The sequence below is a fragment of the Squalius cephalus genome (assembly GCF_949319135.1).
Source record: "Squalius cephalus genome assembly, chromosome: 18".
Classification (NCBI taxonomy): Eukaryota; Metazoa; Chordata; class Actinopteri; order Cypriniformes; family Leuciscidae; genus Squalius; species Squalius cephalus.
Window position 1 is genome coordinate 33,640,624 of NC_137139.1, and position 58,795 is coordinate 33,699,418.

The 58,795-nt window shown below is 39.3% G+C and overlaps 2 protein-coding genes across 2 annotated transcripts; both read right to left on the bottom strand.

Moving 5' to 3' along the window:
• Positions 1–8,714: 8,714 nt before the first annotated feature.
• LOC307146002 (E3 ubiquitin-protein ligase TRIM21-like) lies at positions 8,715–24,899 on the bottom strand. The gene is made up of 8 exons (XM_079849724.1): positions 24,779–24,899; positions 23,708–24,258; positions 22,236–22,292; positions 22,003–22,125; positions 20,331–20,441; positions 20,116–20,254; positions 10,194–10,220; positions 8,715–10,078 (listed from the first exon to the last, which is right to left on the bottom strand). The coding sequence occupies exons 2-8, from the start codon at positions 24,254–24,256 to the stop codon at positions 9,543–9,545; spliced, it is 1,542 nt and encodes a 513-aa protein (XP_079705850.1). The 5' UTR covers positions 24,257–24,258; positions 24,779–24,899; the 3' UTR covers positions 8,715–9,542.
• Positions 24,900–29,871: 4,972 nt separating this feature from the next.
• LOC307146306 (E3 ubiquitin-protein ligase TRIM39-like) lies at positions 29,872–46,300 on the bottom strand (the record flags this gene model as incomplete). The annotated part of the gene is made up of 6 exons (XM_079850204.1): positions 29,872–30,404; positions 30,508–30,534; positions 42,510–42,717; positions 43,054–43,140; positions 45,275–45,385; positions 45,752–46,300. The coding sequence occupies 6 exons, from the start codon at positions 46,298–46,300 to the stop codon at positions 29,872–29,874; spliced, it is 1,515 nt and encodes a 504-aa protein (XP_079706330.1).
• Between the last annotated feature and the right edge of the window lie 12,495 nt (positions 46,301–58,795).

Consider the following 58,795-nt stretch of genomic DNA (forward strand, 5'->3'; position numbering starts at 1 on the left):
GTTTTCTTATTAGATAACATTTGTAAAGGTTGTAAAAATTGTTGAACGCATTCACTCAATAAGCGAATCAATTAAACTGGATTATTTGTTTTAATTTTTGTTTGATATTAATTTTAGAATAATTAAACAGTTTGGACAAAATTAAGAATGTTAACCTGATTCTACTAAATGGCATTTCATTAACCTTATGTAATAAACGTAAGTCTACTGAAATAAACAATGTTAATGAAATGCAACATAACCCAGTTACGTGGAACCTGCTGATCTAAAAAGTTAAGTAAATCCAACATATATTTTGATTTTCCAACAAAATTTTGATTAAACATTACAAAGTCAAAAACATATGCATGTGTGAATTGTTCACAATAGATCCATAACACACATTTAGAAAGTAGATGGAATTTCTTTTGTGCATACTTTAAGTTAACAATTACCAAAGATTAAAATGTTAAAGTTCAGTCCCTGAAGCGTTTATTAAATGGTCTAGAGTAAAATTTAAATGCAATGTACTTATTGTATATAACCCTAGACATCGACTTTTAAACAGTAATCTACATTCTGAATAAACCATTATTACGTAGGTAACATACAGATTCTTTGAGGCGGGGAAAACTGGTTCCAATCACGGTTAAACAAAACAAATAAACATATAGCAAGAAACACTGAGATAATGTCGAGTAACACACAAACAGATGCACGCATTCAATATCATTCTACAAATAGTGGTTTTCAGCAACCCTATTCAGTTCTCTCCACATTTGATAGTAAAATAGCCTAGTCTTTGACAGGGAAAATCAGTCAGGGGTCCTGTGATGCAAGTTCTTCTTCAAAAATGCCCTAGAGTAGAGTTTGACTGGGGTATACTAATATAATGTAATTGTGTCTCAAGTGAAGATGATGGTTTAAACCGTCATTTTATTAAATCAAACCAATTCATGTGAATGCTGTCGTATATGAACAAAGAGAAGACGAGAACACCTAGAGTGCATTACTGATAACTGTAGAAAAATGAAATTGTTCATTGTTAAAAATTAAAAACGTGGTAAACAGTTTCAAAACAGTTTGTTTTAGAAAAAATAGAACAAAATCAAAGAAAAGTAATTTTTCACAATTGTAAATATTTGGGAGATTGAGCTATGTTAAACAATTTGGTATTCACTGATGAGGGACAAAACTTTTTTTTTCTTAAAGCAACACAAATTGTGAAGACAAACATGAGAAATTGTGTGTCTGTGGCACCTTGATTTGTAATGTGTACCTAATTGATAGGTTTGTTTTAAGTGTAACAGTCGTATATGCATCAGAAAAACATCAACCCTCACTTTTCATGTTGGGCCTATAATGTGTCTTGTGACCGCTTCATAGACAGACCTAAAAGAATATCACAGTTTAATTTTTTATTTTTTTTGTAATTTTCTTATGTTGTATTTGTTCATTAATTCCTATATGAACATGTTTGACAGTGCTCAAAGTGTAGTCTTCGTCTAAAAACTGTACAAAGAAACAAGATGAAAAATGGTGTCATCTGCTAGTGGGGGGAAAAAATTATTTACAATCATGGTTACAAACTTTTACAATAGATTGGAAGAGAGGGTTTCTGTATTATGTATTCATTACAGCTAAATGGCTCTTTTCTACACCGTACACACTTTTGTAGTAAATTGTGCATGCGTGATTGTTGCATAAAGATTATGCTTGAATTTATCCATAACCTTTACAAGGGACAGGTAACATTAGTCCTCAAATGTGATTGCCTTACAATAATGTGTTACAGGCACTATAACAAATCTGACAGAATTTACATATTGTGAATGTTTACTACAACTATGGGAGGATCTGGGTGTGTTTTGTTTATGACTACTTAAACTATTTGTATTGCTGTTGTTTTTAATTAATTAGCCTTTGCATAAAGAACTACTTCTTGGATGTTAAACACCGCGGGATATAATTTATCGTGTATTAACTATATTTATCCGGTTGAAATTTGTAGAAATAAGATAAGTACATTTATAACACAAAAAGAACCAGTTAATGGTTTTGTGTCAGAACCCACCACGTATGAAGATATGATTTGTTTTAACTTTTTTATTCTAACTTTAAAGCTAGATTACCCTTTAAAAAGTGTAATACAAAACATACGGTCTTTGTTTTGGGGGGATATTTGGAAAACTACCTTACACGCTGTGTTTTCACCGAATGACGTGAGCCGTTGACCGTCCTTAATGGTGTCATTGTGTGAGGAACTGTTTGGAGTATTGCAACAGCTAATTCTTAAAACATTGCGTCAGGCATATTTATCATATTTTTACTTTATACTTGCTAGGCAATGAATTGAAATTGAATCTTTGTAGACATGAGAAAAGTCAATTTTATAAAAGAAAAAGTACCAATTAATGATATTGTATCAGAACACAACAACAAGTGTAATACAAATTGTATACACTATTTGATTTTGGTAGGGAACACTGGAAACTAGTGTCTTTTAGCTTAATCTTTGGTTTTAAGGGAAATTCAATATTCTCGGGATCCCCATTGACCCTGAAGTTATGACTTCTGAAGACCTTAAGACGAGTACAATTAAATATCCACTCAAGACAACTTTACTTATGCTGCCTCATGGACTACAGAGGCTTATGCAGGCTGATTTTCTAAAAGATACACTGTAAACCCTAACGCTCAAAATAATTCATTGGTTGAGTATGGACCAACTTAAATTATACAAATTAGTTCAATCAAATTAACTTTTATGAGTATTTAGAACTTTTTCTTTTTGAGTTCAGCAAACTTACACATTTTAATTATGTTGAATAGTTTAATTGTTTTGAGTTCTATGAACTTGTTTCTTTTCATTTAGAAAAACTTAAATTTAACTGAAACTGGGCTGGGATCTTTATTCCCCAGCATGCTTTGCCATGGCACTTAAAAGGGAGAGTAAATGCTAAAATTGTTTTGTACCAGATTAATGTTAAGTGGGGGATTTAGTAATGTTTAATGTTTTGTTTTGCTATAGTTTAGAAAAGTTTCTGGTATTTTGGATTTTGGGGGATTACCACCATTGTGACCAGTGGAGTATGAGCTTGGTTTGAGAACAGTGCATTAACCCTTTTTAGAACCTGAAGCTACAATTGGTGATTTTTCACGTAATTAGTTTTTTAACTGTAAAATTCTAAAACAATGTGCGCTCTTCAAGTGTAAGGTGTCAACTTTTTCAGAAAAAAGATGGCTTTATATAAATTACAGTTAGTGTGTGTGTGTGTTTGTGTAAATAGAATTTAAATAGACAAAAATAATAGAAACGTGAATAAATGTACAGATTTTTATTTAGAAAAATCTTTGAAAAAAAAAAAAAAAATCACCAACAAAAGAAACTAACACTTTAAAGTGGAAAATCTAATTATAATGCATATATAGCCTAAAAGTCTTTTTGTGACACTGGGTTGCACTGTTTTCATTTAGGATACTTTTTCATACACGCACGCATATACAAATACATACATAACGTTACATACGCACGCCACAAATACAGCATGCTGGTGTGTGTCAGTGGACAAAATACTGTTTGAATATCTTTGGATAAATAATATTTAAGGCAATTATGCACAGTTTTTGGTTTAAAATTGTAAAGTTTTGAACAGATGCTGTTATGTAAAATAATAGCTCGGGTAAAATTTATGCAATATCATTTCTGGGTCATTTTATGGCAATGTCCATTTTCTGTCCCTAGCCTTTACAGAAATATCACACTTGAAAAATACTTTAGGGTTACAATTTCTTCACATTTTAAAATAAAACAATATGTTATTTGAACAATTACGTCGTCTTGAGCCATCTATGTGGCAATATTTGATTTTTAATATTTGAAAGTAGTGGTCCCCTGGAGTTGTGCCACTAGCGTTACCGTTCAACAAAAATCTAATATTTTAAAATAAAAATCATACTGATGACATCACTCAACTTCCTTCTTCCAAATTCATGAATATCTATGAAGAAAGGCCCATGGTCTCTTTTCAATGATCAAAAATCTTCTCATTTATCTAATGATTTCATAATGAAGCTTTAGTTGAACTCACTGGTATGCCCCACTTTACTGTTAGGGAGTTGTAAAAAAAAAAATAAAAAAAAATAAACTAGAATACTTATGGAATAAACAACTAGTTAGTAGTATATTTAGTTAGTATACCATGATTGACAAGATGTGGTATTTTTCATGAAAATTGTCACTGGTGTTACTGTCACTGGTGTCTCTTTTCTTATGGGAGAACCCCAGTGACACCGGTGACCCCCATTTATAGATAAACTTTATTTGAAGCTATTCATTTAGATTGTATGCCAAATGTAACAATTTAGTCTCATCTACTTAATTATGGTTGAAGAATAATGATCTTTGGTCTCATGTGTTTCGTTGCTCTTTTTCTGTCACGTTAAATAAAATGTCACATGATAATAATTTTACATCCATTTAATTCTGATCTACTCAAAGTTAAGATTTAAAGGATTGCATCATTACTTGATTTTAACAGGTTTTTCAAATATCTTCATTGTTCTAGCAAATACATGGTAGCGCAGATGAAATAACATCATTCAAGCATACTTTTAACAACCCTGATTAAAATAACTAAAACATAATCTCCTTATTTGTTGCACAATTATTATTTTCTGTAACTCTGACTGCATGTGCTGAAAAAATATAAATAATTACTGCCAAAGAAGAAAAGTAACACAAGCATCAAAATGGTAGGCCTACATGCAGTCTTTAAATAAATGCACAAAATATAAAAATCATTAAGCGGTCATTTTTGTGTATTCATAAAGTCAAAGTTTAAATGTTAGAAAAAGAAATCTGATCTTTTTAGGTTTCATCTTTCTTTCACGCGTTCTCCTAGAACAACAGGCTAGGGGACAGCTCCCCCAGGAAGAGGACGATTTAACTTATCAGAACAATCACTGATAAGAGTAGGCTGTATAAAATGTAACTTCCTGGCTCTTTTATTGTGACCCCTGACTTTTCCTGAAGACACTGAAAACATCTAATTATGCTGCTCTTACAACCTGGTCCCTGTGAAGTGTCAGAATGGGCACATTTTGGGGTCTCCCTTCCTGACAAGAATGCTTCAGATCAGGAGATTTTATGATAGGAGACTGTGGTATCTTTGATTGTTAAACAACAGGTGTCCGTCCTATCTTTAAATTGCTCAATGTTTTCTGAAACAAACTGCATATGCTAATACATAGCAACTACGCTGAGAGGAAGGGGAGGGCCTGTGCCCCTGCCATGATGGAAACAATCTTCATTCTCAATTTAGCAAACGGAGAGCATACATCTCTTCTGCTCAAGGATTCTAAATTCATGAATCTATGATTTTAACCAGATACACAAAAGACCTCCTAATTTCACTGATGGTAAGTTCACTTCAACACATGTTTAAACCTTAAAATACTTGATAATTTAACGTCTTATTTCAAAAAAAAAAAAAATATTTTATGTTTTAACTATGTAAGTCAGTGTTTTGTTGTGTATTAGATTAAAATACTCATACTTGGTCATTTAACATTTCAAATAATATGAACTATTATTCACTATTAAAATACTTATACTTGATAATTTAACATTTCAAATAATATGAAATATTCACTATTTTATGTTTTATCATGTAAGTCAGTGTTTTGTTGTGTATTAAAATACTTATACTTGATAATTTAACATTTCAAATAATATGAACTATTATTCACTATTAAAATACTTATACTTGATAATTTAACATTTCAAATAATATGAACTATTATTCAGTATTAAAATACTTATACTTGATCATTTAACATTTCAAATAATATGCACTATTATTCACTATTTATGTTTTATCATGTAAGTCAGTGTTTTGTTGTGTATTAGATTAAAATACTTATACTTGATCATTTAACATCTTGTTTCATATAATCTAAATTGTTTTATTTATGGATGTGACTGTGTAATCTGAAAACAAATCACTCTGATATATTTATTCGACGAAAAATTCCACAATCGGCAATTTCTGACAAAAATTCCCCGATCGGCTATTTATACACTCCTGAGAGACTATCAAACATTCACTTCCTTGTCACACCAAGCAGTTTACAGTCAAAACACATCTGAAAAACAAATCCATGACAGATCTCTTCATATTCATAATTTCGTCATTCTGTGAATATTATTCATAATAAAAACACCCCTCCTGAAAAAACATTCCTCTCACACCAACCAGATTACAATCATAAACACACAACCATAAAAATTCCGGAAACACACACACAGTCAAAGGTCAACAAACAGGTGGTCATAAAACCCCCATGTGTACAAACATCCGGTCATAAACACATGTCATAAAAAGTCATAAATCAAGGGTCATAAATCATTTTTGACACAAGGTACCTTATATAGCTACTCAGACTGTATTGTAAATTTGTTAAAGATGTATTCTAGTTAATTATAATTTATTTATTCTATATGGTTATGATTTTACTTATCCATCAGGTTGTAAAACAAAAGAAACATTACATATAAATGGGAACATTGGGAAACAGATCTGTGCAATCTCGTGCCTCCAAACTATTTTTTGGATTACAGTAATAGTCCTAAAATAAGATTAATTTTCTTCATGCCCGATGCATTTCTCTTTGTTTTTCCTTTTACTGATGTGGAGACGTGACCTGACATGTTAGTCCCGTTGTGTGTTTCTGGTCTGATGACAGCAGGGTTTTACTAGGGTATTTCTGCTCATTTGTAAGCCTTTAAAACAAGTATGTTAACTAATCTGTTCTATATGTGCATATAAATTGTATTGTGTTATCTCGTTTATCACATTAACAATATGGTCTAGCAATTGTGAAGTAATGTGAGCAGTATTTTATTAATCTTGATTAAAAGTAATTGATAAATGTAGGGGTGAGCGGGGCACAAACTAACGCAGGGCTCGTTTTAACACACATGGTTTAAATACTTCCACACATCCAGCACGACGAAACTTACTGTATTTACTAGTTGCCATATCAACACTATATAGAGAAATAGTGCCAAAATTAAAACATCTTTGGAAGATATCACTGAACATTTATTTAACCATAGCAAAAGTACATTTCTTATTGAAGTTAATGTTTCATCTCTTTAATTTTTTATTTAATATGAGACAAATCTGATATTATTTTAATTTTATATCTGTTATTCAACAGTTGAGATAGTTGTTTAATGCTGATCTAACCAGCAGAAACCCTCGCCGGGTTTAAATCCCAGTTGTGCAGGCGGGGCATGTTGTCACACTGCGTTACAATGAGCCCCTATTAGAACTACGCTATTCTATTCTATACTTTTATTAAAGGGCACCTATTATGACTCTTTTCACAAGATGTAAAATAAGTCTCTGATGTCCCCAGAGTGTGTATGTGAAGTTTTAACTCAAAATACCCAACAGATAATTTTTTACAGCATGTTTAAATTGTCATTTTTTGGGGCTCAGAAAAACGCGCTGTTTTAGTGTGTATCCCTTTAAATGCAAATGAACTGCTGCTGCACGGCACAGGGGGCGGAGCCTCACGAGCTCGCACTCAGAACCAGGACAATCTGTGACAATAATGCCCACAGAGCCAGAGAATATATGCTGTATGGAGATAGAACAGGTATAGTTTAGTTTAATTATGGTTATAATTTACTTGTATCCACTATTAATACAAGCCTGCTGTAGCAGACCCTGTCCGAATGATGACCAAAATATACTGGTGAGTTCAGTGAAGTTTATTGTACATCACACAAAAGATGAAGCATTAGTTTTACACCAGAGAATCACTGTAAGAGCTGAATAAACAGTATAAGAAGTGAACATTAAAGTCTTATCCATAAACTCTCTCTCTCCCTTTCATTATCATCAACATACACAGCGAAGTACACAAAACACTTGTTACAACTAAAAGTAAACAAATATATACACACCTTTTCAGTGGGTGCTTAATAAACTGGTAAACCTTATATCCTAAAACGACTCGATGTGCTGTCATAAAGAGTGCGCTCTCACTTTCATTTCTGCCGTGGTCAGTCACGTTAGGCCTGTTGCTCCGGAGAGTGTAAGCTGGATCACAAACAGTACAGATCCACCCTCGAGTAAGAACGAGAGTAAATGAAGACTGCTATGTTCATTCTTACATCCAACAACAACACACCTCAATCGCTTAGGAGACATTCTTGTCTACAGCGGCTCAAGCGTCGAAACAATGGCGGCCTGTGTCCAGCTCACTCAGGGCGGGGCTATGCTCAAACTGCAGTGTCAATCAACCGTCGTGGGCGGAGCTTGTGCAATTCTACGTCACATTGCTCCGAATCTGAGAACAGCTCATTCTGAGACAGTGCTTATGATTTATTGAGATTGTAAAAAAAACACTGGGTGGATTTTTATCATTCTAGGGGGGTTTTGCTCACACACTGCCAACACACATTTATGTTCAAACACCATGTAAAAGTGAATTTTGCAAAATAGGTGCCCTTTAATTCTATTGAGAAACCATGAGAAAATTGTGAATAAAGACTGAGAGTCAATGTTCAGAAATGATTAATTATTATTATGTTTTGAACGATGCTCTGTGTTTTGCTGTGTTTGTTGTCAAACTCAAAATTTTCTTTATTTTTTATTATTAAAAGTAATTATTATTTTTTACAAATTTTATTGAAATGTATTTTATTTTTATTTATTTTTAATGATTGCATTTTATTTGAGTTTGTCTTGTAATTATGTATTTTTTTAATTAGATCTGATAACATTTTAATCTGTCATATGGTCATGTTACTATGGGGCATGTTGTCACATTTCACTTCCATTCTTTCGGGGTAAATCAAGGAAAGAGTATACACTGTATTAATGAAACAAAACCACATAATTGTACTAGACGTGTGGGAAATTAATGTGGGAAAAAACTAATTCTCTGAACCCCAAGTGGATTTACACAAACTGAGAAAGTCAGAGAGTGTTCGGTTGTGCCCCGCTCTCCTCTATCAGTTATAGAAGTGAACACTTGTCTTTATTTATATGAACCAAGAACCTCAACATTTCACAAGTTATTCATTGTTACTAGCGTGAGAGAAGAGAGAGAAAATGGCTTCAGAGATTTCCTTACCAAATAACATGTAGAAACACTCTGGAAAGTTTGGAAATTTAGCATTATGTTGAATTTCACAATATAATATGAAATCAAATAATGTACATTTTCTTAGTAGACTTGTAAAGCAAAGTATTAATGTAAGACAAAAGAAATAGATGTGTAACAAATTTCCATTTACACATACAGTATATATAACTCACAAATATTTCATTATAGTTGATGGTTTCTCAGTGACTGATTTTTAAGGGCCTGAATATACATTTCATTTTTGCACTTGTATCAATATTAATTTCTTAATAATTGTAAGTAAAAACTTCTTGATTGTGGTTAGTGCAATTTTTTTAAATTTTTGGTTTTTATTTACATATTCTAAAAACAGCAGTTAATCAGTTAATCTTTTCATATTTTTTGTTATTTTGTTCGTTTCATCTGACAGGAGTGATGATCAGTGGGTTTGAGTTTTTACCTTCATCATTATCACATGGACTGAAATATGGATAGAGTTTGTCAGTGAAAGTCTGACCAGTGAAAGAGTAGATATGAGATCTGGACTCCACGTCATAAAAAGAGACCAGACCCTCCTCATAATCCACAAACACACCAACCTTCTCAGGTTTCACTATCAGAGATAAAGAGACAGGTGGACTTTCACAAGCTTGATATTGATCCTTATTCCTCAGAATCAAAGTCCAGACTCCATCCTCAGGACTCAGTGTGATCGCCCCCTTCCTGTTAATGGATTCTCTGGCCACTCCTAAAGTCCACTCAGTCTTTCCCTTCACCTGCACCTCATAGTAAAATCTCCCTGAACTGAATCCCTGCTTTCCTTGAACAGAAATGGCATCAAATCTCTTTGGGTTTTCTGGGACTTTCTGCCAAATGTCTCCATGACTGACTTGTTTTCCATCATCAGACAGGATGAGACGTGGATTCGCTGTATCAGGATCCAGAGTCACATCCACTGAGAGAGATCAGACATTATCAATCAACTTCAGAACACACATTTTCATGTGTACATTATAAACAAAAGTATTAGTGTATTAGTAAGTAGTGTATCTGTGTCAGTCACACTGTACCTGCAAACTTCTGCACAAACTTCAACCCTGTGGACACAGATGACAATATAATGATGAATTATTTATAGCAGTAATTTCAGGTTAACAGTGAGTTTCTCTACTGACAGCATCATGGAAATGTTGATCGTCCATCAGTTTGTAAAGCAAAATGCAGAATGTTATTGCAGTAAATATACGTTCAGTGGAGGTCTATGAAACAGACCGTTTAAAAGCAGAAATATCAAGTTGTATTTTTATTAAAGCTGTAATAATAATTATTCAGTGTAAAAAAAGTTATTTTTGCTGTCTATATTGTCCTTGTGAAGTGAGGAAACCTTAGACAGTTTATTTTATAGTCAGACTTCTGGTTGTGTGTCAGTGACAGGACCTCTGTGCTCACCGCGTGTGTTTTGTTTGCTCGTTTGAGATCTGAAGTCTTGTCCAGTCACGAATGTCGTAAGGCATAATAAATTAACATAGCAGTGTGAAATTCATGCCTGGACAAGCGCCCTCACCTGTTTCACTTATTCACTACGCCCTACTGGCGGCTCTTCATCTGTAAACCTTGAGGATTGTTATGCAATCCGGCGGCATGACAGACTGTTGAAGAGGTGAAAGAGAGGAAAAAGAGGAGGTGTGAGACACTGACTCTGGAAACACTGGATCAGATTTCCTTTGCCCATCATTACCCTGTCAAACGTGCGTTCAGTAATGAACTTATGCTAAGAGCTGAACATGATTGTGAATTCAGGCCTTGTCCACACAACAAATGAAAATGATGATGTAAGTTTAGTCATGTAAGGCATATTGAACCCATAGATATTAATATTTTTACCGGTATTGTGCCTGTTATGTGCTATTCACTTTCACACAGTTGCTAAAATATGTTACTTTGCACACCCTTCATATCACAGTCCTGCAAAGATGACAGAAAATTCACTCGCATTTGCTGTCCTGCGGCAAAACATGAGAGCAGTCGCGTTTTAGACCAAACATATAATGGTGAGAAGAATTGTGTGATAACTTGATTATGTCTTTCTGTATCATCTCAGTGAGCATGCACTGTAATGTGAATTTAGTGTTCTCTTTCATAGGTTCACTCAACGCTGCGGATAGCGCAGTGGGATATTCTCTGAATGTGCCGATTGTCTGAAGCCCTATAGAATCACGGCAATTCATTGGCTGATGGTGCCCGCACAATCTGGCTCCGCCCCGACGCTCTTACGTCGCATCATTACATATTCGCGCGCGCCATCTGCTCCTCAGATTTCTCTGCCTTCAGAACGAAGCGGTCACGTTTGCCCTTCGCTCGTGATATTTCTGAGCTCGAAAAATACGACTTCTGGATTATTCTCGGCGCTTCTGCGACTGTTCAAGTGGAACTCTGTTTCTCCTTACGGTGAAGTTGCCATGGAATACGCTGTACCCCGCCATGTGCTCGTTACATCGCTAACGACGACCCACACAGTAAGTGTGTTAAATGTTTGGGCTTTTCACATGCACATGAAAATTTGTTGCTCAAAACCCTCAAATCGCGGCTCGCGGTTTTTGAGAGGGAATCATTCGTCTCCCCCTGTCGCGCTCCCGAGGCCTCTCGAGGATCCGCGACTTGGGGTTCGGATGTAGAGTTTGAGGATGTGGAGTTCGAGCAGATGAGCCCCGCTCTTTCTCTCCCTCCCTCCCCTCGGCACGCGCGAGGCATGCCAGTTGAATTTTCGCACGATTATTTGCGCCCCAGCCCGGGAGCACGCGACGCGGTTTCTTTCGGGCTGGAGGATGTACTTTTTACCGAGGCTTCCGACTCCGAGGATTTCGGGCCTACTCTCGCCGACGAGGTTATCCCGCCGAGCGGCCAGTTAGCGGGGCCTACTGCGGCCTACGCGGAGCTCGTTGATGTACTTTCGCGCGCTACGGAGAAGCTCACTATTGATTGGTCCGACGAGCCCCGCGAATCTCAGTCGTCGAAACTCGACGAGAGACTTCTCAGTGGCCCTAATTCTAGGCCTCAACGGAGAAAGCTGCCATTTTTCAGTGATCTGCATCAAGAGATTTCCAGATCCTGGAAGCAGCCTTTCTCTGCGCGCCTCACTAATGCGGCAGCTGCTGATTTCACCAACCTAGTAGGTTCTGTGGAACAGGGCTATTCCGCCATTCCGGCGATTGAAGAGACTTTAGCCGACCATCTTGCGCCGTCATCTGCACCGTCCTGGAAGTCGCGCCCCCTCCTCCCCTCTAAAGCATGTAGGACTACTTCCTCTCTCATTGGGAAATCCTACATGGCGGCTGGGCAGGCAGGCATGACCCTGCACACTATGGCCATTCTTCAGGCCTACCAAGCGGACGTCCTGAAGGAAATGGACGAGGGCGATGGCGTGACCCCTGAAGCGGTCAAGGAGCTTTGTAAGGCTACGGATTTAGCCTTAAAGGAGAACTCCGGTCAATTTTAACATTGAGCTCATTTTTTTGTACATTTGGAGTGCTGTCAATACAGAGAACAACGACAAAAAACGGTGTTGCCTACACCGAGTTATTCTATTTTTAAAATTTGCACCCTGTTGACTTCAATAGGGCAAGTAGTAAGCCTGCTTTTTAGCCTCTTAACATCCTTTAAGTGTCATTACAAGTGCACAGAAAATGTGAGTGATTCCTTCCGAGTGAACACGGGTGGATCTGACTGCAGTAGATGTTAGAGATATTAATAAAAACGAAGTTAATTCAGCCAGCGCTCATACCTTTGTTTACATCCTGTTTTCGGTGGAACGCCATAGTAATCGATTTTCGAGTTCACGCGCGTGATCATTGGTAACTAAACCTATGCGCGTGAACTCGACAATCGATTACTATGGCGTTCCACCGAAAACAGGATGTAAACAAAGGTATGAGCGCTGGCTGAATTAACTTCGTTTTTATTAATATCTCTAACATCTACTGCAGTCAGATCCACCCGTGTTCACTCGGAAGGAATCACTCACATTTTCTGTGCACTTGTAATGACACTTAAAGGATGTTAAGAGGCTAAAAAGCAGGCTTACTACTTGCCCTATTGAAGTCAACAGGGTGCAAATTTTAAAAATAGAATAACTCGGTGTAGGCAACACCGATTTTTGTCGTTGTTCTCTGTATTGACAGCACTCCAAATGTACAAAAAAATGAGCTCAATGTTAAAATTGACCGGAGTTCTCCTTTAAGAGCCACCAAACATACCGCACGCGCTATAGGTCGCTCTATGGCTGGTTCCGTTGCGGTGTAACGCCACTTGTGGCTTAATCTCACGGAGATCCGTGACAAGGAGAAGGTTTTCCTCTTGGATGCCCCCATTTCTCAAACAGGGTTGTTTGGTGAGGCGGTCAACACGGTGGTTGAGAAATTCCGCTCCTCCAAATCCCAATCGGCCGCGTTCAGACAGTTTATGCCCATGAGGGCTAGGGAACCTTCTGCTCCCTCCCCTGTTCGACCCAGAGAACGTCCCTCGATGCCCCCATTTCTCAAACAGGGTTGTTTGGTGAGGCGGTCAACACGGGGGTTGAGAATTCCGCTCCTCCAAATCCCAATCGGCCGCGTTCAGACAGTTTATGCCCAGGAGGGCTAGGGAACCTTCTGCTCCCTCCCCTGTTCGACCCAGAGAACGTCCCTCGATGCCCCCATTTATCAAACAGGGTTGTTTGGTGAGGCGGTCAACACGGTGGTTGAGAAATTCCGCTCCTCCAAATCCCAATCGGCCGCGTTCAGACAGTTTATGCCCAGGAGGGCTAGGGAACCTTCTGCTCCCTCCCCTGTTCGACCCAGAGAACGTCCCTCTCATAGACCGGAGTTCTCTTCCAGGAGGAGAGAACCGGTGCATCCCCCACCTACCACGGTTTGGGGAGCCCGTGGTCGCCCGTTTCCCCGTCAACGGCCTCACAAGCGCCTCCAGATGAAGCGGTCCGACAAACCGACCGCTCCGGCGGCCCAGAGCCGTTCCTTACCCTCCGGTCGGAAAAAGGAGAGCTCCTCTGCTTCCTCAAGGTTGGGACAGACCGCGCAAGCGTTTCTGCCCACCTCCCAGCTCTCCTTTCCTTGCCCTGTCACCTTCGCCACTCAGAGTGTCTCGAAGTACAGGCCATTTTTCACCATCTCTACTCAGCCCGGCGCGTGAGGAAGGAGACGCTTTTTGCTTTCTCCCCTCACCCCCGACACTCTCTATAACTGCCGGCCGCATCCTCGGAGGCACTTTCCGTTTTCCTCCGGAGCAGGCGGACCTGGTCACCATGACCCCAGCATCGATGGTCACCATGACCCCAGCATCGATGCCTCCCATCACGTGCCAGGACGCCATGGGCTCTCCTGCACAGTCAACTTCTCTACCCCACGAACGTCAACACGGCACCCTCACTCAGGTATGTCGTCTGCATTACAACATCCCTCTTCCTCTTTCACATTTCTTTCAGAAATGGGAGCGCTTACCAGGGGTATCGTCTTGGGTTCTTCGCACAGTTCGGTTCGGCTACACTCTTCAGTTTTGCCGCAATCCCCCCTGTTTCAACGAGGTCTTTCCTACTGTAGTAGACAGCGCCACTCAGGCTTCTGTACTTCAGCAGGAAATTTCATCCCTCCTTCTCAAAGGAGCAATAGAGGAGGTTCCTTCAGGGGAAACCGAGCGGGGCTTTTACAGCCGTTATTTCCTGTTCCCGAAGAAGGGCGGCGGTTTGCGTCCCATACTGGACCTCCGCCGACTGAACTTCGCCCTTTACAAAGGGAAATTCAAGATGTTGACGCTGAAAGCTATCATATCTCAGATTCGGCCAGGGGATTGGTTCGTGACAGTAGACCTAAAGGATGCTTACTTTCACATCCAGGTTGTACGGTGACACAGGCAGTTCCTCAGGTTCGCCTTTGGAGAAAGAGCGTTCCAATACAGGGTCCTTCCCTTCGGCCTCGCTCTGGCCCCGAGGACATTCACGAAGTGTATGGATGCAGCTCTGGCCCCATTGCGGCTCCAGGGCATCCGTATTCTAAATTACCTGGACGATTGGCTCATTTTAGCCCAGTCCAGGGAGCTAGTGACCCACCACACAGACATCGTCCTGAGTCATATCCAGTCTCTCGGTTTGAAGTTGAACTCGGAGAAGAGTGTTCTTGCTCCGGCTCAAAGCACCGTTTTCTTGGGGGTGAACATGGATTCCGTTCTCATGCAGGCCCGCTTGGCTCCTGCACGGATTTCCAGTCTGACGACATGCTTGGCCTGTTTTTTGCTAGGCCATCATGTGTCTGTGGGCACTTGCCGCAGGATGCTGGGCCTGATGGCCGCGGCCTCCTCCGTGCTACCACTGGGCCTGCTCCACATGAGACCCTTCATGTGGTGGATGAAGCTCTCAGGGGTTCGGCCCTCCAGGCCAACCCTTCGCCTACTGAAGGTATCGCGCAGTTGCCTTCGAGCCCTGTCAGTTTGGCGGGACCCTCTTTTTCTTCGGAAAGGGGTCAGCATGGGTGCGGTATTTCGTCGCCAGATGATTACGACGGATGCCTCTCTCACCGGCTGGGGAGCAGTTTTCGAGGGCAGACCAGCGTGTGGGGTCTGGACTGGCGAGACTCTCTCTTGGCACATAAACTGCCTGGAGTTAAGAGCCATTTTTCTGGCTCTGCACCATTTTCTCCCTCTTCTGGAGGGACACCATGTAATTGTCAGAACAGACAACATGGCAGTGGTGTCTCATGTAAACCGACAGGGGGGTTCTCGGTCGCGCACCCTAGACAGGCATGCACGTCACCTTCTCCTGTGGTCTCAGAGCAGATTCCTATCTCTAAGAGCAGTTCATGTCCCAGGGGTTCTGAACCTCGCAGCAGATTTTCTGTCGAGGCAGAAACTCAGATCGGGAGAATGGATGTTGAACCGCCAGACGGTGGCCCTGATCTGGGAGGTTTTCGGAGAAGCGGAAGTGGACCTCTTTGCATCTCATGAGTCGTCTCAATGCCCGCTTTGGTTCTCCCTGAGTCCCCCGGCTCCATTAGGGATAGATGCGTTCGCTCACCCTTGGCCAACGTAGAAACTCTATGCCTTCCCGCCCATCAAACTGATCCAGGCGGTCTTGGCCAGAGTGACAGAGAGCGGAGTCCGCCTCCTCCTGGTAGCTCCATTCTGGCCGTCTCAGCCATGGTTTTCGGAGCTAATTCCTCTGCTGGAATCTTCCCCCTGGAAGATCCCGGTCAGGGAAGACCTGCTGTCCCAGCTGCAGGGCGGGATATGGCATCCTCGCCCAGACATGTGGAAGCTGTATGTTTGGCCGATCAGAGGCCGTTAGCATTAACCCTCTGGGGTCTGGGGTGTTTTTGGGGTCCTTGAGATGTTCTGACATGCCCTGACATTTGTGCTTTTTTCAGTTGCTTATAAACATATTAATGGCAAAAAAAAATTACACACTATTTAGCACAAACAGGGCTACCATAATATGTGAGCAACAAGAATGTACATGTCTGCATTTTTGAGAGAATAATGTTTATGCGTGGTTATTGAAAAAACTAAAAACTAAAGTTTCTGAAATAAGGCCACAAAACACATACTAAATATGTGGCAATAAGACTTTTGACTAATGGATTTCATCGCCTAGTGTTTTTTCTTCAAAATGATATGAAAATCATCCTGCCTAATCATCCACAAAAAAACGATACATTGATTTTAGTTTTGTGAAACACTTTTAGTTTGGAAAGCCAATATGCGGATGGGGCGTAAACGCTCCAACAGCATCATGCATATGTAGTAGTTCACACCTGGTGAGACTACGTCCCTGCATACTTAATGAGCCATTCATTCAGGTGACGTGTCACCTATAGCTAACTTAAATATACAAGCTTCATAAAAATGATCATTCTAGGAGAAAATTTCAGATGGCATTTAGAGGCTTTTGCATCTGAACTCTTCATATATACACACACACATATATATATGCATGCACATACATACTTTATAATCTTTTCAAAACTAGTCAACGTCTTTCAAAACTAAAGTATACATTTTATCATACGTATTTCAAAGTAAAGGATTCATTAGTTAGTTGATGACTTTATTTTTGACAAAACACATACAGTATATATTCCTCATCTCAGTATAGCAATAGAGTTTGCTAAAAGCTGTTCATTCAATACAGCAGTATTTGAAAATCGATCATATTTTGTAAAATTACATTTATATTTGCATTTATGTCAATACCTAGACACTTTTAAACATCAAAAGGACATTTATTAATATGTATTCGTGTCAAAATGACAAATAAACAGATTTTCCTATTCAATTTTGCATGGAAACGCTTCCAAGACGCTTGCGTGTCGCGTGAAAAATAGGCGTCGGTTCTATTTCTAGAATGCACGCGTTTTCCACGCGGCTCGTGCCGCGCCTGAGACGCGCGTCTCACACAGGCAGTGTGCAAACTCTAAACTGTTAACATGGATGGGAGCCGAAATAAAAACGGACACGCCACGCAGCTGAGACGCTTACGCCACGCATCCAGTGTTTCACCGGCCTTATCCAGCGGATGTGGGCGTTTCACAGGTTTGTATGGATCGCCTCACATTTGCGTTTGAATAGCGCGGTCTCCGTAGGCGGAGTCACATTAAAACTTAATTAGCTGAGATGAGAACGACTGACATCTCTCTCTTTACATACATATTATATAAACTGTGAATATTTGTTTTTTATAAAAATTACTTCATTTGAAAGAAGATAATTCAAGCTTCATGCCTGTGTGACTGTATGCCTGTTTGACTGAGTATTCGCTGAGTTACAGTTCATTTTCGGACGCGTTTCAGAATTGACTTCACTGACGGAGAGTAGGCAGAACTCGCATCATGTTTATTTTTCTTTATTTGGCGAAAAGCACAACACTTTGTTTTTATTATGAGCATACACAAAAAAAAATACACACTAAACAGGATCGATTGATGTATAACACAAGCATATAAGATAAAAATATTTTTTTTTTTTTTTTTTTTTTTTTTGCACTCATACGAAAAAAAACGAGCCTATCGCGCCGGCGCGATAGCCGACCTCAGGGGGTTAAGTTCTGATCTCCCAACTGACGTTCAGGAGACCATTGCGAGTGCTAGAGCCCCTTCTACAAGGAGGCTATATTCTTCCAAATGGAAGGTTTTTGAGACATGGTGCTTAGCACATGATAGCAGCCCAGTTAACTGCCCTGTTGGTTCAGTACTGGAGTTCCTGCAGGAGAAGTTTGCTTCTGGAGCAGCTGCTACCACTCTCAGAGTTTATGTCGCAGCTATTGCAGCACATAGGGAATCGGACGAGATTCCCCTGGGAAAACTAAGGTTAGTTTCGGCCTTCATGCGTGGGGTTAAGCGCCTGAAACCGGCTCGCTCCCCTAGAGTTCCCTCATGGGACCTTTCTATTGTCCTAGAGGGTTTGATGAAGGCTCCCTTTGAGCCCTTGGAGTCAGCTCCGGAGCGGATTCTGACTCTCGAGGTTTCTCTTTTGTTGGCTTTGTCCTCATTAAAGCGGATAGGAGACTTACAAGCTCTTTCTGTTAGCGAGTCTTGCTTGGACTTTGCTCCTGGCTTGGTCAAGGTTTCCTTGAGGCCGAGACCAGGGTATGTCCCCAAAGTTCTTTCCGCTCGCAGGTGGTTAACCTTAACGCTTTCCACCCTCCTCCATTTTCTTCTGAGGAAGATAGGAAGCTTAACTTGCTCTGCCCAGTTCGTTCTCTTAAGATATACAATGAGGAAAATAAGTATTTGAACACCCTGCTATTTTGCAAGTTCTCCCACTTGGAAATCATGGAGGGGTCTGAAATTGTCATCGTAGGTGCATGTCCACTGTGAGAGACATAATCTAAAAAAAAAAATCCAGAAATCACAATATATGATTTTTTAACTATTTATTTGTATGATACAGCTCAGATCGGGAGAATGGATGTTGAACAGCCAGACGGTGGCCCTGATCTGGGAGGTTTTCGGAGAAGCGGAAGTGGACCTCTTTGCATCTCAAGAGTCGTCTCAATGCCCGCTTTGGTTCTCCCTGAGTCCCCCGGCTCCATTAGGGATAGATGCGTTCACTCACCCTTGGCCAACGCAGAAACTCTATGCCTTCCCACCCATCAAACTGATCCAGGCGGTCTTGGCCAGAGTGAGAGAGAGCGGAGTCCGCCTCCTCCTGGTAGCTCCGTTCTGGCCGTATGATACCCACCATTATATATAACCTTTTATACAGAAATATATCCATTCTTTATTGTCTTTATTTATTCTTTATTGGATTTATTGTCTCTTTAGAAAAAGTTATTTAATCCCTCTATAGAACCTCACTGAACCCTTAACACTCTGCTTCCTGCAAGAGTGTGTGTGTGTGTGTGTGAGAATGACCGTGTCTTCTATCATCTCGCTTTCTGATTGGATATTGTTTTGTTTCACGTGATAATCTCCAGAACGTGTGCGCGTTTGTCCACCCACACATCAGGATTTCTGATCGTAAATATTAAACATGTTGAATATTTACGATCCGCGATCGGGGCGGCTCCGACGTTCTTCCGAGCAGGTTCGGACACTCTTAACACACCTCACACCAAGGGAAAATCTGATAAGATAATCTGTAGAACCATCAAGATAATCGGGACTCAGCTAGGATTGTCGGAAGGGGGGAAATCGGCCCAAAATCAGCCCGATTATCTTTTGGTGTGTACCCAGCATTATGCATCCTAAAGGATATGCCAGGGTTTTATTCATAGATTTTAGCTCAGCTTTTAATTCAATGAAGACACACATTCTCCTGAAAATGTTGATTGATCTCAATAATAATAAAGGTTTATTGGTCCACAACGCTGCGTTCTCTTGAGTTGAAGATATAGCTTTAAGTGATTTTATAATAATGTGGTGATCACCAGCACATCACAGAAGCTTACAATTAAGTTAACGCTTTAGAAAAAAAAAGTTAATGACAAAAACCCTGTATTTGATATTCACATACCAGTTTGAGTGAGTTTTTCTATAAGCTGTTTCTTCAGTTCAGTCAGAGCTATTTTCAGCACGTGCACATCCACATCAGAGTCACTATCGATCTCAGTCCAGTTCTTGCTGTGTGAAAGGCTGTACAGGGATGAGTACATCTACAGCAGGAGAGAGAAGACTATTAAATATTAATTATATTCCACATTATCACTGATGAGACAGATGTTAACAGACCTGTATGAGATGGAGATGATCGTCAGTGTGTGAGAGCTGCTCCAGCTCAGTGTTTCTCCTCTTCAGCTCAGTGATTTCCTCCATCATCTTCAGCTGATCAGACTGACATCTCTAAACGGAGCGGATCAGATCAGTGAAGATCTCAAAACTGAATTACCCCCAAAAGTTAAGTTTTAAGCTGGTTTTCCAGCTTTTGTTTTTTATTACAGTAATATCCAGTAATGCAAACTAAAAAAAAAATTAATTGAAACTTTTCTTAACGTGATTTATGTAATTCATTTACTGTGAGGAGACTAGAAGCATTTTCCCGTTTTGCATTTTCAACATATTAGGTATTTGAATACAACTGAAATAAAATATTATTTTCAAACATTTTCAAAAAAATATTTTTCTTTTACTGTTATTTTTTCTTTCCCAGTAAATCCATTTGAATCCTTTATTTATTTATTTTAACCTCCATCTAATCGTTCAAGAAGCAGCTGAAGACACACTTAGCCGCAAGCAGAGCCGCCTTAACCTAATGTTAGGCCCCGGGGCTGAGAGGTTTTGTAGGCCCCCCATCCCCTCGATTTATAGAGTCTCATTTTAAAAAAGTGTAATATCTAGGTAATCTACATCACATAATGCATTAGTTTCTTTCGAGACCTACAACAGTGAGTTTTTTTTTTAATATTGTTTTCAATTTTAATATTGTTATTAACATATCACTGAGCACATAAACACAAGACACTTTATTTAACAACCACACACAGCAACTAAATTTCAACTTTATGCAAATGAGAAGTGATTTTCGCGAGCGACAACCAATAGGAAAGAAGCCTTTAAGTGGAGATCAGCTCCCGTCACCGTCTCGAGTGCAGGAGAGACAGAAGAGTTCAAGGGCGATTTCACTGTTTTATATGATTTGACAGTAACTAACCACAAACATGGATATAATAAAATGATGCACGGAAAAGAAACTGTCGACAGTCTCAGTGAGTTTATTCTGGATTTAGTGCGTAAATCATTTTGTTTACAAATGAGATGCTTTGCAGTTGTTATATAGCCTACATGTTAAAGATTTTTTTCTGGATGTGTTCATTGTGATTATATTGGCTGGGTTTTTAAAAGTTTATAAAATTGAAAGGATCATTGCTTGGTGCATTTGGAAACAAAGCTTGTCTATTTCTAAATGTAATCGCGTGCATCGCTGATGATTATAGGCTACTGTCCGTGTGTTGAAAAAAACGTCGATTAAACACACTCGCAACAACAGACACCCCAAAGCGGAGACGTTAGCGGCACTGAGCGGACACGAACCGTAACGTCTCATTCGCGCCGCGGGACCTCTAGACGCGCGTAAACTTGTCTTTGCATAGACTTAACATTGAAATCACTCGCGCCAGACGCTCTTTTCGCGTTTGGTGTGAACGCACCATAACAATAACATTAGAGCGACAGCACTTCCAACGTCCACAAGCGACTAGCGACATACAGCGACAAAATCTGACAAGTTAAAACAATATGACCTTTTCAGCTCATCATGAACCTGAACATGGGAGGCCCCTGAACTTGGGAGGCCCCTGGGCTTCAGCCCAGGTAAGCCCGTGCATTAAGGCGGCCTTGGCCGCAAGTACCAAACCACTCACTCCTAAACCAATGCACTTACACACACTCACTCACCATCACTCACGGTATATTGTTTAGGCAAGATGACCAATGTTGCTACCAACAGGACACCCAGACCAATAATCATCCAGTTGGAAATGTGGACGGTCTGAGACGAAGTAAGGAAACAATCACTGGAGGCGCAAGTCTGCAAAAAGAGGAAGATTCAGTTCAAGCAACACTTCTCGAAGAAAGAACGCAAAGCTTGTGATAAGTTGTGCAAGAAATCAAATGATTCTAATAATTTTTTCCACTCACTTTTCTCTGCTCTGAGCGCGTGATCTCTTGAATCTTCTTCATTCTGTCCTGGATCATCTACATACAGAGAAAAACACAGACACATTTATCACCGAATTTAGTGTTCAATCTTCTGACAAAAGAAAATCTTATTTGAATAATAAATGTTTGACCCCATGAATAATTTTTTTTGTCTCCTGGCTTTTAGGCCAGGGGCTGGTTTCACAAAGCTATTTTAGACCGGTCTATAGTGTTAGACATGTCTAAAATTGTCTCATAGACTAGTCTAAATCAAGTTAGGCTGTTTCACAAAAATAAAGACTGACTTAATTTAGACCAAAAAAATTAGACACCTTACCCCCAGGCTAACTTAGGTCTAAAGGCGGTCGCACACCGGACGAGAAGCTCAGCGCCGCGCAGCGTCTAGGACAGCTCGAGGTATCGCACACCGGACGCGCATTTTCTCAGTTTATGGCCAGCAATATTGTAATGTTTAAGGACATTATGGAATTAAGATAATGTCTGTTCTATGTTATGATTGTACTGTACAATTAAATACAATCGTTGCAAACTAAAGTCTGCAGTCTGAACACTTTACCTCAGAGCGTCCATTAACTGAATAAATTGAGAATATCACCTGAAAATCCGACAACATCAGCAGTTTTCATCCACGCAGCTGATTTCTGTAAATGAATGTAAAACTAAATGTATATTGCAGGACAGGGTGAAGTCAGTATACATTAACGACGATTTGAGACAAATATGAGACAAAAATGTAGGTTAAATTGTGCTCTGTGTTGCAGCAGGATTTTGAACAAGGTCCTGAGCCGTTGCTGGGCGCCGCGGACAGACGCCGAATGGCGCCGCCGGTTTGCACTGCGTTGAGATTTTATGCAACAGGAACTTTTCTGAATGCTGTTGGTGACACAAGTGGGTCTCAGCAAAGCTTCTGTGTCACGGGTGGTGTACAGGGTATCTTGTACCATGTTTTTGTATCTTTTCTGTACGTCTTTAACGCTCCGCTCAACAATCGGATTAACGCTGTTAACTGTCGTAGCAATCTTTTTCCAAATTTAACATTTCTTCTTGTTACTACATTCTCCGCTAATTAATGTCCTTGTAACTGTTATACTCCTCCAACAAACACATATTTACACATATAAACTGCACTGAGTGGTTGAATGCTTACTCGATTGTTTTTTGTTTTGAAAAGTGTCTTATTTTAACCCAGAATGCATTGCAGTGTAGTCCTACTTAAGATAGTCAGAGTCTTAAGTGCTTTGTGCAATGGTCTGATTTAGATGTCTATCTGAAGTCTGACTATCTACTATATTTAAGCCATAGTCAAAGTCTATCTTTGTGAAACCGGCCCCATGTCTGTCAGCTTTGAAGGTAACTTATATTGCATTCTCAAAAAATGACAAAATTAACTTTTAGCTGGTTTAGGATGCATTTCACAGTGTGTTTAAAGTGTTTTGTCTGTAACTCTTTACCTTCTTCTCTCGACTCTCCTCCTCTATAGGAACAGTGTTGTGAGTCTTGTGTTCTCCTTCAGTACAGAACAGACAAACACACGTCTGGTCATCTCTGCAGAACAGCTCCAGAGGTCTCTCGTGTTTCTGGCATATATAATCCTCCAGATTTTCCACAGGATTGATCAGTTTGTGTTTCTTTAGACGTGGGACTCTGCGATGAGGCTCCAGATGAGAGTCACAGTAAGAGCTTTGACACGTCAGGCAGGTCTTCACTGCTTTCTGCTTTCCTTCATCACAGAAGTCACAGAACACCTCAGATTCTTGATTAAGCTTCTTAAAGTGTTGCACAAGCTTTCCGAGTGTTGTATTAATCTTGAGCTCAGGTCTTCTGCTGAATTTTTCGTTACAGAGTGGACAGAAGCAGGTCCGTGTGTTCGTACAGCTCTTGATCAGGCAGGTTCTGCAGAAGTTGTGTCCACATGGAGTGGTGACTGGATCAGTGAACACTTCCAGACAGATGGAGCACTGGAGCTCCTCATTTAGTGCTGGACCACTGGAGTACGCCATGGCTGAAAAAATAAGTAAGTAGTAATAAGATAAATAATGTCAATATATCTTCTACATTCCTGAATAGAACAATTTTGATAATTATATGTAATGAGTAAATTAGGCTATGGATGTTGCATGTTAAATACCTGTAGAAAAAATCTGAAGAAACTAAATACAGACACTAAACTAGGGAAGAAACACAGTACAGCAAATGTAACAGGTTTTCACAACAACATTTTAATACAATCATGAGATTTATATAAAAAAAACAAATAATAATAATAAAAAATAATAAAAAACAGAAAATGAGTGGAACTGTACTTTTTCAAGCAAATAACTTACTAAATAAACATCTGTAACCACCAAGAGTCATTTCTGTTTAATAGAGTTACGGTTTTCATTGAACTTTATTTATTCTGTCTGCAGTTCAAATACTTCCTGATTCTGATATATGTTGCATGAACACAGACTTTCATTTTACAAACGTTCTTGTACTGCATCATGCTATTAAACTAGTGAACTTACATTTCCATCGCTTACCTGTGAATGGATATCAGATTTGATCATTTCAGGGTTTCGGAAAAGAAATGTTATTTGAAGAAGCTTCCAGTTCATCTGTTCGGTTTCACTTTCACGGAAGTCTTTACACACATGCAGTGATGTCATATACTGTAGCTCCGCCCATAATCATAAATATGAAACCGTTCCTAATCCATCCATGCTGAGTGAGTAAACAGTGGAAGAAACTTTTAGAATATGTGTAGTTTTGTTTAGTTCCATTTTTTAAGAGAGCAGTGGCAAATATCAAGTTATCACAGTTTATACAATTGAAGTTTGTTTGAAAAGGCACACACTAAACATATGATTCAGTGTAATTTGCCTTGATTTCCTGGATCGGTAAAACAATAAAACATATAAAGGCTTTCTAGTAGCTAAAAATAAATTATGAAGGCGTGGTAAAAAAAAAAAAAAAAAAAAAAAAGATTGGTAGTTGTTTGTAAAATCAACCCCATAGAGATGAAAATGCTGCATTGTCTGGCCACTGTACGAGTGCACACACACGTCACGATCCTGAAGCGCGAATCTCAGCCATTTAAATTTCAACGGATATTTTGGCGGTCCGTCTGAGGGAAATCTGATTTTACCCGCCGGTAAAACCTCTAGAGCTCGAGAGGATAAAAGTTAAACATATATCTATAAACATATTTCAAATATGCTAACAGTCGCTATAGTGTGCAGTGCTTTTGCTCTGGACGGTGTGTGAGGCTCAGTGTAGAATTAGATACTGGAGCTGAAAACGATGAGCTGAGAGGCTAGAGCCCTGATACCTCCAGAGATGAAGGGTGTTTTCTGGTCCATATGCTGCCAATAGGTGGCGCTAATGCACTGTTTAGTAGTTTAATATCCACGGTAATGAAACGAAGCAGCAGCTGCTTACAGTTTATTATTCTTTAAAATAGTCTCCTTCAGAGGAACAGTTGTTATATAAATTGAAAGTCGCTGTGATTCTGTGTTCCTCAGGAGCTGGAAGAGGTTTGAGTGTGTGTGACTGATGGACAGGATTCAGTGGAGCATCAGAGATCAACTCTCTGAACACACACAGATCCAGAGACACACAGGACTCACTTTACTCTGTTACACTGACGCTCAGGAGAGAGAGAGAGAGAGAGAGAGAGAGAGAGAGTGTGTGTGTGTGTGTGTGTGTGTGTGTGTGTGTGTGTGTGTGTGTGTGTGTGACATTCATGGATCCACCGATCAAACCTGCACAGATTCTCTGGGTTCAGACTGTAACGCTGGAGAACAGCAGATGCTGCAGACGCCACTGAAGATGATGAAGATGAGGAGAGAAACCACAGCTGAGGAAGAACAGAGCGATGATGATGATTTTATTCCATCAGGTATGTTTCATAATTTTATTACTTTTTCATAATATTTTACATTTGTAATTTCAGAACCTGTAACAAGAAAAAATGTTTAACTTGAGTCAAAGACAACAATTTTAAAAAAGGCTAAAAGTGATTTTTATTGTAGCTTCAATAGTTCTCAGTCCCCTTTTAACATGTGCACTTTTTATTTGTGATAATTATTTTAAGCTACAGCAGTTCTGCAGGAGAACTGACTCTGTGTTATGAAGCGCAGACATTTAACAACACACAACTAGTGTTATCTAGTGTTATCTAGTGTTATCTAGACACAGCACGTAAAAGCACATGATTATTTTTCTCAGTGTTATTCTGCCTAACTCAAGCCACATTTACTGCCTTCTGCCATCTCTCACATTTCAAAATTAATACAATTAATAGATACAGACAAAAATAAATGATGCCTACGTATGAGTTTCTTTACAAAATCTAGAACTTCCCAGAGAAGATGTGAGATGATTTGCAGTGCTAAAATTAATGCGGTCACACACTGTAAAACGAGACGTAAAAACACATTTCATGGCATCTCTATCTTTGCTTAAGATTCACTTATTGGGTGACAGTAAAGCGCAAAGTTTTTTGAGTAAAAGAATATGTAGGTTTATCGAGCTAAGATTTGAGTATTGTTTTTTTAATGTTTTTTTTACATTTACATTTATGCATTTGGCAGAAGCTTTTATCCAAAGCGACTTACATTGCATTTCAAGGTACACATTTACATTCTTATCAGGTCTTGCTTTCCCTGGGAAACGAACCCATGACCTTGGCGAATCTGTAGGTTTATCGAGCTAAGATTTGAGTATTGTTTTTTTTAGGTTAAATCTTTTTAAATAACTGCAAAAACGTACACATTGGGACTTTTATAAGCGGGTAAAGTATTCATTAGTCTTCATCATAGAATTTATGAAATTCTTGTAACAAACTAGAAACGATTCTAGTGCCGGTAAAATCATAAAAAAGAAAGAAAGCTCGCATGAGGATAAAACATGTTTAAACATGCATGAAATAGATATGCTCCTGAAATCAGCTGAGAATGAACACTGGAGAGAAGCCGCACACAATCTGTGTCGGAGGAGTTTAGCACGTAAAGAAATCAGTTTTACATGATCGTTCACACTGGAGCGAAGCCGTTCACGGGCCGTCATTGTGGCGTTTCACTCAGATAGAGTCACGCTTTTTAATATCATTGAGTCGTAACAGTAATACAACTATTACTGGACTGCACTAGTAAATTGTGTTGCCATTGAAACTGAATAATTAACGATGGGAACAAACTATTTTTCTCAGCTGATGAAGAATATAAAGATCATGGAGGAGCTTATAGGATAGGCTACGTTAAAAATGCCATTTTTTGTAAATTCTAATCAAAGCCACTAATACATAGAGTACAATGTGCTAGATGTACATGACATTACCAGCAATGAAACGTCAGTGGCTTATTTAATGAAATCAGAGAATAGTTTTATTTCTGAAGTGGTTCAACTTCTCACACTTGCTCCAGATTAAATGTAAAAATGCAGGTTTTCTGTGAGGGTTGTGGGACAGAATATACAGGTTGTACAGTATAAAAATCATAATCCATAAATCATGAAAACTCAATGAGTGTGTCCCCTGGTCTGAGATTGACAGCGCAGACTTCATCATACGGTAAACACATCCCATCATTCCTCACTCACTCACTGACCTCAACACACCCACTGGTTTTCACTCATCCTTCCTGCCAATATTACGTTTTCTGTCTCTTTCAGGTTTGATTTGGCAGCGGTTAATGACAGTGATGTTGGACTGATAACGGATCTGATAACCATCAACCCCGGTCACATTTGGTCAGTGCTCACACACACACACACACACACACACACACACACACACACACACGCACACACACACACACACACACACACATACATCATTCATAAAAACAGCTTTAATTAACATTTTAATGAAGACATTTCAGATTCAGTTTGTTCAGGAATGAGTTTAAGATCTCAGATTCTAGTTTTTAATGAGTGCTATTTCTAAATAAAACAATTCTAACTACAGCTTTTTTCAAAAACACATTCATTGGTCATTACTGGCATCCCATATATATTCAGTTTCCAAATTATACTGTATATACACCTAAAATAAGAATAATTTTCTTTATGCAAAATGCATTTCTCTTTGTTTTTCCTTTTATTGATGTGGAGACGTGACCTGACGTGTTAGTCCCGTTGTGTGTTTCTGGTCTGATGACAGCAGGGTTTTACTATGGTTATTCTGCTCATTTGTAAGCATTTAAAACAAGTATGTTAACTCTGTTCTATATGTGCATATAAATTGTATTGTGTTATCTCGTTGATCACATTATCAGTATGGTCTTTCTAGCAATTGTGAAGTAATGTGAGCAGTGTTTTATTAATCTTGAAGTTTAAAGTTAATTGATAAATGTAGGGGAGAGCGGCGCACAAACTAACTCAGGGCTAGTTTTAACACACATGATTTAAATACTTCCACACATGCAGCATTTTTTGTGTTTATTTAAAATGAGACCAATCTGATATTATTTGAATCTTATATCTGTTATTCAACAGTTGAGATAGTTGTTTAATGCTTCGCTAACCAGCAGAAGACACTAGCCTGGTTTAGATCCCAGTTGCGCAGGCGGGGCATGTTGTCACACTGCGTTACAATGAGCCCCTATTAGAACTACGTTATTCTATACTTTTATTAATTCGATTGAGAAACCATGAGAAAAAGGTGAATAAAGACTGAGATTCAATGTTCAGAAATTATTAATGATTATTATGTTTTGAACTGTGATGTATAGCTGTGTTTTGTGGTGTTTGTTTTGTCAAACTCAAAAATAACTTATTTTATATGAATAATTAAAAATAACTATTTTTAATTATTAAAAAAATGCCATTATTTTATATGAAAAGGTGAATAATTGTATTTTATTGACAAAATATTTTAGTTTGTCTTGTCAATTTTTTTGATTAGATAAAGTTGTAATCTGTCATATGGTCGTGTTACTATGGGGCATGTTGTCACATTTCACTTCCATTCTTTCGGGGTAAATCAAGAAAAAAAGTATACACTGTATTAATGAAACAAAACCCACATAATTTAATAATTTGTGAAATTAATGTGGGAAAAAAAATTATTCTCTGAACCCCAAGTGGATTTACACAAACTGAGAAAGTCAGAGAGTGTTCGGTTGTGCCCCGCTCTCCTCTATTAGTTATAGAAGTGAACATTTGTCTTTATTTACATGAACCAAAAACCTCAACATTTCACAAGTAATTCAGTGTTAACAGCTGGAGAGAAGAGAGAGAAAATGGCTTCAGAAATTTTTTGTAGAAACACTGGAAAGTTTGAAAATGTAGTATTTTGTAGAATTCACCATATAATATGAAAGCATATTATGTAAAATTTCATAGTAGATTTGAAAAGCAAAGTATTAATGTAAAACAAAAGAAATGTATAGATGTGTAACAAATTAGCCATTTACACGTATTCAGTATAACACAAATATTTAATTATAATTTTTAAGGGCCTGAATATAAAAAAAAAAAAAACATTTTCCGCTTGTATCACATATTCATTTTCTTAATTGTAAGTAAAAACTTGATTGTGGTTAGTGTACATTCTTTTTGTTTTTTGTTTACATATTCTAAAAACAGCACATCCATAGTTAATCTTTTCAGATTTTATGTTATTTTGTTTGTTTCATCTGACAGGAGTGATGATCAGTGGGTTTGAGTTTTTACCTTCATCATTAAACCCTGGGTGGAAATATGGATAGAGTTTGTCAGTGAAAGTCTGACCAGTGAAAGAGTAGATATGAGATCTGGACTCCGCGTCATAAAAAGAGACCAGACCCTCCTCATAATCCACAAACACACCAACCTTCTCAAGTTTCACTCTCTGAGATAAAGAGACAAATGGACTATCAAAAAGTATATAATTTTCATTCATCAGCAACAGAATCCAGACTCCATGCTCAGGAGTCAGTGTGATCGCCTCCCTGTTAATGGATTCTCTGGCCACTCCTAACCTCCACCCAGTCTTTCCCTTCACCTGCACCTCATAGTAAAATCTCCCTGAACTGAATCCCTGCTTTGTCAGAATACTGAAACAGAAATTAAATCTCTTTGGGTTTTCTGGGACGTTCTGCTTAACATCTCCATGCCTGACTTGTTTTCCATCATCAGACAGGATGAGAGATGGATCTGCTGTATCAGGATCCAGAGTCACATCCACTGAGAGAGATCAGACATTATCAATCAACTTCAGAACAAACATTTTCATGTGTACATTATAAACAAAAGTATTGTGAGTGTATTGGTGTCAGTCACACTGTACCTGCAAACTTCTGCACAAACTTCAACCCTGTGGACACAGATGACAATATAATGATGAATTATTCATAGCAGTAATTTCAGGTTAACAGTGAGTTTCTCTCCTGGCAGCATCATGGAAATGTTGATCATCCATCAGTTTGTAAAACAAAATGCAGAATGTTATTGCAGTAAATATACGTACGATGGAGGTCTATGAGACAATCATAACAGAGGGTTTAAAAGCAGAAATGTCAAGTTGTATTTTTATTAAAGCTGTAATAATAATTGTAAAAAAAAAAACGTTAATTTTTCTGTTAAGTGTCTATTATTGTCCTTGTGAGGTGGAAACCTGTTAGACAGTTTATTTTATAGACTTGTGGTTGTGTGTCAGTGACGGGATCTCTGTGCTCTAGGGTTGCCAACTTCAGAAAAGAAAAATAAGGGACAATCGTGGTTCTTTATAAGAGACACTCAACATATGTGTACTGTACCACACAGTGTATGTCATTTCAGTGTCTGCAGTTAAGGGTGTGTATAAAGGTTCTCAGATATAAACACATTTGTTTTGCGTAACTTATCAATGCACAATTTAATCCTAAAAATAATTTTTACATCATAGAAATAAATGTCAATTGTTACACACAAACCATCTAAAGCTTTTGTAGCATAATACACTACCGTTCTAAAGTTTGGCATTAGTAATAATTTGTTTTAAAGAAATTAATAGTTTTATTCAGCAAGAATACATTAAATGTGTTAAAAGTGACAGTAAAGACATTTTAATGTCACAAAAGCTTTCTATTTTTAGCGCGTCTACTATTTCAGATTAATGCTGTTTTTTATTTATTTTTTACTTTCTATTATCAAAGAATCCTGAAAAAAAAATGTACACAACTGTTTTCAACATGGATTTCTCATTACAGTATCACTGTGAATATCATAATGATTTGTTTGCAATATAATCTACAGATGTTCTTCCGCATTTTACACGCATACACCTAGTTTGCCGAACAAATTAAACCGACAAACTAAACGCTCTTGTGATGTCTGCCATTGCTAAGCAATCATGAGCCACGTTCTCCATGATGATGAAGTTGTTTCAGCAAAGGATAAATGGATTTTCTTGCATTAGCTCGACTGCTAGATATATTTATGGAGATGAGCAAGCTATGATCAGCTGTTCATCTATTTTGGCTGAGCTTTCAATGTTGTTACGGAAAGGCCAAAGCTGATCGCTTGGTTCAATGTCACATGACCTGCTTGCGGCATAGACGCGCCTGGGGAAAACGAGCGTCACAACGGCGTTGCTCTCTATGTGAGCATGCATGTAGCGCGTCTACATTTAAAATAACAAACTTGAGAGCGCAAAAGACGCAACATATGTGAAGCCCCTTAGTTAGTGGTTAGATCAGCGTAGCAGTCAATAAACGGGACATGGGAGGTCACGTACGGGACAAATCATTTAGGCCCAATATACAGGACGTCCCGGCTAATATGGGACAGTTGGCAACCCTACTGTGCTCACCGCGTGTGCTTTGTTTGCTCGTTTGAGATCTTAAGTTTGTTTTGAACAGGTGGTTTTCGTTTGATGTGGGTTACACTTGCTGGAAACGGTATTTTACCCAGTATTCTGCCATGAATTTCACACCACTATGATATTATTTTGCCTTACGACATTCGTGAATAACTGCTGGATGGACCGACAAGACTATGCTAGCTGAACATGATTGTGAACATGCTACTTCCTGCTCAGCTACTGTTCGGACGCTCTTGCTTACTGCTCCGCGCTTTGCTCTATCGCTTTTACATTTTATCTCCTATTTTTTTTAATATTTTATTTCCTTTTATCACCTAATTTTAACTTCAGCAAATCAGCACAGTGCTCATAAGTTTGGATTACTACAAAAACGCAGAATTCTTTTACCCATCCAGCTTACATTCCGGGGAAAGGAAAACACAACTGCCTACAAGGATAAGAGAAAATGCCTCTTCTGGGTGAAGAATCTACTTGCTGCACCAACTGCCACAGACTTTTACAAAGGATTGCAGTTCTTGAAACAAAGTTACTTACGGGACCACCAAACCAGACGGAGCACACAACAGAGCTTCTTCATCGACACCCTCAGCATACCGGTGAGTCCCATGAAACTAGTGCTCCTCGACAGGTAGAGAAACAAGCCGATCGACTTACTAATCGATGGCACAAACAGGGAGCGAGACCCAAAGGCACTCCAGACATCAGATTGTCACGAGCATCACATATTGCCGCAGTAGCATCCTCTACCCCAGATACAGCTCTGACAAGGATTGCAAACACTGGTCTCCTACCACCGCCTATACATCTTGAGAACAGATTTGAAGTACTAATGAATGTAAATGAGGAATCCCCAAATGTGATGAATATGATCGAACACAGACTGAATGTGTCAGTAGCTAACTCTGATTCTAACTGGCGCTCAAGGTCGAGCAGACAGCGGCACTCAGCTCAGAGCGCAGCCGAGCCCAGGACTCTGATAGTGGGGGACTCCATAATCAGAAACATTAGCGGCAGGGATACAACTACATGCTGCCTTCCACAAGCAACAACTTCTGATGTAAACAGGGAACTTCAGAACATTCTGATGAAACATAAGACTGCAAATCGACTCATCATACATGTGGGGAAGAATGATATTCATAAAGAGCAGTCAGAACTCCTTAAGAAGGATTTCAATGAACTTTTTGAAACACTTAAAAGACTGAAAGTTCAAACATTCATCAGTGGACCTCTCCCAGCAAGAGGAACAAACAGGTTTTCACGGTTGCTTGGGCTTAAAGGAGAACTCCGGTCAATTTTAACATTGAGCTCATTTTTTTGTACATTTGGAGTGCTGTCAATACAGAGAACAACGACAAAAATCAGTGTTGCCTACACCGAGTTATTCTATTTTTAAAATTTGCACCCTGTTGACTTCAATGGGGCAAGTACTAAACCTGCTTTTAGCCTCTTAACATCCTTGATGTGTCATTACAAGTGCACAGAAAATGTGAGTGATTCCTTCTGAGTGAACACGAGTGAGTCTGACTGCAGTAGATGTGAAAGAAATGTATAAAAATGATGTTATTTAAGCCAGCGCAAATACCTTTGTTTACATCCTGTTTTTCGGTTGAAGTCCAAAGTAGTCGATTGCAGAGTTCACACGCATAGGTTTAATACCTATGATCACGCGCGTGAACTCGGCAATCGACTACTTTGGACTTCAACCGAAAAACAGGATGTAAACAAAGGTATTTGCGCTGGCTTAAATAACATCATTTTTATACATTTCTTTCACATCTACTGCAGTCAAACTCACTCGTGTTCACTCAGAAGGAATCACTCACATTTTCTGTGCACTTGTAATGACACATCAAGGATGTTAAGAGGCTAAAAGCAGGTTTAGTACTTGCCCCATTGAAGTCAACAGGGTGCAAATTTTAAAAATAGAATAACTCGGTGTAGGCAACACCGATTTTTGTCGTTGTTCTCTGTATTGACAGCACTCCAGATGTACAAAAAAATTAGCTCAATGTTAAAATTGACCGGAGTTCTCCTTTAATACGTGGCTGCAAAAAACCTGCAATATAAAAGGAGTGAACTTTATTGACAATTTCAATCTTTTCTGGAGTCAGAGACAACTGTTTCATCGGGATGGCCACCACCCAAACAAACTTAGTTCAAGAGTGCTAAAGGACAATATCTACTTCTCCCTCAATCATCCTTCTGCAGTGTGTGCCAATCCACTCAATCTGAACGGCACACACACACCTGGACACAGTATGAATGACCACGGGACTTCACTTCAGCAGCAAAATGGACATGCGGTTGACATATCACACAAGGACAATGCTAACACCACTCCGCCACAACAACCTCTGCTCACGGACACAATCTCAGCTGAGCCCTGCCCACAGAGCTCACCACAGACAGACATATCAGAACTGCTCGAAGATTCAGCACCCAAGGACGACCTCCTGGAAAACAGCCAGGGAAGCCAGGACAGCATATTACAGCCTCCGATAACACCAGAGCAACAGCCCCTTTCACCAGACACTTTTTCCCTCTCTCCAGCATCGCCACTTCTGTGCTTCTCACAGAAAATGGAAGAACTGGTGTATGCTGGAACCAAACTATCCCACTCTTTTGCTGCAAGCCCCCAGATACCAAGCAAAAAACGGCAGGCACCTCAACCACCCGCACCAAAGCCTGCGGGCCCAGCTCGCCCTCCCCCTCCTGTGAGAGCTCTTCGGCCTCTGCCACAACGCCAGGGCCCACACCCTCCTCCATCTGCTCGAGGTGAACCAAAAACAACTGATACCAGCTCTCAGTGATATGTGTCGGGTCCCCGCTATGATAACAGTAACTTTCTCAAATGTTTACAAAACAAGCGGGAACCCAGTGTGCCTGTATCTTTCTCTATTGCTGTTCTATTACAAGATAGAAAGTCAAAGGCCTTCAATAGCCGTACAGCAAACCCAACTAATCTGGTGCCTATTACACGTCAAACTAATATTGCTGTGGGGTAAAGTAAGACTGTTAAGTTAGCACTTTTTAACATTCGGTCACTTAAAAATAAATCACTTCTAGTCAACAACTTAATAACCACAAACAACCTGGATTTTATGCTTCTGAATGAAACCTGGCTAGAAGACAGCTGCAGTGCAACAATCCTCAATGAAACAGCCCCTCCTAACTTTACTTTTATGAGTGTCTGCAGAGCTGTTAAGAGAGGTGGGGGTCTAGCTGCTCTTTTTAAAGATATCTATCAATGTAAGCAAATATCATTTGGGAATTACCTGTCTTTCGAATATCTGGGTATTGTGTTAAAAGGTGCTCCACGCATTTTACTTATCATTATTTACAGGCCTCCAAAATACTCTCCAGCCTATGCTGAGGACTTTACAGAACTGTTATCAACAATTACCTCAGAGTTTGACTGTTTTGCCATTGCTGGAGATTTTAACATTCACATAGATATTGCAGAAAACTTTTTAAAAACTTTTGATCTGACTCAGCATGTACATGGACCCACACACAATCGTGGACACACTCTAGATTTACTTATCAGTAAGGGTCTAAACATTTCATCGATTGTTATTAAGGATCTAGCACTGTCTGATCATTTCTGTATTTTCTTTGATATATTGATCTCTCCTGCCACTGAAGATAGATCTGTGTCTGTCAAGAAGAGATGCTTAAATGAGAACACTAGTGTACTATTTACGAAGGCTATATCCTTAACACCAAGCATATCTGCAGACTCTGTTGATTTTCTTCTTGATTCTTTTAACTCAAAAGTTAAAAGTGTAATTGATGAAATTGCTCCTGTTAAAATCAGGAAGAAGAGTGGCAGACAAAAAGCACCTTGGAGAAACTCAACAACAGTGCAAAATATGAAAAGACAATGCAGAAAAGCAGAGCGCATGTGGCGGAAGACAAAACTTGTAGTCCACTATAACATCTACAAAGACAGCCTTCATGTTTTCAATATGGAACTAGGCAAAGCTAGACAGACTTTCTTCTCAAATATTATAAACAGTAATTTAAACAACACACGCACTCTTTTTGCTACAGTAGAGAGACTGACAAACCCCCCAAGCCAGATTCCCAGTGAAATGCTCTCAGACAGCAAGTGCAGTGAGTTTGCTTCTTTCTTCTCTGAGAAAATCAATAATATCAGAAAGGTGATCAGCACATCCTTGAGTTGCGCTGGGGTCAGTCAGATCAGACCACCTGTGAAAGTAGTTACTATGTCTGATTTCAAAGAAATTGATGGCAAAATTTTGGAAGAAACCGTACAGCACCTTAAAACATCAACCTGCGCTCTTGACACACTTCCCACATCATTTTTCAAAAGTGTGTTAAACAGTTTAGAAGCAGATCTTCTAGAACTGGTAAATGCCTCACTTCTCTCTGGGAGTTTTCCAAACTCCCTGAAAACTGCAGTTGTCAAGCCCCTCCTGAAAAAGAGCAATCTGGATAAGACCATATTAAGCAACTATAGGCCGAGGCAAATCTTCCTTTCATAGGCAAGATCATTGAAAAAGTTGTCTTCAATCAGCTGAACAAATTCTTATGCTCGAATGGATACTTTGACAATTTTCAATCTGGTTTCCGACCGCACCACAGCACAGAGACAGCGCTCATAAAGATAATAAACGATATTCGCTTAAATACTGATTCAGGTAAATTATCAGTGCTGGTACTACTCGACCTCAGTGCTGCATTTGACACTGTCGATCATAACATACTTCTTGACAGGCTGGAAAACTGGGTGGGGCTTTCTGGGATAGTCCTAAAATGGTTCAGGTCATACTTAGATGGGAGAGGTTATTATGTGAGTATAGGAGACCATAAGTCTGAGTGGACATCCATGACATGCGGAGTCCCTCAAGGCTCAATTCTTGCGCCACTCCTGTTCAACCTGTATATGCTCCCAATGAGCCAAATAATGAGAAAGAACCAAATTGTTTACCACAGCTATGCAGACGACACACAGATCTACCACAGCTATGCAGACGACACACAGATCTACCACAGCTATGCAGACGACACACAGATCTACCACAGCTATGCAGACGACACACAGATCTACTTAGCCCTATCGCCTAACGATTACAGCCCCATTGACTCCCTGTGCCAATGCATTGATGAAGTCAACAGTTGGATGTGTCAAAACTTTCTTCAGTTAAACAAAGACAAAACTGAAGTCATTGCATTTGGAAACAAAGATGAAGTTCTCAAGGTGAATGCATACCTTCACTCTAGGGGTCAAACAACAAAAAATCAAGTCAGGAATCTTGGTGTGACACTAGAGTCAGACCTTAGTTTCAGTAGTCATGTCAAAGCAATATCTAAATCAGCATACTATCATCTGAAAAATATTGCAAGAATTAGATTCTTTGTTTCCAGACAAGACTTAGAGAAACTTGTGCATGCTTTCATCACCAGCAGGGTGGATTATTGTAATGGACTCCTCACTGGCCTTCCCAAAAATACCATAAGACAGTTGCAGCTCATACAGAACGCTGCCGCCAGGATTCTGAGCAGAACCAGAACATATGAACATATCACACCAGTCCTCAGGTCTTTACACTGGCTCCCAGTTAAATTTATGATTGATTTTAAAGTACTATTACTGGTATATAAATCATTCAGTGGCCTAGGACCTCAATACATTGCAGATATGCTCACTGAATATAAACCCAACAGATCACTCAGATCACTAGGATCATATCAGCTAGAAATACCAAGGGTTCACTCTAAGCATGGCGAGTCCGCTTTTAGCTATTATGCCAGCCGCAGCTGGAACCAGCTTCCAGAGGAGATCAGACGTGCTCCTACTGTAGTCACTTTCAAATCCAGACTCAAAACACATCTGTTTAACTATGCATTTACTGAATGAGCACTGTGCCAATGTTCGTCCGACTGTACTGTACTGTATTTTATTTTATTTTTTTATTAACTGTTTTAATTATTCTTATTTCTTTTTATTATTTTTCATTTCTTCTATGTAAAGCACTTTGAATTGCCATTGTGTATGAAATGTGCTATATAAATAAACTTGCCTTGCCTTGCCTTGCCTTGAACATGATTGTGAATTCAGGTCTTGTCCACACTAATATGTTTTCATTTGAAAAACACATCTCTTTCTCTCTGTTTTGGCCTTCCGTCCACACTGAGACCGTGTTTTTAGCAATGAAAACAAATTTGCTCTCCAAATTGGATACATTTGAAAACACAGTTTCCGTGTTGTGGTGTGGACTGTCAAAACGGAGGTATTTGAAAACGATGACGTAAGTTTAGTCATGTGAGGCATATTGAACCCATAGATATTAATATTTTTACCGGTATTGTGCACTTTATGTGCTATTCACTTTCACACAGTTGCTAAAATATGTTACTTTGCACACTCTTCATATCACAGTCCTGCAAAGATGACAGAAAATTCACACACATTTGCAGCAAAACATGAGAACAGTTTTAGCGTTTTAGACCAAACATAATGGTGAGAAGAATTGCGTGATAACTTGATTATGTCTTGTTCTGTCTGTATCATCTCAGTGAGCTTTTATGAGGCTTTATGCATGCACCGCATACAGTCTCCCGTATTTCACACCCATCTCCCGCCCCCCTCCCGTTTTGTTATTTCTCCCTAAAAACTCCCATAATTTGTTTGGCCCAAACCTTGTTATATGAAAAATCACATCAATATATTATTTCAAGGTTGTCCAGTTGCCAGATCTTGTATGAAACGCACCCTACTATATGATACGCTTTTATTCATACAAATGATTTTAAACAATTCAAGCCAAGACAAATTGATAAAGTTCTCTTTTGGCTTGAAGTTGAACGAACACTAACACACTAACGCAATTATGCCAAAATGTCAGTTTTGTCGAGTATCCTCATAAGAGCAGACTGAGCAGTCTTAAATTAGTTAAATAAAGTCTTAAATGAAGGCAGAGAGTTGTGAGAGAATGAGATGCATGTGAGATCCTCTCTGTCAGCAGCGGCTGGTTTTAAAGGGACAGCAGCCAATAAAGCTTTCTGTCAGTAAAGTTAATCAAAGAACAAAGGTAACAGAGAAACACACTCACTGCTCTTGACTAAAGAACTTTTGTAACTTTAATAAGGATTAATCTATATATAATTTAAAATGTATGCAGTGCAAACTGTTTGATAACTTTGAATTGTATGATTTATACATTGTTTGATTTGATTTTATTTATTTTATTTTTTATTATTTTGTTTTATGTAATTTGATTTATAAAAAAGAAGTTATGAATACAATAGTGTTTTGTGCAATTTCACCTGCATACTTTATTGATATTTATGATATTGGTATAGGTTTAGTGTTTTTTGTTTTTTTTCTCTTCTTTCTCTCTCTCCTCTATAGGTCTCTTTAGGTCAATTATCTCAATTATCTTAATAGTCTTTTTACTCAGGGTGACCAGGTGATTGTAATTTGATTAATTAACTGCTGTTAAAAATGAACCTGAGATGCTGTTGGTTACACACACCCTGACGAACGCATGTTTGGCCGCAACGCGTAGGTGGATCTGTCACCAATTTTAATGTTTAAGCCATCAATGAAATAAAGGCTTTTTAACTTTTTTCTATTTATTTCAAGTGCCTTGGAGTTTCTAAGCTCTTAGACTTTAAGTATCCCATACAACCAAAGAGCACCGAGATTTTACACCCTGAAGCAGCACTTCTTTTGCATTCTTTGCTCTGTTTGATAACTTTATTCTTTTCATTGTTATGCAGATGATAAGCAAATTGATCTGCCTTTGAAACGAAAAGATACTCGCACTTTAGCATCTCTATTGCAGTGTCTTGAGGAAATTAAGGTCTGGATGGCACAAAATTTCCTTAGCTTTAGTGAAAATAAAACAGAAGTGGTTGCCTGTCCATTTCAGGATTCATTTTAAGATTTTGGTGTTTGTTTTTAAATCTCTTAATGGTTTTGCACCTAAATATCTTTCTGACCTGATCAAGCTGTATGCTCCGCTAAGAGCACTTAGGTCTGCTGATCATTCGCTTTTAGTTGTCCCACGGGTAAAGTTGAAGAGCAGGGGTGACCGAGCATTTGCAGCGGCGGCTCCCTAGCTCTGGAATAGTGTCCCCTGTACATTAGACAGGCTCAAACACTTGCTGTTTTTACAACTATCTTAAAAACTTATTTTTATAGTTCAGCATTTGACTCTATGTGAGAGTTGTCTTATTGTTTTATTCTGTGCTGTTGACTGTTTGTATCATTGATATGGGATAGGTGTGCACAACACTTTGATAAACACTGACTTTGACTTTATAAATAAACTTTGATTCAATTTCTGTATATTTCCTACCTGTTTGACAAATATTTAAAATATACTGTCTTTATGTTGTTTCTGCATTAATTTGGAGATTATCTGTGAAATTATTACATTAAGAAATATATTAAAAACGCCCATTTTATCTCTCAAGGGAGTTCAGCAAGATCACGGTCAGATTTACTAACGTACTCGGACCGAACGTTGATGCTGCAGGAGAGAGAATAGCGAAGAGCTACAATGATGCACTCGCTCTGCAGGTCAACCTGTTTTAATTCTTGGAGACTTTCATTTCTGTGACTTATCTGAATATCTACCTACTCTAAAGCAATATGTGGACTGTCCCACTCGTTTAAACTGGACTATTGATCGATTGTATTACGTTGTATATCAAATTTTGATAGATTCAGAAGATATTGTCTGAAACTAAAACTGAAAAGTTTTATTCATAGATATTAGCTCAGCTTTTAATTCAATGAAGACACACATTCTCCTGAAAATGTTGATTGATCTCAATATTAATACAGGGTTATTGGTCCACAACGCTGCATTCTCTTGAGTTAAAGATATAACTTTAAGTGATTTTATAATAATGTGGTGATCACCCAGTGTTTCCTCTATGTTGATTAGTTAATGGCGGCCCGCCACGGCAAAATTTTTGCCGCCACGGTAACGTTAGGGCTCTACAGTGCGACCATTTCACTCGCATTTGCGCCTAAATATGTCTGTGTGCGATCATGAAAAGATATTTAGGCGCACTTGTGCGACTGACCCGATCGAAGATTTTTTTTTGGCAGCCGCCAAAGCGGTTTTTTCGTCCCGCCAAAGTCTTATTTGACCGGTGTGTAATGTAGATAAACTGCTGCGCTTGTGACAGCTGGGCGCATGTTTAAAAGAACGAGAGAGCGAGAGCGAGAGCGCGCGCCCTCTGGTCGCGTGCGCGCGAGCACTCTCTTTGCGAAGCAAGGTTCCACGTTTTAATGAATGGTTAAACGACTGATCTTTCCAACACTGAACTCACGAGACGTCTGAATCGGTGTATAACAGATCGGTAACACTTTACAATAAGGTTCCATTTATTGAACTCTAGTTATAACTACATTAGTTAACATTAACTTTTAATAAACTGCACTTCTACAGAATGTATTAATCTTTGCTAATGTTCATTTCAACATTTAATAGCCTACATTATTGAAATCAAAAGTTGTATTTGTTAACATTTAGTTAATGCACTGTGAACTAACATGAACAAACAATAAACAGCTGTATTTTTATTAAGAATAATAAAGATGAATACATTCAGTAACATGTATTGCTCATGGTTCATGTTAGTAATAAACTAATGTTAAATCAAACCATATTGTAAAGTGTTTCAAAAAAATCATTTACAGAACAAATAAGAACGTAAGGTGTGCTTACCCCCTTTAGTACAGCCTATATGGTTAGCAAGATTTAGCCTTAATAAACTACAGCATTTACAACTGAATGGTAGCCTATTCAATTGTAGATGGTAGAAAATAAGACTATTAGTTAAAATAAACTTTTTAATGCTACTTTTTCTCCCTGCTTTTTAATATTGATATGATTATATACCAAAATAATCTATAAAAGAAGGATTTTATCTTACAAAGCTATGAAATCCAGAGGTAAAATCACAGCTTTTTTTTTTTTTTTTTTTAAAGTGTTGGCCACCGAAGACCATTTTTGACCCAGGTAAAACCCTGCAGGGCCAACAATGTTTGTGTGCGGACATTCACACTTAAAGCAAGAATCGCTAGTGAGGCACGAAATGTATGAATTTAGGTTTTTTTTTTTTTTTTATGCACTTTATTTATGACAGCCAGTGTAATTGTTTTTCTAAAACTGAAAATATTTAATGTTCATAAGGTAAACTTTTGTCACACAATGTGGCACAGTAATATTGTGCCGTTAAAGGAAAAAAAACACAAGTGCTCCTAATAAAACAAGTTACCATAAAGCCCGGGCTGTACGAAAGCCGTCTATCAGCAGTGATTGTTAAAGTGTATGTCGGAGAATCGCGCGGTTGTTCGGACAGACCTGCCCCCACTGCTAAAAAAAATCCTAAAGGAAACACTGGATCACCAGCACATCACAGAAGCTTACAATTAAGTTAACGCTTAAAAAAAAGAAAAGTTAATGACAAAAACCCTGTATTTGATATTCACATACCAGTTTGAGTGAGTTGTTCTATAAACTGTTTCTTCAGCTCAGTGTTTCTCCTCTTCAGCTCAGTGTTTCTCCTCTTCAGCTCGGTGTTTTCCTGCTCCAGCTCAGTGTTTCTCTTCTTCAGGTCAGTGATTTCCTGCTCCAGCTCAGTGTTTCTCCTCTTCAGCTCAATGTTTTCCTCCATCATCTTCAGCTGATCAGACTGACATCTCTAAATAAAGCGGATCAGATTAGTGAAGATCTCAACACTGAATTACCCCCAAAAGTTACATTTTAAGCTGATTTTCCTCTAGTTCTAACAACACTCATCAATGCCAAAATTACTGAGATGGCCAATCAAATCGGTGAAGACAGGCTTTACTGTTCACAGATGCTGAGCTTGAATTTCAGCAAGGAGCTTCAGTTTTTAATGGTCAAAGAATCAACATAAGAAGTGCCTAAACATTTAATACTAGTATCTGACAACTGTTTGTCAAGGTTGAGGGATGAGGTGAGAAATGGGCTTTTGCTTGTTCCCCGTAGGAGAAAACAGGACCGGTCAGCTTGCCTTGGCAGGAGAAGACTTGGTAGCAGGACATGACATGGCTTCAGGGATCAGGACACAAGGAATGTAAGACAACAAACTGTCACAGGACTGAAAACACAAGGAAAATAAATTGGTAGCAAACAAGGCAGGTAAGGAGGGAGAGCATGAGGGGCAACTGACACGAACATGCAGAACACTCATAAGCCGCATGTTCACACGAGACACAACATTAAAACAAGTGGCCGATGAAAACTTGACCCGTGTTCTGCACAAAACACAACAACACGTGCAAACAGAATAGCGTATGGCCAAAGTGAACTCGAAACCGCACGCTCACACAACTAGACAGAGCTCATGGAGAATGAGGGAATGCTCATCCCGTGCTCTCACAACAGAAGACAAACACATGGAGCATGAATGTCCAAACCTCGACACGAACCGAAACAAAACTAGACTGAAGTGTCGGGATCCGAACACTACGCTCCACACACAAAGCAACTCACATGGACAGAAGAGCATACGGCCCGATCGAACCGCACGCTCACCATGACAAGACAAGAGAATAGCAGTGTCAGAGTTCAAGAATAAACAGACTAAAGTGACAGAACCCTGACACTGTTTTAACCCTCTGATGGTCTTTATTTATGTCTACACTCTGGGTTTTGGGGTCTCTAGAGACCCCAGAAAATAACATTTAATTTTGTAACAAGATAATAGTTTTTTTTTTTTACAAATGTAATTTTATTCTGTTTGTTAATGTTTTTACTCAACATTTGTGCAGTTTTTGGAAATTTTATGATATTTTTTAAATTTCTATAAATAAATTAATAAATAAATATTTAAATAGCCTTTTTACAAAAAAACAGCATTTGATGTAAAATTCACTTTATAAAAGACCCAGATTTCTAACTTTCATTCATGGGGATAACATGGATGATTTTAAATGGTTTAATGTAACATTTTTGCCCATTTTTTGGAAAATGCAGTTTTAAAATAAAAAATAATAATTTTAACCACTAGATGGCTATAGAGCTCCAGTATATGCTATTTGCTATTCGACTACCTGAAAGATATCTTTTCACAAGTTGGATTCAGTTGGATTCATATCTAAATATTATAAAATCACAATTATAACAAAAATAAAATATTTTTGTCAAAGTTTAGCATTTTTTTGTACCAAAAAACCCCCCAGTTTTTCAATAATGTTACATTATGATTAGAATCAAACCTGAACAAAATGTTACAAAGAGAAATGGAGTCTTAAGATTTTATCATTTATTTCAATCATTTATTTTTAATCTAATTCTAGATTCTAGACACACACAATTGTGTGTGTGTGTGTGTGTGTGTGTGTGTGTGCGTGTGTACATTTTCAATGTGTCAGTGTCACCAATTTATTTTTGTGGTGGTATTGCATTTTGGATGATTTTATTTTACAAATGATAAGAGAACAGTTTTTATAGTCTCAAAAATGTATTCCTCTATATGTGTGTGTGTGTATACACACGTGTTGTGAGCAATATAATTTAGCATTGTGGATTTTTTTTGCATTGGTGGAAGTGTGCCACTTTATTTGTGCCATTTCTGTCGATGTGTTCTGCGTTGTTTCTGATTTTGATGATGAATTTTGTCTATTTTGATTGCGGGGTCTCCAGAGACCCCGAAGACCACGAGTGTCACAATTTTTGTCACGCTAACATAAAAACAGATATCATTCCACTTTATTTTTTTTTTTGTAGATCTAGAAAGTGTTAAGAGCCGTAGAAGGTTTCATACCATTTGGACAAAGGGAACATTTTTTTTAATTTGAGCAAAAGTCATTTGGGGTCCCAAAAGACCCCATAAACCATCAGAGGGTTAATGTTAAACGACCAACAGTAATATCCAGTAATGCAAGCTAAAAAAAAAAATTTATTAAAAAACTTTTCTATACGTGATTTATGTAATTCATTGACTGTGAGGAGACTAGAAGCATTTTTTCATTTTGCATTTTCAACATATTAGGTATATGAATACGACTGAAATAAAATATTATTTTCAAACATTTTCAAAAAAAGCTTTTACTGTTCTTTTTTCTTTCCCGTAAATCCATTTGAATCCTTTAATTATTTATTTTTACCTCCAAACGAACTGCTGAGATCATCACATCATTCTAGAAGCAGCTGAAGACACACTTAACCGCAAGTACCAAACCACACACTCCTAAACCAATGCACTTACACACTCTTGCACACACACTTACACTGGTATACATCAATGCTGCTACCAACAGGACACCCAGACCAATAATCATCCAGTTTGAAATGTGGACGGTCTGAGACGAAGTAAGGAAACAATCATTGGAGGCGAGAGTCTGCAAAAAGAGGAAGATTCAGTTCAAGTAACACTTCTCGAAGAAAGATCGCAAAGCTTGTGATAAGTTGTGGCCCAAAGTGCAAGAAGCCAAATGATTTTAATATTTTTTTTCCACTCATTTTTCTCTGCTCTGAGCGCGTGATCTCTTGAATCTTCTTCATTCTGTCCTGGATCATTTACATACAGAGAAAAACACAGACACAAACACAGACATAAGAAAATCTTATTTGAATAATAAATGTTAGACCCCATAAATGATTTTTTTTACATTTATTGCATTCTCAAAAATTGACAAAATCAACTTTCAGCTGATTTAGGATGCATTTCACAGTGTGTTTAAAGTGTTTTGTCTGTATCTCTTTACCTTCTTCTCTCGACTCTCCTCCTCTATAGGAACAGTGTTGTGAGTCCTGTGTTCTCCTTCAGTGCAGGACAGACAAACACACGCCTGGTCATCTCTGCAGAACAGCTCCAGAGGTCTCTCGTGTTTCTGGCATATATAATCCTCCAGATTTTCCACAGGATTGATGAGTTTGTGTTTCTTTAGACGTGGGACTCTGCGATGAGGCTCCAGATGAGAGTCACAGTAAGAGCTTTGACACATCAGGCAGGTTTTCACAGCTTTCTGCTTTCTTTCACCACAGAAGTCACAGAACACCTCAGATTCTTGATTAAGCTTCTTAAAGTGTTGCACAAGCTTTCCGAGTGTTGTATTAATCTTGAGATCAGGTCTTTTGCTGAATTTTTCTTTACAGAGTGGACAGAAGCAGGTCTGTGAGTTCGTCCAGCACTTGTTCAGGCAGGTTCTGCAGAAGTTGTGTCCACATGGAGTGGTGACTGGATCAGTGAACACTTCCAGACAGATGGAGCACTGGAGCTCCTCATTTAGTGATGGGCCACTGGAGGACGCCATGGCTGACAAAACAATGACAATATACATTGCTAGAAAATTCTGATAAATATACTAAAAAATGTTTATGCACAGGATAAAAGTTTAGCTGGTTAGCACAGTCCACGTAGCCCCTGCTGGCAGATGCTGTAACTACACCATTCTATGGCCACAAAGTATCATTCAGTAATTCACAAGTAGTCATGTATACTGGCAAAATATTTCTTTCCATGCAACATATAAATTGTATTATAGATGCTGTGCTTATGAACAAAGATGACAACAGGTAAGTTGTGTATTTCTAGGTGTCCTGCACATGTCAAGCAACTGCCATTGAGATAAAAAGAAATACAGATAGCTTTTTATCAGGTATCATAGACTTTCTTATCTTTTGATAATGTAAGTATAAATGAGACAATAAGGAGTACAAAGTACAAGGTTTTTCCCTAGTTTTACTCTAAAGTTTAGGCTACATGAGTAGGTAAAAATTCTTCAAAACTATACTTAAGTATAGAAGCTAAGTATTATTCCGTCAGTTATTCGAGGCCTTAAACTGCTAGGACACACCACAGGCAGGGCAGCACCTCAGAAGGTCAACTCGTATCATTCTTTCTAGTTCTGGTTTGTGTATTTTCATTTAAAAAATGCCTTTGCTATATCACAGAGAAATACATGAAATTGATTATAAGGAATTGTTGTTAAGGAGTTGTCACACAAACACCGATAGTGGGGACAAAATGCATCATTATAGTGACATAATCCAGTGTATTCATAAAATCTGTTATAGCAATGTAAATATGAACAGATGTTTATGTCAAAGTATTTGATTATCATCTCTCTCTGCATGCGTAAAAGAAACTAGTTATGTCTCTAATAGCCACAGTGAAGAACAACAGCATTTCATACCATCAAGAAGATCTTTCTATATATGAAAGACAACACAGCAAAGTATTTATTTTACAGATAGATAACCCAAATAAAAAATCTTCTAAATGTAACCAGGTGATGGTTAGAGGCCTTAATGCTTTTAATGTAAATAAGAGACATATCTGCAGAGAATGTACTAAAGGGTCCTTTAAGAGGCATCGGGTGATGTCATCGCATATGCGAACGAGAAAATGAGCGTGAATTCGCGATGAGGAAGTCACAGAGTTTTGCTGCAAGTGTGTGTGACTGCTGTTCGAGTGTAATTTGTCATCATTCAGGTACCGATCTATGTATAACGCTGTTATGATAGTGTAGATTTGCTGTTTACTGGAAGATTTCCTCGAATGTCGATTTGTATCCATAGGGAGTTGGATGTTTACGCAGGATTGCGTGAATGTGTGAGTGTGGCCAGAGCCCGTCTACGGAGAGCCTTGGCACTTCCTATTAGCCCCATTGTATCGATCTTGGTTGCAGTTCCATTAGAATTCCACTGGAGGTGATCGCGGGCGAGTGCAGACTGAATGGGAGTCAATGGGGCTAGACGGCTAAATGTGTCTCTTTCACCCGATTGCCGTTGAGAAATCTCAGATTTTATTGTAGGTTTTGCAAGTTCAACATGGGTTATAGGTCAAAAGTTGAATGAACGAGTACTTATTTCTTTTCGATTTCTTACAGGTTGAGTTGTTGTTGCCCATAACACGCTAGCATTCTGCTAATGACGTCAGCATTCTGACGTCATTGACATTTTAAAAGACTTTTTAAAGCAAATAAGTGACTCTAAAAAATCTAACACCCAGCAATGTGTAATTTCTTTGCATCTCCTTTCGAATACAACATTCAAATTACTAGACAAAAAATCATATCCTGAGAAAAGTGGATTTTGAGGGTTTTTCGCCATAGACCTCCATTCATTCTGCACTCGCCTGCGAGCGCCCCCGCATGGACAGAGACGTGTTACTGCAGCCAGTCCAGAAACCGGAAGTAAGCAGAGAGTGCCAATTCTCTTCCTATTAGACATTCTCTGGTGTGGCTGAGCTAACGCACCGCATGTATAGACGAGGCCTGTTCGCGTGAAAGAAGTGATTTATTAGTGTGTAACGTAAGAAACACAGGAAAAAGTGAGTAATATTCACACTGTCATTTCAGTTGCATTTTGTGAGTGTTATTTCAGTCTAACTGTTGATGCAGTTCTAAGATTTTATGTTTTCTTTTCAGAAGTACCACTACCGTATTATTGTTACTGGTGTTTCATGATTTGCTTTGTTCTTTATTATTGCACACAATAAGTGGAGACCACTTGTACTTTTAGCCTATATTTACTTTATTTTTGGGGTGAACAATTCACCGTGTGATCCAAAGATATATTGGCACTGTGTTTTTGTTTTATGATGGGTTTTCTGCCCTATGTATCTACAAGAAAATAAACAGAAACTCCTAACTAATTATAAGGAATAAAATACAACCCCCACTTATATCTGTTGGTCCTGTGTTATTTTCCTGCGGCCACAATTTTGGTACCAGGAGTGGGGTATTCCAAGAAAGTTAGGAGAAATTACGTTTTTTCATTGGTGTGTGCAATATAAAAAATAATATATATATATTTTTTTTTATAAATATAAATATAAAAAGTGCAGTGCAATAATACGGTAGGGGTGAAGAGGAGACTGAAGATTCCTGCAGGCGAGGAGGGAACAGCTGTGGCGAGGAAAGAGACCGATCGTCGTGGAGCATCGCAAGGGCCCAGCTAGATCTCGTCAGCCAGGGGCTAAAAGAGACTTTTCGACAGTTGTTGCTTCAGATCGGAAGGACTTCAACAAGCACTTATCCTTTTCAGAACTTTGCATAGAGACTTTTAAGGACGTGAGATTTTACAATGTCAGACCCAGATGATAACCATAGCGGAGCTGAGTTAACAGAGCAAATTAGAGGTGATGATCATGGTGGAGCTAATTTAACAGAACAAATTAGAGAGTTGCAGAGTAAACATGATCATGCAATGGCTGCAATTTCCTCACTGAGTCAGAAGTCGTATGTTTATGTCCCGAGAGAAAGGCACATATTATCATATTGTGGTGATATGGAGAAAGATGGCAGGTCAGTCGATGATTTTATAGAGGAAGTCGAGTGGGTGCTGCGTGTTAGGCACCAATCTGACCAAGATCAGTATGATTTTGTTATGTCTCTGTTAAGGGGTACAGCCTTGGACGAGGTACGTCTTCGCAGTGTTACTGATGATGGGGTTGACGATTTGTTTGAGTACCTCAGGGAGGCGTTTAAAGACAGACGCAGCACACCTCAGCTCCTGCACAGTTTTTACAGTCGGAAACAACTAGAGGGGGAAAACATAAGAGACTTTTCTCATGCCTTGTCACAAGCCCTCCGCTTGGTTTTGAAATGTTCTCCCGGTGCTATTGCAAACGAAAGGGTGGCATTGAGAGATCAATTTGTTGAAGGAGTCCGCGATCCATCTCTTCGAAGAGAGCTTCTCAAATTTGTGCGAGACCACCCTAGGTGTACGATGATAGAGGTGCGAGATGAAGCACAGCTTTGGTTTGTAGAAAAGCCCCCAGCGAGTCCAAAAACTACTAAGTCTCGATGTAGTACTAACATGACACCATGTTCAATTCTCAGGGTGCAAGAGAAAAAGAGTGTCACCTTAGAGGATGTTCTCGAAGTGGTAGCCGAACAAGGCAAAGCAATTAGTGAACTAACTCAAGCCGTCAAAAATCTGACTGTAAGGGGTGGTAGTGCAAGGGTAGAAACTTTTAGGCCTAAATCACAGCCAAAATTCACTGAGGATGGACAACCAATATGTTTCAAATGTCAAGGCGCTGGACATGTGGCAAAGAATTGCCCTCAGAAGCAGAGCTCTAGAACAGCTAGGTCTGTATCCTCTGACTCCCAGGGAAATGAGAACCCCCGGTTGTTGTGAGTCAGGCAATTTGGGGGAGACACACAGACTCAAAGGATGCACCTCCAACCTGTGACCAGTTGTTGCAACGTGCTGTTGGTACATGTCCTGTTGTAGACCTTTCAATTTGCGGCGTCCCCACTAAAGGCCTATTGGACACAGGCAGTCAGGTTAGCACAATAACTGAGCAGTTTTTCAGAGACCATTTGTGCGGTAAAGATGACGACATTCTCTCCATGGCTGGTTGGCTAAAGCTCACAGCAGCCAATGGTCTTGATATACCCTACCTGGGTTACTTAGAGCTTGAGGTGGAGGCAGTGGGAATTAAGATGCCAAATTGTGGTATCCTAGTGGTCAAAGACATCTCTAGCTCTGGAAACACAGTACCATGTATCATAGGAATGAATATAATCAGCCGATGTGGGCAGCTGGTCCAAGCAGAATTTAATACCACTTTAGGGGGGAAATTAGATTCTGATTGGAGGCATGTTTTCCAGAAAGTCCAGACATGCTCTGTGGACAGAAAATCTGTTGTGCGTGTAGCTGGAAAATGGACTGAGCGCATACCTGCCGAATCAGTGGTTACAATAACAACGACGGGCTTCAATAGGGGTGTAGGGCAGGGAAGTCCTATGTTGTTAGAGCCGCTCAGTACTCCGTTGCCAGGAGGTCTGATAGTCATCCCCACCCTGGTTGACTCGCATTGTCCCTGCATACCTGTTAAAATTCTGAATTTTTCTCAGGAGGATGTGTGGTTGTCACCTAGGACCCGTCTGGGTATCCTGTCAAAGGTGGAGTCTGTGGACAGCCCGCAGCGGTGTGAAGTAAAATTTCAACGAATCTCGGCTGACCTTGAACAGGTGACTTTAAATATGAAGGATGGACAAGACCGAGATCGTGTGCAGGTTATCTTGGATAAGATTGATGTAGGAGGAAGCGAGTATGAGCAAGCTCAGCTCAGGTCATTGTTGACAAAATACATCGATATCTTTGCCTTAGAGGATGAAGACCTAGGTTACACAGACAAGATCAAACATGAAATCCACTTAACTGACAATGAGCCCGTCACACAGCCCTATCGTCGAATTCCTCCTAATCAGTATAAAGAAGTGAAGAATCACATCTCACAACTGGTAAGGAAAGGAGTCATACAAGATAGTAATAGTGCCTATGCATCACCAATCGTGCTGGTATGTAAAGCAGATGGCAGTATCAGGCTATGTGTAGATTACCGTAAACTAAATCAGAAAACAAAAAAAGACGCATTTCCCTTACCTCGGATCGATGAGAGCTTTGATGCTCTGCAGGGGGCGTGTTACTTCTCAACAATTGATTTAGCAAGCGGCTATCATCAGGTGGCCATGGCGGAAGAAGACAGGCACAAGACGGCTTTCTCAACCCCTTTTGGCCTCTTTGAATTCTTGCGTATGCCGTTCGGGGTTTGCAATGGACCTGCAACGTTCCAAAGACTGATGCAGGCTACCATGAATGATCTTGTTTTCCAGATTCTATTAGTTTACTTAGATGATATCCTGGTGTATTCTTCAACATTCCAGGAGCACTTAGTAAGGCTGGAAGCTCTATTGAGAAGGCTGCAGGACACTGGTCTCAAGGTCAAGTTAGAGAAATGTCACTTTCTTCAGTCAGAGGTTGTGTTCCTGGGACATCAGATATCTGCCGATGGTATTGACACAGACCATCAGAAAGTGGCAGTTATAAAAGAGTGGCCGGTTCCGTCTACACTGAAGGAATTGAGATCATTCCTTGGGCTCTGTAGTTACTATAGACTGTTTATTAAGGGGTTCTCCAAGATAGCTGGGCCACTTCATGATGTGGTGAATTCATGTCTGACCGCTGAGAGCTCCAGCAGAACTAATGTTGTGTTGGGAAGTCTATGGACTGAACAATGTCAAACCACTTTTGACACCCTCAAAGATCGGCTTACTAGTGTGCCTGTCTTAGGGGTGGCTGACTATTCGAAACCCTTTATTGTTGAGACAGATGCCAGTAATCAGGGGCTAGGCGCCATTTTATATCAGAAACAAGGAGATGTAAAACGTGTTATTGCCTTTGCCAGTAGACGGCTGAGAGATGCAGAGAAAAATGATAGAAATTATAGCAGCATGAAGCTCGAGCTCCTTGCTCTCAAGTGGGCGATTGTTGAGAAGTTTCGGGGGTACTTGTTGGGGTCCAAATTTACTGTGATAACTGACAATAATCCTCTGTGCCACTTGAAAACAGCAAAATTTGGAGCGATTGAACAAAGATGGATTTCACAATTATCCGTCTTTGATTTCGATGTCCAGTATCGTCCAGGATATCAAAACACTGTAGCTGACACACTATCTAGACAGCCATTTGCAGGGGAGCATGAGCCAGCCTCAGAGGATGCAGAGTACGATGGATGTGTAGCAGTCTGCGGATGGATTCACAGAGGTTCAGACCTGGACCCAGCACTTGTGGCTGCTGGGATGCACAGCTGTAAAGTGAGGCAAATGCGGGCTGTAGTGTACAACTTCAATAATGGTAATGAACTGGGTCAGGGAAATACACCCACCTTTCCAGGTTATTCAAATGATGAACTGATCAGCTTCCAACAGCAAGACACTGTGATTGGCGGATTCAGGAAGTTTTGGGATCAAAAGAGGAGACCCATATGGTAAAGAACTAAAAGCTCTGCCAAAACCTGTTCGGTCCATGCTGAAGCACTGGAACAGCATTAAGGAGCGCCAGGGTCTACTGTACCGTGTCTTTGAGGATGTGAGGCATGGGGAATGTTATCAGCTCTTGTTACCTCTCAATTTGAAGAAGCCTGTTCTGGAGTATGTGCATGATTCAATGGGACACCAAGGTATCGAGCGCACCCTTCACTTGTTGAGGCGCCGGTGTTTATGGATAGGGATGCACAATGATGTTGACAAATGGATAAAAGATTGTCAGCGCTGTGTGATGACCAAGCTGCCGCAGCCAAGGGTCCACCCTCCCATGAAATCGTTCTTGGCTTCTAGACCGCTGGAGGTAGTTGCTGTGGATTTTACGGTGTTGGAACCCTCAACCAATGGACAGGAGAATGTTTTGGTTGTCACTGACATCTTTACAAAGTTCACTCAGGCCTTCCCTACCCGAGATCAAAAAGCAGACACCACAGCCAAGGTGCTGCTTCGGGAATGGTTTATGAAGTATGGTATTCCTGCGCGTCTGCACTCCGATCAGGGGCGTAATTTTGAGAGTGAGGTTGTAGCTGAACTTTGTAAGCTCTATGGGGTGAAAAAGAGCCGCACCACACCATATCACCCCACTGGCAACGCGCAATGTGAGCGGTTCAACAGGACGCTACATGACCTGTTGAGAACACTGCCACCTGAAAAGAAACGACGGTGGCCTGAATACCTACCAGAGTTGGTTTTCGCGTACAATGCAACGCCTCAGGCGACTACTGGGTATTCTCCATATTATTTATTGTTTGGGGTTGATCCTTACCTGCCTGTGGATGCCCTTCTAGGACAAGAGCAAGTTTTTGACCAGAAACACGACTGGCTGTTGGTTCACCAAAGGCGTCTTAATGATGCTCATGCCAGGGCGAGGGAATATTCTGAACAGAAGGCTGCTGAGCGCATTTCCTTGCACAAGGATAAAATCTATTGCCCGAAGATCGAGGTCGGAGCACTCGTGTACCTGAGGAGCAGGCCAGTAGGCCGTCACAAGATACAGGATGTCTGGGGGCCAATCATATATCGGGTAGTAGGGATTGTGGACAACACCTACACAGTGGAGCCATTGGAAGGAGGGCCTACAAAGAGAGTTAACAGAGTAGACATCAGGGCCTGTGTGAATCCGCCTACTCCCACCCCTAGAAGACTGCCAAAGGCACGAGAGGAGAAGTCTGAGTCCCTTAGTGACGTGGAGTCTGAGGATTCAGAGGAGGGTGTAGTTTTGAGGGAGGAGAAATCTCATGCGCCGGCAGTAAGAGGTCTCAGCACCCAGTCTGTTGGCCAACAAGGTATAGGCCATGTGCCCAATGTGGTACGCAGCAGAGAATCAGTTGATTCTGACCATGCCAATGTTCTATCAGAGCCTGCTGAGTTCTTGGAGACTGTGGAAATGCTGGATTCAGCTACAAGTGTGTTAACCCATCCTGTTGCGGCACCACGCAGATGCAGTAGGAGGCCAAATGCTGGACAGCATTCAAATGTGCACCATGAGCCACGGTCTGTCTTAGATTGTACCTCTATAAGTCCGGCAGCAGTTTCACAGATTTTGGCTGATTTGAGTTCTGTTCTATTTCGGGAAGCAGTAAAAGAGGTTAAGAGTACTCTGGTCTTAAAAGAGTAATCGGGGGCGCTTACCCTGATGCAGGGGAGAATGTAACCAGGTGATGGTTAGAGGCCTTAATGCTTTTAATGTAAATAAGAGACATATCTGCAGAGAATGTACTAAAGGGTCCTTTAAGAGGCATCGGGTGATGTCATCGCATATGCGAACGAGAAAATGAGCGTGAATTCGCGATGAGGAAGTCACAGAGTTATGCTGCAAGTGAGTGTGACTGCTGTTCGAGTGTAATTTGTCATCATTCAGGTACCGATCTATGTATAACGCTGTTATGATAGTGTAGATTTGCTGTTTACTGGAAGATTTCCTCGAATGTCGATTTGTATCCATAGGGAGTTGGATGTTTACGCAAGATTGCGTGAATGTGTGAGTGTGGCTGAGCTAACGCACCGCATGTATAGACAAGGCCTGTTCGCGTGGAAGAAGTGATTTATTAGTGTGTAACGTAAGAAACACGGGAAAAAGTGAGTAATATTCACACTGTCATTTCAGTTGCATTTTGTGAGTGTTATTTCAGTCTAACTGTTGATGCAGTTCTAAGATGTTATGTTTTCTTTTCAGAAGTACCACTACCGTATTATTGTTACTGGTGTTTCATGATTTGCATTGTTCTTTTTTATTGCACACAATAAGTGGAGACCACTTGTACTTTTATATTTACTTTATTTTTGGGGTGAACAATTCACCGTGTGATCCAAAGATATATTGGCACTGTGTTTTTGTTTTATGATGGGTTTTCTGCCCTATGTATCTACAAGAAAATAAACAGAAACTCCTAACTAATTATAAGGAATAAAATACAACCCCCACTTATATCTGTTGGTCCTGTGTTATTTTCCTGCGGCCACATAAACATTTTGCAATTCTCATTGTATGAAGTAGCCTAGTTTAAATTGGACTTTGTTCATTCTGTCTATCTAGTCAAGTTCTTCCTGTTTCTGAAGTCTGACATGAAAATACACAAATCAAACGCACTTTTAATAGCATACTGCTTTTGATAATACTGCTTACGTTTCTGTCACTTACCTGTTAGTGAATATCAGATGTAAATCACTAGTTTCAGAGTGTTTCAATAAAAAGGTTGTTGTCTGAAGAGAAGCTTTCAGTTTACCTGTTATAGTTTCACCTTCACGAAAGTCTTTCACTCGCCTGCAGTGATGTCATGAAGCTCCGCCCATATTTCATGAATATTGAGCAGTGTGTAAATAGTGTCATTAATCTTCATTGATTTCCTGCATATTGTACAAGGGTAAACCAATATGGCATTTAAAAGTAAAAAAATAAATGATGAAAGCATGCTAAAAAAGTTTCTAAGACCTTCATATAATAATAATAATAATAATAATCTGTGAGCTTTAATAAAGCTGTTGTCACTGTACGAGTGCACACGTCACTATCCTGAAGTGCGAATCTCTACAATTTAAAATGTACGGTCTGTCTGAGGAGAATTGAGCTAAAGGCCAAAATATTCTTCTCTTTTATGCGGATGTGAGGATTTTGTAACCACCTGTACTTTAAAAATTAAATGCAACCACCTTGTGTCAATCACGTTTACACACTGCCTCCGAAACATTCGTCCATCCAAAAAAATAAAATTCGGATCGAGTTCAATTTTCTGCGTTTTTTGCATCTGTAGCAAGCATTTTGAGAGGTCTTTTGACAATTCAGAGCCACCGTACAAGCGAACGCCGAGATCCAGGGATCAATTTGTTCACATAAATTGGTGGTCTTTTTTTTTTTTTATACGCGGCTCCAGTATCGGTAGCAGAGCATCAAACTGAGCCACTGACATCCTGAAGTAAACTGTGAATCGCTCGGGATAATCCAGCAGCGAACTCTCCTTCCTCTCTACGCAATCTCAGGATTGGATGGACCCAATATTTCCTCTTTCTTTTTTTCTTTTTAAGAAGAGAGAGGACAGCAAAATCATCCTCACTGCTTGGAGACTCAATTTTGTATTGTTTTGTGATTTTTTTCGCAAAGGATTAATTAATACGCATCGGACTCAGTGCGCAAGGTTTCTGTGCGTGACAAACTTTAAAGGACAAGTTCAATATTTTACACTTAAACTCCTGTTTTCAGATCGTTTCTGATGAAATACAATGGTTAACCCTCTGAGGTCTGAGCTGTTTTCTGGGCCCTGGAGGTGTTCTGACATGCTCTGACATTTGTGCTTATTTCTGTTACTTGTGACATTTTCATGGCTAAAGTCTGATTACACTGTATTCAGCACAAACTCTGCTACAATAATATATCAGCAGCAAGTATATAAAAGTTTGTAGTTTTGAGATAATAACATTTATGCGTGGTTTGTGAAAATACAAAAAAAAATTCTCACTGAAATAAGGTCATGAAACCCATACTGATTATTTCTTCATAAGACTTTTGAAAATTGTATGACGTAGCCTAGAATATTTGCTTCAAAACTATGTGAAAACCACCCTGACTGCTCATTCAGAGAAGACAATATATTGATTTAAAAATTTTACGACGTGTTTTGTGTGAAAAAGCCTTATGCGGGAGCTCATTAATATGTAAGCTTTTCTCACCTGAGAAAGACAAAGAACCTCCCCTAACGGCCCTATTAGGAGCTATCAGGCCCCTATCATTCTGAGCAACCTTGCACAAAGAATGAGGAGATTTAAAAAATAATGGCTTTTTGATTGTTTTTAATTTATTTACAACACAACATAATCCAAAGATACACAAATGACAAAAAAAAAACCACATTATTTAACACACTGAACTAAAGACAGAGACTTGAACTGTCACACACCTTTGTGCCATTCCTGAAACATAGTACATACCTTTCATTTCCATGGTGTTTGATTTTTCACTTTAGCATGTTCATGTATGGAGACTTATGTGAATGTTGAAGTCAGCAGGATTTATTCAGTGGCATCTTGTTCCTCTAAAAACAACAACAACAAAACAGCTGTGAACATGCTGATATCAAGAGAAATTATGCTGCACAATTTGGGGAATACATTTTAGATTTTTCAGGTTAAAATAGCTTTTTAAAATGTACAGAATACACACACACACACACACACACATATATATATATATATATATATATATATATATATATATATATATATATTAGCCTACTTTTACCATGCTGTGTTTTATTATAGAATATAAAAACATCTTCGTGTCGAACATGTATACCAGCACTGAAAGGTTGCCTACCAGTTCACATTTCATGTTTCTGTCTATATATAGGCCTACATGTAGGCTACATATATGACATTAGGCTTAGTTCATGTTTTTACTCCAAACTCATTTCATAACATACATTTTAATCTGGCACGACCAGTTTAACATGTCTTACCTTAAAAATTGTCTCATCTTCAAATCGCGTTCTTCTGAGGTAAATCCGAGGTAAATTCAAGGTAAACAGCACAGCACAGCACAGCTTACATTCGTCCAAACTCGATGAAAGCAGAGAGGAGTAAGTTAAGAAGTCTCTGCTTCTTTGTTTTGAGGTGATGAGGGCGTTTACAGGTCTGCGTTTCTCCGCATGGATCATTTGCATGTCAATCGCTCGTGCGCGCGTGGGTGTGGTCACATTATAGTTAATTAGGACGCGTTTGAGAAACTGTACATGCCGCTGCTTTCGTATGGATTACTTAAAAATATAATATTTGTTTTTTATATAATTTACATACTTTAAAAATAGAGATTCCAAGCGTTGTATAGACATGCGTTTTAAGTCTGTGTGACAAACATTCGCTGAGTAACAGGTCATTTTCTGTCGCGTTTCAGAATGAGTTTCACATTGAGAGAGACGGCAGAATGCGCATCATGTTTATTTTATTTGTTTTACGGAAAACACAACATTTTGTTTTTATTATGAGTGTACACAAATAAAAGAAGACATTTAACAGCTTTGAATGATGTACAACACAAGTATGTAAAATCAAAATCAACAGAGTATTTTGCACTGATAAAAAAAAAAACGAGCAGATCATGCCGGCGTGATTGCCGACCTCAGGGGGTTAAGATTGAAATTTGGACAAATGCTGCTGGCCCGAGAATTTTCGATTTCTGTGGTTAAAGAGTGAAGCTTCCAGAGAGTTGATACTGTCTTTGTGTCTGTCAGTGATGTGGAGAAGCTTGCGACGGTTACACTGATGGAGAAGTTTGTTCCCACCGTCTCCGGCTCTCAGAAGCTCCTGGCATCGATGGACTGCCGTCAGCTCACTCAGGTGCACGGATTCACTGATATTGTGCTCAAACCAAAGTCAAAAACACTGTCATTGTGAAGTCTTCTAATGCTCTCGCTTCTCTTGAAGAATATGTACTAGATTTAAGGATCATCTGCATTAAATAATAATTCAGTATTTTCA

Coding starts and splice junctions, on each gene's coding strand:
- LOC307146002 (XM_079849724.1), bottom strand. CDS start 24,256: ATGGCGTACTCCAGTGGTCCAGCACTAAATGAGGAGCTCCAGTGCTCC. Junction 20,255..20,330: donor ATCATCTCCATCTCATACAG/GTCTGTTAACAT, acceptor CTCCTGCTGTAG/ATGTACTCATCCCTGTACAG. Junction 10,221..20,115: donor AGAAAAACTCACTCAAACTG/GTATGTGAATAT, acceptor CTGTGTCCACAG/GGTTGAAGTTTGTGCAGAAG.